Source organism: Aphidius gifuensis, linkage group LG4 (genome assembly GCF_014905175.1).
Source record: "Aphidius gifuensis isolate YNYX2018 linkage group LG4, ASM1490517v1, whole genome shotgun sequence".
NCBI lineage: Eukaryota > Metazoa > Arthropoda > Insecta > Hymenoptera > Braconidae > Aphidius > Aphidius gifuensis.
Genome location: NC_057791.1, coordinates 9,246,634 through 9,318,722, shown reverse-complemented (window position 1 = coordinate 9,318,722; position 72,089 = coordinate 9,246,634). Strand labels below are relative to the sequence as shown.

The following is a 72,089-nucleotide window of genomic DNA, read 5'->3' as shown; positions in this document are numbered from 1 at the left end:
AACTGATGGATTGTAACATGACAATTCTGCCAAATATCTGCTCGGACCGCTTGTTACTGTCATTTTACCTGTAAATTGTCCTTTTCAATAAACAAAGCTAAAAATCCAATAATCCAACATAATAATAATAATAATTAGTATCCAAAACGTAATTAATAAAATCAGGGATTTTCAAATCTTCTTAAAACCGGAAAAAGACATAACACAATCTCGTGCTCAGAACACATTCATACCTGGACAAAATACAATTAAACAATGAACAAAACAACCGAAACAAGCAATCTAGAGGAAAGCCGCAGGGTCGCTCAGTGTGTGGGTTTTGGTAGAAGGGACGGATAAACCTGTCATAATAATTATATCCTGAAAATAATAATTAATAAATACCCCAAAATAATAACAAAACACACAATTGATTCATTTTACTCCATATTTATTTATCAAACATCAACGTAACTCAAATACCAAAGTAACTCAAATATTCAGAATACAAAATAAACTAATCCAATATTATCTCAAAAATCCTAATCTAAAAGGGACCACGTCCAACAAAATATTAATTATTAATTAATTAATAAACTAATTCTAATTATCGAAGGTATCAAAAGTATCATAATCAACTCGAGGATCATCCTTGAATTGATCATAAAATCAAAGCTAAACAAAAGATAGCATATGGTGGTTGATCCTCCATCTTCAACATACAAAAATAACCTCAAACTCACCGTCGCCAGACGACTGGTTAAAACCGAGGTCCAGTCAGTCCGACGTCTCAAAGACAAGAGAGAGAGAGAATTTTCTCTTAATTATTTCACTGAATTTAAAATACGGAAAAGAGGGGGGATTTGCCCTACTCTAAAATGACTTGATGTTGATGAGGTCGCTAGGTGGAGAGTCGGACCATTGACTATGTGGCTCAGACTTTAAGGCAACGAGAATCGTTACAGGATATTTAAAACTTGTAAAATTTAGTAATATTATTATTTCATAAGTTTCATCATAAGTATATTTTTTTTCATCTGGTATAAAACCACCTGGTGTATCTATTGCTAGCTTTGTTATTTTTTTAGCTGGTCCATCATTATTTTGATTAATTTGTGCCTAAAAAATATTGAAAAATTAATTTATCAATCATTGTTATTATTCATTGATTGATAAATAAATTTAATAAAGATACATCAAGACAAACTTGTTTGGTTTTTTTGATATTTAAAAAAATAGCATTTTCAGTTTTTTTGTAGTAGTCTTCAACAAAGTCACGACTAAAACTAAAAAATGTTATAAATAATAAATAAACAAATGATACATACCTTAGATATTTTCGGTGGATGTTTTGTATATATACATTTGTCATAATGTGCTGAATTCCTTGATATAACATTTTCCCGGACCTCATTGACAAGCAACTCTTGAATCTTATTTATATGCTGTCAAGAATCATGAGTACATTTTGGAATTTTTTTAAACTGAACTATGAGCTCATCAATAAACAATATTTATTTATATATTTATATTGATTTTTTTTTTTTATATTTGACGTGAGAGTCAACGTATTCTGGAGGTTATGTATGAATGAATACAAATAAAATTATGCAGTGGAGCCAATATAGCAACACAAAAAAAAGAGAAGTCGTAAGAAAGAGAAATGAAATAATTGCAAAGTTACCAACTAAACGAAAGAAATCTGGTCGATTTGAGAAAAATGCAAAGACCGTAAATATCAAAATTATGCTTTAAAAATAATTACGCGACGGAAAAATCTGATATTTTTTGTAAAAAAAGCTCGACATTGATTTATAGGATCATTACCAAACCTTAGCATCCTTATTTAATTATATCATATTTAAATTGAATTTCTAATAGATTCGCGACAGAAGGGGACAAAATATTTGATGTACAATAAGGCACGGTAGTAGTAGTTAATCTCATCTCACACATATTTTCATCAACACACATACATTTCTTTCTCATACTTGACTCGAGGCACTACCGTGCCTCTTGATACCGACATTCTTCAATTTATCAACTAAAACTCCAATTGATTCATAACGCATTTCATCAAACAAAAAACACATAGCATCATTTACTCGGGTTAAAACAAGAATATTTGCAAGTGGGTTTTCTGCATTTCTAGCAGCATGTTGATGCGTTAATTTTCCACTTATATGTATACCGTCTTTTTGACAGTAGAACAAACAAATCTTGATTTCGTATCGATATTCTTATTTTATCACTATTATCGAAACTGGTAGATCTATCTGTCCCATTTTAATTTATCAATGGACTTTTTTCGAAAATTACGGCTCAAATTGAAAAATATTTCAGGTAAGAGTTGTAGGGTTTGAAGGTGGACATAGAAAAAAAAAAAAATCCAAAATGGTGGAATTTCCGGTATGAACAAAGTTTTTTTAAAAAGATACCACATTTTTTTTTTGCACAAAAAAGTTTTTTGAATCAAAACTAACACTTTTTATTTGAAAAACTTTTCGATAAAATAACTTTTTTTTTCGGCCCGATTTTATCTGTTTATGGATTTTCCTGAAAAAATATGGCTTTAATTGAAAAATGATACTTAGAAAAAATGTAGCACTCAGAAAGACAAAAACGGGAAAAAAAAAAAAAAAATTTAAAGTTCAAAATGGCAAAGTTTCCGGTATGAACATTTTTTTTTGAGGTTACCTGGAATTTTTTATCATTAAAAAATTGTTCACAACAAGACTAACACTTTTTCTAAATAAAATTTTCCGCAAAAATTGATTTTTTTTCGAAACTTTATTCATGCTTCTAACTCGACCATTTTGAATTTTTTTCAAAAATTTTTTTTTTGTTTGTGTTCTCTTTCTAAACGCTACAACTTTTCTCAGTATTATCTTTAAATTGAAGACATATTTTTTTAGAAAAATCTATCAACAGATAAAATCAGTCCGAAAAAAAAGTAATTTTATCGAAAAATTTTTTAAATCAAAAGTGTTAGTTTCTATGTAAAAAACGTAGTGGCACAAAACAAAATATAGTATTGTTACGTACCAAGTTGAAAAATTAAAATTTAATTATGAAATAACAAGAAAAAGAAAGAATATGTAAAATCAAAATTAAATAACCAAATAATCATAGAATAATTAAAATAAATCAACTTGGTATTTCACGTTAAAATTAAAAATCCTCTTATTTTGTAATTCCCTACAGGGTAACGGGTTAGGAGGGAATGTGTATGATTGTAGATGTACCTTGATGTAAGAATAATCCGAAACAATTGTTGAGAGCGTGTCAATCTGGATGGTCGCCTGTTGATGTTTGTAGTCTCGAATAATCCAAACGGTAAAATAAACTCGAAGCACAGAAAACAACACCCCGGAGAAATGTCACAGTCAATAATTTTTATATAGGATTAGGGAAGGTTAAATAACACAGGAAATAATAATTTATCACAAGAATTAATTAGTTTAAATTCACTCGAAAAATAATATTTATTTAAAACGTAAAAGTTCAATTGATTTTATTTAATTTTTATCAGATGTAATTGATTTTAATTTTAATTTTAATTTTTAATTTTTAATTTAGTTTCAATGATTTGAATAGAACGAAAGTTGTCGCAAGAGTGACGCTCCTTAATATTAAAAATAAAATTATTCCCATAAAAATTTAATTATTAGGTAGGGATGAAAAGTGGTACCATAGTTGAACCAATCGGATTTAAGGGTTCCCATGGTAGTCAGCATTTAATAATTTGCTTAAACATTTTGTTAATAATAATTTAATAATTTTAACGGATGTAAAATCTCGAGTTGCAAAGGTGACTTTGAAAACTGCTTACCAAAATTTATATAAAAATTATAAAAATAAATTGTTTTATAAAAATGCGAAATTTGAATTTAATTCCGTGTGAAAATAAAAAAAATAAAAAAAGAAAAATTTTATTGCTTGCTCGACATCTATTGAATTTGTTAATTTATTATTTATTATTGATTATTAATTGAAAATATACCAAGACGTAACAGTATCCATTTAAAAAACTATGTTTATACCCGAAACTCTACCATTTTGAATTTTTCAAATTCTTTTTTTGATGTTTATATGTCCCCCTCCAAACTCTACAACTTTTTTTTGAAACATTTTTCAATTCAACTCAGATTTTTCAAGGAAAATCCATTGATAGATTAAAATGGGACAGTCTGTATGAGCATGTAGCTCATAGTTGGATATTTCGTTGGTAAATTGAACGGTGCGTTGACATCAAGAATATTTCCATCACTCATTTTTACGTGTCAACCAATTAAGACGAATTGCTCCGATAACGAATGTAGCTGCTGCTCTCTCACTTAAACTTTTTTAAGCGTTTTTAGAAGAAATACGTTTAGCTGCTTCACGAGCTAAAATATTATCCACTGCGTTACTTGCTTTGATATCGTTTTGATTTTTTAAATATGCAATATCGTGTTTTTCACAGGCTGCGTTCAAAAGATTTATTACCGGATCACCTCCGGCTAAACGTTTTTCAACTCGGTACATAGTCCCCAGTATAAATAACCAGGTGGATGAACATTAAATGTAATTTATTGATTATTTTATTGAGTATTCCTTCTCCACGACGTTTTTCGTTCTTCTCCTCTTGTGATGTATGCTCAATCATAATTTATAACAGACTGAGTGGCTGTGGTATAAAACAGTCGAATTTATATGATTTGAGTTTAGTGCTCATCACGATGGAAAACTAGAAACAAGCTTTCAAATTACCAGTTATAAATTTTGATATAATTACATTAATAAGTGGTGATGGTTTGAGAGAAAAACGACAAGGTGATTCACTACCAAATGCAATAAGACGTGCGATAGTTAGAAAGAGTAATTATGTTTAAACGATTGATAAGATTGATTGTTGGTTGATAAAATTAGGAAAAGAAAATATATCAGAAGCTGCGAATGAATATCTTGAACTTGTTACACCGCTAAACAAATTAGCTGCACAATTATCAACAACAACAACAACAACAACAACCAATAAAGATCACCATCAAAATACAAATGATAAAAAAAATAATTCAACTTATGAGAACAATTATAATATGTCTGATATTAAAAATTCAATCTATGGAAAAGAAGGCGAATATGATATTGCTAATGAAGGTGGAGAAACATTTGCAGGAGCAATCGACCAAGGTTAACAACGAGGATTTCTTACCATGCTAAATCACCGGGGGGAGCCATGCTGGTCATCTCGGAAGCCAAGACGAGAACAGAACGGAAACCTAACTCAGTCTTAGAAATGATAGAGGGGCGCGGTCCATCTGTTTGGATTATGAAATACGTACCAAACCTGAGGAAGCTATCGTGAACCAAGTATAGTGAGTTACAAACGACTATATTACATTGCGACTATATTATCGGAAAATACGGACGTCACAAGTATCATAAGTGTGAGAGCAAATATTCTACATGTGAAATGAGTATGTTGTATAGGGAACCATACAGCGATCTATCGTGACCAGGTCTTACACATACGTTGAGGTTTACGTATTAAGTCACACTCACGGGACATCGAATATTTACGCATTATGTAACGGACACATGTAACGGACACATGTAACGGACTTGACCCTCCACAGAGTTGTAGCAGTGACCCTTGGACTACTAACAACCAACTCCCATTAGTTATTAATAATCTATTCGACCTCAAATAAATAATATTTACCACGATAAATAGAATTTTATTGTCGATTTATTTATTTATTTCGATTAATTTTATTCCTTGGTATTTCAATTTATTAAAATGAATTGTTTTTATTTTATTCGTCAAATAATTTATTAAAATACTAAAAAAAAGAAGTAGCAAAGGAAAAGATGTAGCTAACTAATGAATGTTGCCGAAGAATTATGTTTTAAGGAAATAATATTGCTTAAAACATAATTTTTTGGCAACTGTAATTCATAAGCTACTGCTTTTCCTTGGACATTTTTAATTATCAAATAAATAATATACATGTAATTTTATTTTTAAAAAATAAAAATGTCCAGGAAAGAGCAGTAGCTAAGGGAAAGATATAGCTGAGGAATTAATGTTGCAAAAAACATATTAAACATTTTAATATTATTTATTAATATTTTTGATAAATTTTATTCATATATTTAATACTACTATATTGCGCATCGCCTATGCTTTCCCATAAGTGGAACGCTGGTTCCTCAAACGGTGCAGACAATCTCTCTGTCGCAGCCCTTGGAAGATTTAGACAATGACAAGAGTGGGGATTCAGCAGAACTCGGCTTACATGCATGCGCAATGAATTTCTGTGCGTATAATTTCTGTGTTCAAATATATGATGCATATAATATTACTATTAACATGTTTCCTTATTTTTGAAATATTCTTTCAAAATATTGATAAATAAACGTAATTAATAAAAATGAATTCGGTCAAACTATTGTTTATTTATACACAGCTAATCTTACGTATGAGGATACCTGTATATGCGTTGAGCTATTCCGAGTTCTGCCGAATCCTCACTCTTGTCATTGCTTAAATCTTCCAAGGACTGCGACAGAGAGATTGTCTGCACCGTTTGAGGAACCAGCAAAATCGAGCCCCATGCGCAATAGAGTAGTATTAAATATATGATACCATCGAAAAAATTAATATAAATAAATCAAAAAATGATAAAATTCTTTTGCAATAACAGTGAATACAGCTATTCATCAAATATAAAATAATAATAGACGGATAAAATAATCAATCGGAAAACAAAATCATAAATTAATTATATATTAACGTTAATTAGTTATTCAACTTACTATGAAAGTTTTTTCAATGAGAACCTCTTGCCCTCAATTTCACTCACAGAATTATGTTAGAGGTCTTTCTGGTTCGACGTCGAATCGAGCGTTTTTCGACCTCGATCCGAGCTTGAATTCCGACGTCCGTCCGAGCTACTTTAGCGTAACGTTTTGACGTCCAACCGACATACGTACGGACGTCGGATCGAGCCCCGAGCTCGAAATTTGACTTTGAATCGACGTCAAACGGATGCTCAATTTTTACCTGGGAGCATCAATAGTTAAACGGTTGGATAGAACACTATAAAGTAAAATGTTTTTTGAATTTAGCATGCAAGGAATTATGAAAAGTTAAAATTATTACGAGAATTGATTAAAAATCACAATAACACAAAACATCGCGAAATTAAAAGGAAACCTGTTGAAGTTGTTGGTCAAAGTATAAAATATTAGAACAGACTGTATTTGAAAGTTTTAATCATTGTCATGTTGAGATCAAATTTAAATTAAATCAACATGTAAGAATAAGTAAATAAAAGCGTGTCTTCGATAAAAGTTATAAACAAAATTAGACAAAGAAAATATTCACAATTACTAAAAATGAATAAAATAGCACCTGTAACATATAAGCTTAGAGACTATCAAGGGAATTCAATACATAAAAGCTTTTATACTAGAGAGCTACAAAAAGTTCGACATCTTGACATTTATTTGATTGAAAGAGTTTTGAAAAGAAGAGGAAATAAAATGTATGTAAAATAACTTGGATTTGACAATTGTCATAATCAATGGATATATAATCATTAATCAATAAACTTTTGTAAAAAGAAAAATTTGATTGGAGTGTATTTATTTTCTAACAATTATTTTCGTTAAAGATATTAATTTACATTTTTGATACATGTATTATTTACATTATTTCAAATTTTTCTTATACATACTTGTACTTAAACACGTTTCTTCAACAGGTTTATAGCCCCAAGGTGAAGCATCAGTCTCACGATTAATCAATTGACGTTCATTATCTTTCCAACTTAGAGGTATTTTTCCAGTTGTCTTTATTTGATGCAAATGTTAATACCAACGCATAATATGGCGAGACGACCAAGGTCAATTGAGAACATACGAACTCAATACGGTGACCTTCATTGTACATACCTACTAGCAGCAGCATGCTTAAAAAACGACTTATATGTAGATGATCTCTTGAGTGGTGCGGAGACTATCGAAGATACAATATTATTGCGTAATCAATTGATACAAATTCTTGAGAGGGGTGGGTTTAACATCCGTCAATGGGCCTCCAACGAACGACAAATTATTAGTGATTCAACCATTAAAAATGTCACCCCGCGTCTAGTACTCGATAAAACATGTACGCTAAAAACACTCGGCATTTCATGGTTGATAAGTGACGATAGAATAACATACAATGTCAATTCCATTAAAAAAAATGAAAAATTAACCAAGCGCCATATTCAGTCTGAAATTGCGAAAATATATGACCTCCTCGGTTTATTGGGTCCAGTCGTATTACAAGCCAAATCAATTATGCAAAAAATTTGGAAAGACAAACTTCATTGGGATGAATCGGTGCCACCGGATATACACCGTTTATGGGTCAAATTCATTAATCATTTAGATACAATGAAAACAATAACTATTCCACGTAGATTAATAATAGAACAGCCAAAAAATATACAAATACATGGATTTTGTGACGCCAGTCAAACGGGTTACGGCGCATGTCTATACTTAAGATCGGTAAACGAAAAAGAGGAATGCACCATTAAAATCACCTGTAACAATACCGAGACTTGAATTAAACGGGGCGTTATTTCTTACATAATTATATCATGAAACATTACCTGCCATTCCAATCGAACTAAATAAAATCATTTTTTGGGGGGACTCTGAAATAGTTTTATATTGGCTTAAAACCGACGCACACAAACTCCAAACATATGTTTTGAAGAGAGTTTCAGAGATCCAAAAGGGAACAAAAGATTTAGAATGGCGGTACGTACCTTCAAAGTGTAACCCTGCTGACATTCTGTCCCAGATGAACTCGTACACAACCAACAATGGTTTGAAGGCCCATCGTGACTGAAACTACCACACGCTAATCGGCCTAACGAAAAAATCAAATGTAACGAGATTCCAGAATTAAAAAAGAACACGTGCCTCATAAATCAACTCGACACTCTCATATTCCTAAAATTTTCATCTTACGGGAAATCAAAGAGAATCGTAGCCTATTGTCTTCGGATGAAACTTAATAATAAATATAAGGATTTGAAAGTACAAGAAATAAGAGTCCGCGGAATTAATCCTTTTAAAAACATTACAAGCTTCAAACTTTCAGCGAGAAATAGAATGTTTACTAGATTCGATAAGCATTAAGTCTAAAAACCGCATCAACTCGTTAGACCCTTTCATTGACACTGACGGCATATTACGAGTGGGTGATTGATTAAAAAAAGTTTTGTGAGTCATCTAGACTCGCGGGTTTATTATGTGTAAGCATCTTTGGCGTGTTGTTGTAATTGAACAAAATAATAATAAGTACATATTCAAACAATTTTTTTTCATTCATTTATAAAAATATTGTTTGTTTTTATTTTATTTTTTTCTATTTTCATAGAATTATTGTTGTTTAGTATTTTTCAATAATCAATGATTACAAAATTTCGATATATCGATTTTTTTTCCCTAATTTTATATTGACGATTGATAAAACTCATGAAGTAGAAAAAAAAGTTCAAATAAAATTTTTTAATATATTCCGAATATTTTTCGAGTTATCGATATTTTTCTGGTATTGGTGGTTATTTGTTTCGTAATTGTTAATATAATAGAGCTAAGGAAAAGAAGTAGCTAAGTAAAATATTTTAGCTGGTAAAAATATGTAGGTATTGTTTGTTTGGCTATAATTGAGACTAAGTAAAAAATATAGCTAACGAAACATTTAGCTAAGAAAAAGATGTAGCTGAGAGAAAAATTAAGCTGGTAAAATTATGCAGATATTGTGTGTTTAGCTATAATTGAGACTAAGTAAAAGATTAAGCGGCTAAGGAAACAATGTAGCGGAATAAACAATCTAGCTAAGAAAAAAATCGAGCTAAGAAGATGCAGCTGAGAAAAAAATTAAGCCGGTAAAATTACAAAGTTATTGTGTGTTTGGCTGTAATTGAGACTAAGTAAAAGATTAAGCGGCTAAGTAAAAAATGTAGCGGAATAAAAAATCTAGCCAAGAAAAAAAACTAGCTGAGAAGAAGATGCAGCTGAGGGAAAAATTAAGCCGGTAAAATTACAAAGTTATTGTGTGTTTGGCTAAAAATGTAGATAAGGAAAAAATCTAGCTGAAGAAAAGATGTAGCTGAGGGGAAAATTGAGCTGATAAAAATATATTTGGCTATAACTGAGACTGAGTAAAAAGTTTAGCAGCTATGTAAAAAATCTAGTGGCTCAGTTGAAAATCTAGCGGTTTAAAAAAAAAAAAAAATTTTTAATATATCGAAATTTTTATTTTGACTTTCTTTTTTACTCGGAGAGTTTTATCGACTGCCATTATTATATCTGCAAAAAAATATCTATATTGAAATTTATGAATTATTATCTGAATTCTTATCGAAACATTTTTTTCTCCTTGACGAGCTTTATTGATTGATATTAATAAATTTTATAATTAATCGTTATTTTAATAACTATACGATATATAACCGATAAATAGCCGTTTTTTCTATACTTCAACTTCATTTTTAACCACTTTGGTCATCTGCAGAAATTTTTTCCGTATTTTTCTCGTAATCGTGAGAAAATTTTCTATAAAAACTAAATAAAAAAACATGTTGTCTGGGATATGATAATATCCTCTGAAGGTGTCGATATATTAGATTCGTATTTGATTTATTAATATTTTTTTATTTTTATTTATATTAATACGTCTTCACTCTTATACGTCGTGTAACATACATTATAGCACCTCGATAGTTCAGTTCCCAAACTATATTTTACAAACACTATCTCGCATGTAGTATGTTCAACGAACTTGAATAATTCAAAATCAATAAATATCGACAGATAAAATATCATATGTAGTTGAATCCTAATAATATCGATATTGAAACTTTAAATATCGTTGTGTTTTTTCATACGTAATTCATTATACTTATTGAAAAAGGCACTTTTTAGTTTAAATCAAAAATTATTTTTTAAACTGAAAAATATCTTTTTCATTACACTATAATAAACATAAAAATTATGAATATGAATATTTATCAAGTATACCATTTTTCTTTTACTTTGATTAAAACAGTATAAATAAATTATATTGTAAAATTATCGTACAATTATAATAATATTTTTCTCTTCCAAACTAACACATCAATGTCTATTTCTCTTTTTTTAAAACATAAGATTAGTCAATATTATGAATAAATTTTTATTGTATAATAATTCTATATTATGTTTTGGATAGGAAATATTATTATAAACAATATAAACAATAATAATGGGTATATTAATGTAAATGAAAAATACTTGCATATGCATGTATATATATGTACAATATGATCTTTACTTCGCCTAACAAATGCAAGTATAACTAATCAATTCAAATAAAATACTTGTATATTAATATATACAACGGCGCAAATATATATAATAATAAATAATTAAAATATATAAATACTCGCATTTAAATTCATATATACTACAGAACGCCTGATGGTAACAGTTACCAACCGATTACTATGGCGCTGCAAGGCGCAATGAAGACTGACAGAAAATAGATTCCTGTCGAGATCCGTTACCGGATCTGACGTCTAAACCCTATGTTTTTTCCTTTTACCCCATACCCAACCTGCGCCTAAAGATGTTTACACATCAAAAATCCAAACTCACTTTCACTCAAAAACACCCCATATTATTGCCAGCAAAACATCCTTTGACCGATCTCATTGTTAATATAATATATTAATATATATTTTATTGTTAATAAATTATTTATATCAATTATTGATATTAGTATCATTCCTATAAATTATTAAAGTAAAATTTAATCTTGTCAAATTTTTCTAAATTTATTTACAAAAAAATTTATTCATTTGTCACTAGGAGTCGAACACTTGCATGATAATTCAGATTTGTTTCCTGTTAGATAAAAATTAATAAACTATATATATCCTCCAGTGATATGTTATTAGTAGTATTATTATAAACTACTGAAAAGTAAGTTTTCCAAATCTGTTAAATTAAGTTACAAAAAAAAAGAGAGAAAATAATAATAATAATAATAATAAATAATAATTTTTTTCCCCTTCTCCACTATGTGGATTTTAACGCTCGCATGCAAATAATAATTCAAAATTGCCACTTAATAAAGTAAAATTTGCGTATACAAAGTCATTTTCCCCCCAATAAAATTGGATACAGATATATGAATTTCATGGTAATTGTATAAATTCTCTTCCGTACGGAATAGTAAATTTTACTAGAATTTCTAGTCAATCTCGCTTCGGTTATTGAAGGATAAAATACAAAAAAAAAAAGCCAATAATTAAGCACAAATTTGGGGGGAACCAAAATTAAATACTCTGACGAGCAACAATAATCAGTAGTTAAACAAGGAGAGTTCTGGATCACCCCCCTGCTGGGGTCCATTGTTCTCCATAGGGGGGTCCATGGGGGTCTATTGTTTCACAGTGGGGTCAGCAGGGGGTCTATTATATACATCATAGCGGGTGGGTGGAGCTAAAGATGTATACAAAGCTAGGGAAAACATGTAGCTAAGGATGTGTAGCTAAAGATGTGTAACTGAGGGTATGTAGCTAAGGTTGGTAGCACGGTTTGTAGGTAAGTGCGTGTAGTCAAGAAAACAATCTTCATATGAATTATTTGAAATGTTGATAATGTAGAATTCCTATAAAATTATATGTCCATATTATCAATATTTTGATAAAGTAGAAATTTTTTTCAACTGATAATCGGGTAAAATGTAAAAAGTGGGGAAAAAGAAGTGGGGGAAAAAAGAAGTGGGGTGAGATAGTAGTATATAAGGCCATGCAGAATAGTTTGTAACCCTCTTGAAATCTATGAACTTATTGTTGAAAAGTTTCAACGTACATCATAATCAGTTAGAACAAGTTTTGACGAGTTTAAACAAGTTTAAAATGTTTGAAATGAGTGCAGCAAGTGTTGGTCCATTAAGAGCATATAAAATGAGTATACAATTAAGGGTAAGTATATAATTGTTATTTATTTAACTATCCTTTGAGAATAGTATTAATTATTCCAATAATTATTTATAGATGAATAAAAACCTAACACGATTACAAAATGAATTACGGAAAACAAGGAAAGTTATCAACTCATCAAAACCATCTAAAAACCAAGAGATAAACGAACTACAACTTACAATAGAAAGTAATATATAATATCATTATATTATATTATATAATCATATAATCTTATTAATTCCATTTTAAATAAAATGAAGTTATAGGTATATAATTTTTCAATGATAAAATTTTTAGATTCAAACGATGACTGAAAAACTACTTGATGCATACGACGTGTTATCAAAATTAGAAACAGCTGAAAATGGTAAGTTATAATATTTCTAATTTGATCATCTGAATTTTATTAAATAAATTAACCAAATTATGTTTCAGTGATACTTAAAGATAAGAACACATATGAGTTTAGATTTGAACAAAAAAATGATAGAGAGAAAATAAAAGAAGAAGAAGACTTTATTGACGTTGAATATAATGAAGAAGAAGAAGAACTCTCAGTTTTGGAGTCAAACTCATCAAAACCTATTGAATTTGATTTAAATTTTGATTAATAATAAAAAAAAAAAAAAAAAAAAAAAATTTCTGTATTCATGGTGAATCTATCGTAGTCTTTTATCATTACAACTCCAGTGATGATATCTTTCCACCATCAATACAAATTACATTTTAAATTTATTTATATTCAGTAGTCACTTAACAGTGAAACACGATGAGCGTTGACGTGTTCGGGCATCAATTACCAAAAAGTAAGGTTAGAAATGGTTCTATCGGAGCTCGTGGACCAACAGGTGAAGGATTTATGATAACAGAAGATGGTCAGTTTAATCTTCAAAAGAAAAGGTAATATTGGTTATCCTAAGGACATAAATAATGCAGCTCCAATCAAATTCATTCATGACTTGATCACGGAAGAAAAAAGGATAATCAATTAAGCAATAACATTATTACAAAATACTAATGAGAATCATCAGGTAATAATCAATACCTTACACTCAAACGCTCTTGGACTTGAGAAAAATCATATGATTAATATTCAAAAAGTTGAAGATCTTTCTATGCGAAATGTAGAACTTATTCAAAATTTAGATTCACGTTTAGTGAAGTTGGAAAGAACTTGTTAAAATATATTAGATATAATGAAAAAAGCAAAAATTATTTAAATTGAATAAAGAGGGCACGCAAATCAGTGGAAAGAAGAAGGGATTATCAGAAAATCTGTATGGTTACATATATTTTTTTTCAGTTCTTTTTTGATTGTCGTCGTTGAACGTGTTTAAGAAAAAAAAAAATAAAAATGTCAGTATTCGTTGATTTTCAAGGTTTTGAAAAACCAACAGGTTTATTTGTAATTAAGGAATTAGCAATTCAACCGATTAATCCTACCGGAGTAGTGAGTGTAATAGTTTTTAAAGGACCATGTTCAAAAAATCAATTACTCGAAGATTACCAACGTTCAATTACACAATCTGAAGAAAATTATCATGGGATACCATGGGATAGTGGTGATGAAATTTTTGATGAAGCAAACAACATTTTAATTGAAAAATTGAGTGAAAAAATTAAATATATTTTTGTAAAAAGAATAGATAGAAAAAATTGGTTACTATCAGTACTTCAAGATAAAGCTGTAACAATAATTAATTTAGATGATTTGAGTTGTCCAGATTTACTTGTGCTTCAATCTCAAGCAGTTATTAAACATTCGATAGGAAATCCAAAGTGTAAAAACTATATATGTGCATATGAAAACGTACAGCACTATAAAAATTGGTTTATTAGAATTTTTCTTTCCGTCCAAATGTTCGTAAATCTGTAATATTATTCTGTGCTGTTGATAATTTATGGAACTTAACAGCAAAAGACATTGCTAAATTACCTGTTCTGGCATTAATAAAATTTGCATCATCAGAAATTGATGGAGTTTGAGATAAATTATCTGAAAAGCAAAAGAAAAATCAAATAGTTGCAGGTTGAAAAAGGTGTAAGGAACATCCAATGGAAGAATTTGAAGATATAACTGGAATTTTTTTTTATACATATGTAAAAGATTGTGATAACTGTAAAAATAATAATAAGAATAAAAAAACATTTTAATTCTTAATCTCTAATGGCTTATTTTTTTATTTTAAATTAAAAAGTAAAATATAAAACTTGTACATGTTTGAATTTAATCAAAGTATATGATAATATATTCTGAATTTATTGAAATAAAATATTTGCAAGTTGTATGGAAAACAGGTTTGGACATGTTGCAACCTGATGAAACCTGTTAAACGATTTTAATAGTTAACGAGATAATCGGTATTTTTCTTTGAAAACTGGAAGACAGATGTTAATATTATAATCTTTTAATCTCTTTTTTATAAATTTTATAAAAGATTTTTTTAAATCCTAAAGACATAATCTCTTAATCTCTGTTCTGCGAATATCATATAGTTGTCATCCCTTCCATCGTTGATTCCTCGAAATGAAAACCTGTTTATTTTTCATTCTCTAAAAGTTTTGACGAATAGCAATGCTTTATGGAAAAAGAGGGGGTTGAATTTTTAGGAAAGGGAAGTTTTTAGATGTGGTGGGAGACCCATTTTCAGTATATATAGAAGTGTAAAAGGCTTTCCCGACATAGTCAAAAATTGAACGTTTGGAACATTTGATTTGAGGTTAGAATAAAATGTAAGTATTGAAAATTTGGATTCAAATATTATTTTGATTTGCTTTTATTAATAGTTTACTCATTTTAATATTTTTTATTTCTTTTAATAAAGATAAAATGGGTTTGGAAAATTTGAAAAAATTGGAAAAAGCAAAAGAATATTTATCAATTAAGAAATTACAAAATGGAAAAGTTTACAAAGTGACAAAAGTGCGTCAAGTGGATACAAAATATGGATTAGGAGTGACAGCTGAATTGAATAAAGTTGTTCAAGTTTTCCTTCCATCATTCAAATGTAATTACAATGATCAAAGTTGTTAGCATTTTTATTCCATTGATTATTTCTGTTTGTTTCAAAAATAAGGATAACATATCGAGGTTTTTCTAATTGAGATGCAGTTTTTATGGTCCAACTTTGTTTATTAGTTCTTGGTAAAAGTGGATATTCATATTACTCTTGCAATATCTTCAAGTTCATAACTTCCAGTTGGAATCGTTATTACTTCATTATCTCTCAAATAAATAAATTTTATTTATATCTTCATCAATATTTGGAATTGAATTAAATGTCAAAAAAGAAGCGAGACTCAGATAATAGTTTTTTTCTCTCTTTAGTTCGATTGCTGGGAAATATTGTGTCTCTAATATTGATGAATTCCCTGATAGAGTTAAAGTGAATGTATCGTACATGATGAGAGTTATCTGTATACTAAAGAAAAATTAAATGCTAACAGTTTTATATCATCCCTATTAAAAATTGTAAACACAAATGTCCACAGTTGTATGTATTCCAATCTTGAAAACGTTGATGATTAAATTTGATGCTACTAACATTCAAATATCTGACAAGATCTGAAGGAGGTTGAAGATTTCCAAAACTATCAAAATAAATTGCAGTGTTCAAGTTTTTTTTATAAACAATCCAGTGTGTACCATTATTCTCTTTATCATAAAGATTAACAATTCCACATTCAACATGCCATGGTCCTTTCTTAGGCATTTCATTACGCATGAATACTCCACGAAAGTTAAGTATTTTTAATTGGACTGCACATTCCATTAGATCATTATCAGATAAAGCATGATGGGGTAGCATCTTTAAAAAATTTTTAGATTTAAATGTAAACCCATTCCTCTTTTATAGTTTTATAGGGTGTCATATATAATCCTTTCCCAATTGCTATTGACTTAAGCATTTTATTATGACGAATACTTTCAGCTAACTGTTTGTTTGATGCGTTTGCACTATTAACAGCTTCAACAATCCCAGACGCTTCACCAACGAAACCACCTAATGCTGAAACAGCTGACAATATGGGTATCAGAAGCGTTAAGCACCACCTACTTTTTCAACAGTTGAAATTAGTGCTAAAATTCTTGGGATTATAACTTTCGATTTTCCACCATCACTTTTCACTGCTGCTCTAGCTCCTTTTAAAGCATAGTTAATTGATGTTGATGATCCATTTGAAGATTTTATAGCTTTCTTTGCTGCTTGAACAATTTCATTGAATGAAACTTTCTTAATTTTTTTACTTCCGGTTTTTTTTATTGAACGCTTTTTTCTTTCAATACGAGATCCTTTCTCAGTTGATGGTTTTCACTTTTTCAGTGAAACACCTATTCCAAATCTTGATTTAACACGCATCGCTTTTGATATCAAAGCAGCTGCAGCTCTCTCTCCTAAAGAAGAATCTGTCGCAAAAATTCCTTTTGTCGCTTCTGTTGCTAATATATCATCAGCTTTATTCCTCAAATTTATGTTGTTTTGATTTTGAGTGTAAGCAATATCGTGTCTTTTGCAAGCAGCATCCAGCGGATTGATTCCAGGATCACCTCTAGCTAATCGTTTTTCCAATTTCGTACCAGGTCCACAATATGAATATCCTGCGAGATGTAGTTCAAATGGAAGTTTATTTATCGATTTATTTAAAATACCGCCCCCAGATTTTTTCTTTTTCGTTTGAGATGTATGTTCTATCATCATCAAATTATCAAGTTATAACTGATGAAAATAGTATAAAACAGGTGAATATATAACTTTTAGTCAGTTCAAAATACAATCGAGTTTAAGACGCAACAAAACGAATTACCAGTCAAAAATTTTTATATATTAACAACGAAAAAAGGTGAAGGAATAACGAAACGTCATGGAGATTTGTTACCAAATACAATCAGAGGAATTTTTGTTGGTCCATCAAATTGTGGAAAAACTAATGCTCTTTTGAGTCTTATCACCGATCCAAATGGATTACGATTTTCAATTATTTATGTCTATTCGAAATCGTTGAATCCACCAAAATATCAATTTTTAGAAGAATTAATAAAGCCTATAAAGGGTATAAATTATTTACCATTCTCTGACAATGAACAAGTTGTTTCTGTAGATGATGCAAAACCGAATTTTTTTCATATTTTCATATTTGATGATGTGGCAACTGAAAGGCAAGATAACCTCGAAGCATATTTTTGTATGGGTAGACATAAAAAAGTTGACAGCTTTTATTTATGTCAATCATATGCTCGTATACCAAAACATCTCATTTGTGACATCAACTTTTTAGTTTTGTTTAAACGAGATGAGACGAATCTTAAGCATGTTTATAATGATAATGTTAACACTGATATGACTTATGAAAGCTTTAGAAAAATGTGTTTAGATTGTTGGAATGATAATTATAGTTTTCTCACTATTGATAAAGACCGTGAATTACACAATGAACGTTATCGAAAAAATTTTGATTGTTTTATTTTGAAAAAAATTAATTAAATTATCTTAAGTTAATTGTTGAATCTCATGTGAACAACATGTCCTTAAGTCAAAGAAAAATTATGGCTGAGGTGAATTCACTCAGCAAAATAAAAAAAGTGTAAGATGTAATTAGAAAAAAACATAAACTATTGAAATTAGAAAAAGATAATATAGATGAGATAACAAATGAACATTTTAAACCTGTGTTAGAACGTCTCAATCAAATATCTAAACGGATTTTATCAGCAAAACCAAAGCGTTTACCACAATTGATTGAAATAACATCAAAATCACCATCATTAAAGCCTTTAAAAAAAACAAAAAGTAATGTCAAAAAAAGATGCAATTGAATTCTTTAGATAGGTTAAATGAAACAAATGATCTAGTATCAGAAGATTTAGATTCAATGAGTGATGATTATGTCATTAATCGATTATCATTATCAGACAGCTTTGTTGTGAACCAATTTATTGAAGATGATAATGAAAATGAAATGATTAGCAATTCAACTTTAGATTTTAACTTCAATGATCCTACTATTAATAAATATTTTAATTTAATAAATACATCTGATTGGGATCGAAGTTATGGAGTAGGAAAATTAATATCAGGTTACTCAATTGGGAATAGTAGAATATCTGTAAAAAAAAACAATTTAATTATAAAAAATCATGAATATCCTATTACATTAGGTATTTTAGAATTGTTATTCAAAAAAGAACCTGATGAAACTAAAATTCATAGTCCCGATATTGAAAACTATAAAAAAATAGTTTTAGCAACAAATGCGTATCGAAAATTGGTCGAATCAAGGAGTGCCATTAGAAATCTCAATTCGACAAAGTACATAAGATGGATAAAATTATTCGGTGATTCTTTAAGATCAGAAAGAGGTCTCTTACCAAAGTATATGCGAACATCAAAGCAAAATGTAAAACTTGATTATGTACATTGGGATGATGTAAATGAACTGGTTGAAAGATTACAATTATTAGTAGCATCAAGATCAGCTGGTAACCAAAGTCATGATAATGAAATTTTATCAATTATTGAAGAACTACGAGAGGCTCAAGTCATTTATTGGTTATCTAAAGACTTTTCTAGAGAAAAGAATGAAAGGATATAAATGGGATATTGTGAAGGAATTACATGCTCCAGCTAGAAGAAATTTTCAACGTCCTCATGTTGATATTCGAGATATTGTTGAAACATGGCAAGCAGATTTAGGTGAAATGATACCATATTTTAAAGAAAATCAAGGAAATAAATATCTGTTGACACTTATAAATATATTTTCACAATTCGCTTGGGCTGCTCCAATCAAAAATAAAACAGGAAAAGATGTCTCTAATGCTATGGAATCCATTTAAAAAAAAGGCCGATTTCCTAAGAAATTGCAAGTTGACAACGGATTAGAATTCTATAATTCTACTTTCAAATCATTGATGAAAAAATATAAAATTCATATGTATTCGACATTTACACATTTAAAGGCTTCGATTTGTGAAAGATTTAATCGTACACTTAAAAGAAAAATGTGGTTGAGATTCAGTTTCAATGGAAAATATAAATGGACGAAACTATTACCTGAACTAATTTCAGATTATAATAATACAAAACATAGAACAATAAAAATGAAACCTAAAAATGTAAATATAGACAATGCTGAGAATTTAAAAAAAAGTATTTATTCATCATCATCATCATTATCAAAAAATTCTAGGAATTTCAAACTTGCTGATAATGTCCGAATCAGTAAATATAAACATATATGATTATATGTTGATGACGTATACATCAGTTATTTTCATCATTTAATTTTGAATAAAAATTTAATTTTGATGGAAAGTTGATATCATCAAATTTATTCCAATCATCTAAATAAACATATGATGGAAAAACATGTTTTTTAGTTACCAATTCAAATTCTTCGTTATCTCTACAAAAACTTTTAGGTGCTGTTTTTTCATCATTTTCTAAATTTTTTGCTTGTGTATCGATTGAACTAGCCATAAATCTAAATGAATCTATGAATTTTAACTGAATCCTTGTATTATCCACATATTTTGTGAAAGAAATATAATTTTCTTTGTTCAATAGAAGTAATTCTATTTTACCAGGAAATCTCTTAGTTAATTGTTTAATTATAAAATGTGCATCATATCCAGATAAATTATGAAAAACAATTGGAATTATACAAGAATCTTGATAATTAATATTACAGGCTTGATGAGCTAATATGATCGTGATCACGAACTTCAATATTTTGTTCCGTAAAGATATTATCGCAAATATGGCATTTTTTAGCTTGATGAAAAGAACGCTCTTCATTGATTGTCAAGTTCATAGGTTTGATATTTGATAAAGTTTTATCATCTTTAATAGCTATATCAAACAATTCATCAATAAACAACTTAACACAATTTATTGATCTATTGAATTTAAATTCTGACAATGAATCATCATAAGAACATTTCTAATAATATCCTAAACTACAAGGGACATGGTTCTGATATTCGAGAGTCTTTTTCAAATTATTATTATCCTTTACAATTGGTTTTAAAATACATTCTGTACCAGCATATACGACAAACGGAACTGTAATTTGATACTTATAATTTTTGAATTTTACGAATTTATTCTTCATAGATGGTAAGCGCATAGCTGTATCTCTTTTTTTCAAGCATTCTACTTTCTCAACATCTGTCACATATTCTTGTACTTCCATTATGTAATGGAATTTGACTGTTAACTCATTGTGACAAATTACGAATCCAAGTGAAATGAAAACTTGGAAGGTTATAAATAAATTCGACATCTTCTCCGTTTTTTTGTTAAATATTAACTTCATTCGCATTGTTTTCATATTCAATAAGTAATAAATGAATTGTTTCACTATCAACATTATTTGCTGAAATAATATGGAACTATTCTCTGTGAGTTGTTGTATTTTTTACGTTTTTTAGTAAGACTACTATCAATATTGTTAACATCAGCTTCGTTCATGTTTTTTCCTTTCTTGTTTCCATTCAAATGATCATTCAACGTTAAAATTAATCAACTCACCCATATTATTATCGTCATAATCTTCTTCATTATCATCTTCAATACCATAGACATTTATCTTCAAATTATTCATTTTTTGGAACGATGCAATCGATTTCCAACTTATTTCCATCGAGATTAAGCAAACGTTCATATTGTGAATAACTATTTACACCACAAGAATTATTAGGGAGTTAATGAATTGCTGCAAGGACCGAATAAAACACTTATTATCATTATTTTGAAGATTTACAACGGAATGAGTATTCTAAATCCATTTTGGAACTGTTATGTATGAAGAATTACCACCCTTTAATGGAACATATTTATTAATATGAATTTTGAGATTCAAGAGTTCATTGAAAGACCACTCCGAACCTTGTAGTTTGTGTTTGAAGTCTAGAAAAACTATTTCAGTTGATTTTAATATCTCAATGATTCTATCATTGAAATATTTAACCTCACACTCATCATCATTTAATTCTTTTCGTCGAATGAAATTACTCGCTAATATTAATTGGACTTTCAACAAACCATGTGGTCTCATTGATTCAGTTATTTTCATATTCAGCATTTATTTAACCTCTTCGAAAAAATTATCTAGATTTTCATGTGACAAGTTTATGACAATACTCACATTCATTCTATTTCTAATAGCACTTTCTACATCAACCCATTCAGTACTAGCTTGAGAAGCATTGTTATGTTCATAAATATTACTATTACTACCACTAGCACTATTATCACTATATCTAATATTGATAGATGAGCCAAGTTGAATTGAACCACCTGAAACTGCATCATGTAAAGGTAAACTATGATGTAATCTACGTAGTTTTTATAAAATTGTCATCAAATGAATCATTGTTGCATTGAATATTACTAACTGACTACAATGGAGCGTGCTGAGACGTGACTCTTACTCTCCAATAATAGTCATCAAATCTCTATGCACCCATTCAACAGCTGTTCGATCGAAAGATGATAATCACTGTTAATAAATAGAGGTGTACTGTGATCGAATGAACACATGAGTTTGATAATCATCCCAATTCATCTGAACCTTGAAAATAAAAACATCATCATCAAATTTTAAATTTTATCTCAGATTTCTTTAAATAAAATTTTTATCAACTCGATTATATCAATATTGTTGATAATGGACAGACTTTATCAACTCAATATAAATTTAGATAAAAAAATCGAGAAGGAATACATGTGCTAAAATAACTTGAGGAATAATAGAGAATAGAAACAAATTACAGATTTTATAAAAATAATAAAAAAAAAAAAAAATCTTAAAAACATATTGATTATCAACCTCAAATAGTTCGATTATTCGATAATAAACCTCTTAGTTTGAGACTCAAGGAAAGCACTTCATAAAATGAATTATGATAGGAAAAGCAAGAAGAAATCTACGTGATAGCATAAATTAGAAAAAAATAAATAGGATTGCTTACAAAATTTTATGATAGAGATTTTTTTCTTTTTGAATTTAGTTTTATTAATTAATTAATAAATTCAAATAGTTGTCCATTCAAGTTAAGAGATAGCGAACACGTGGTAAAATGAATTGAGTGAAACCTTAGAAAAATCGGAATAGACTTGGGAAATATAAAATAAAGAGAGAAAAACTCAAATATAATATGAAGTTATAAAAAAATTAAAATAAAATCATTTGTAGAATATTATGATAGATTTTTTTCAAAAATTTAATTATATAATTTAATGAATTCAAATAGATGTGTGTATAGTTAACCTTTTAAACTAGAACTCGAAAAGCATGCTGTAGAATAAAATTGAATAAATAGTTGACCATTTAAATTGAGAACACGTGGTGAAATGAATTTAGTGAAATAGATAACCTTAAAAAATGAGAATAGAATTAAGGAATATAAAATTATGAAAAATTAGAATAAAATCACTTGTAGAATATTATTATGAATTTTTTCAGAGAAAATTCAATTATATTAATCAATAAATTTAAATAGATATGTAGTCAACCTTTGAGAACTAGAACTCGAAAAGCATGCGGTAGAATACAATTGAATAGATTAGACTTACTTGATTCATGATTGATGCTGATTTTCCACGTGCTTGATAATGAATAATGATTCAATTTATCAAATTGATATGGTTTTCCTCGTCAATATCAGTATTTTTTTCCTTAAATATTTTAATAGTATATTTGATGAATCTATAGAAAAAATATCACTTTTAATTTATTATAATAATATTATTATTTATATTACCTTTTTATTAAATAAAAATGTTTTAATGACACGTTGCGTCTCCAATATCTGAACTAGGAATGATCGATCGGAGGATCTTTACTAATTTTTTTTCTTTTGTAAGAGCGGGGATCTCCTCTCTTTCTATCATTCATTAGACGAGTTTGATTGGCTAAAAAAACTTAGAGAAATGTTGGTAAGGTTGGAATGGATGGAAAATCTAGAGAATGTATTTGTTTCATGTTGATGATTTTTCTAAGTTTCCCATTCTTTTTAATTTTTTTATAAAAGAATCAAGGGAGTATATTTTTGTGAGGTTTTTTTTTTTTTTTTTTATTTTCTCAAGTTGTCAACATGTATTCACATGCTTGAACATTCAACAATCCGTCTTTATATTTCAAACGTTGAATAAAGTGGTTGAAATCCAATTATTATTAAAATGGAAAGATATTCACGTCATATCACGAAAAATCATGGTCACATCATATCATTGGTAAGTATTTTCTTATTTATTCATTTATTCATTCTAATTTTATATATACATTTTTTTATTTTTTTCTTCAACAAAATTTCAACTATTATTCTAAGGTTCTATTCTAACCTTTCTCTGTGATTCATTATTATATACCATACTTATATTACCCTACTAGCAAAATTTATTATATTTTCTTATTTTATTCATTCATTTAATAGATTATTAATAAAATTGTTTTTTTTTTTTTTTTTTATATTAGATGGACCTAGAAATGAAAAATTTACCTAAGTACACAAATAAATTGAAGACGGCGTTGGAATAGGAGCACGTGTTGGATGTTGTGGAGCACGAGGATCGAGAAAAAATTCAGAAGATGGTACTATTTTTGTTTTTTCTCCCAAATTATTTTAGTTTCAACATTTCTTTCAAATTAATTATATTAAAATAATTAATTTTTGTTTTTATTTTTGTTTTATTTTAGATACGTTTATCTGGAGGAAAATTCAATGTGCTTTCAAAATCAGCTGTACAAACAAGCAGCATCAGAAGAAGTAAGTATCACAATCAATTTATTCATTAATCATTCAGTGTATTTATTCATTTATTTTATAATTAGAAATTTTGAATAACGTTTTTTTCCTTTTCTTTTCCAAAGTTCAAGAAATACATCAAGGAACAACATAAAAGGAGAGAAAAATACAACGAGTATCAAGAGGAAGCAATGGAAATTTTATCACATGATAATGATGAAAATATTAATCAAGAAAATGATGATGATGATGATATTCAAATCATTGAATATGAAAATGATTTGCATATGATAATACAGATTATATCCTTACCTACATCCACAGCTACACATCCTTACCTGTATCCTCTTGGCTACATTCTTAACTTAAACCGCTAGCTACATCCTTAACTACACAACCTTAGCTACACAACCTCAGCTACATCCTTAGCTACCCACCCGCTCTGATATATAATAGACCCCCCGCCAACTCTGCTGTGTGAAACAATAGACCCCCCATGGAGCCTCCTATGGAGAACAATATACCCAGTGGAGCTCTCTTTGCGAAGAACAATAAAGCACAGCAGGGGGGTGATCCAGAACTCTCCTTGTTTAACTACTATAATCTCGCAACGAAATTACTTTCATCGTATTTAATGGATAGTGGTTCTCATTTAGTCACTATAAAGTTTTGCATAAAATAAAATTGTAATAATCTCTAATGTCGAGTGGAAAAACAAAAACAAGTAAACCCAAAAAAAGATATAATTTTGGAAAAAGAGGAGAATTATATTACGGTCCAGGCAAAAAAAAACTGTCAGGGGTAGAAGCACGATCAATTCAAAGGAGAAATAGTTTGAAAAATTCAGTATTAAATGCAACGAGAAAATCAACAGCGTCCTCAAGTAAGATCCAATGAAAAGCCAACACCGATGTAGAACCAACGTCCAATCTGCCAGTTATGTAATATAATTGGTCACCAAGCAAAAGATTGCAATCAGCGACGACGGCCAAACTACAATCGTTATAATAATGGTAATAATAATGGCTATTATAATCGTAATAAAAATGGTTACAACAATAATTATATGAATGGTTATAATAATGGTAATAACGTTAGTAATAATAATGGTAATAATATTAATAATAATAATGGTAACATTAGTGGTAATAAATATGCGGAAAATAGAAAAGACGGTTCGATTCGAGGTTGTGTTTTTTTGTAAAGGCGATGACCATATAGAAATGAATTGCGTTAAGGAAAAATTCCAATAAAGAGTACAGGAAAACTTGCAATTGTACCTCTAAGCGAGGAGCGACGGCGTGAACTAATAATTAAAAAAATTAACAGTAAAAATATTGCAGCTATCGTGACGACTGGATTCGTATCTGATAACGAATGTGTGATAATGGAAGAAACAGATAATGATTCAAACAATGAAATGCTTAGAATAAATAAAAATGTAGAGTCAATTAAAATAAATAAACCAGTCATCACCATAAATGCAACAAATTTAAACCCTATATAGAAATCAAGCTAAATAATGGTAGTGAAACGGTTAAAATGATGTTAGACTCAGGAGCAACCCCGAATCTCTTGAAAAAATCTCAGGCATCGGGCCTTGATATAAACGAAGGCAAAATACAAACCTTGCAAGGCATATCGGAGGGCCTTATAAATACTCTGGGAAAAGCTAAAATAAACATTCTGGATAATCAAATAATTTGTCTAATTATACCTGACGAGGTGCCTATTGATTGCGCAGGTATTTTAGGTTCGGACTTTTTCGAATCAACAGGCGCAATTATAAACTTTGATAAACTTTACAAGTCCTTACCCACAGAAAATGAAAAAGCAAAACAAATCAAAAACGAAATGAAAGATCTAGCAAAAGACGTACTGAGGTCAGGAATCAAGCCTGAACTGGGTGATTACATAACATGGACTGAAAATTATGAAAACATTATACAACAAGCAGCAGAAAGAGAAGAAGAATTGGCCAGAAGGGCAACGTTAGGCAGAAAAGGAATTAAGAAAAGAAAGAAAGATATTAACGGTAATGAAACGTTTAAAATGATGTGAGATTCGGAAGCAACCCCGAATCTCTTTAAAAAATCTCAGGCTTCGGGCCTGGAGACGAACGAGGGTGAAATAGAAACCTTGCAAGGCATATCGGAGGGCCTTATAAATACATTGGAAAAAGCCATAATGAACATTTTGGGCAAAGAAATAATCTGCCTAATTATTCCTGATAAAGTGCCTATTAATTGCGCGGGTATTTTGGGTTCGGAATTTTTCTAATCAACCGGTGCGATAATGAATTTTGATAAACATGTTTTGGAAATTAACGATAAATCTATTCGAAAACCCAAAAATTGAAGAATTTAGTAGTTGCTTTAGAAATTTTTTTCGTATTTTTTCATAAGAACAAAAATGTTTAGTTTTATTAAATGGCAGTGTTATAATACCATATTCAAGAACTGGAATAGGCCTTGTATAAGATAGTTAGTGTATCACGTTTAAAATTACGACAAACTCTAGTTAAAAAGCCAAGTGTTCTGGAAGCTTCTTTAGTAGTGTGAATTATGTGTTGATCAATCTTAAATGCTGAGTCATACAAAATGCCAAGGTCTGGTGCACTATCAGCCAGGTATACGTACTATAGAAGTCATTAGTGAATGAATTAAATATTAATTGAGAATCAGTTACCTCAATATTATTGAGCAAAAAAGACCACGGTAGTCTTGTGTTGCCACAAAAAAATGAATTGACGCATAGAAGGACGTCGGAGTTAACTTGATGAAACTTAGAAAAGATAAGAAGCCCTGTGGTCTAGTGGTCAAGGCGTTTGCCCGGAAAGCAAAAGACCCGGGTTCGATTCCCGGCGGAGGAACTTCGTTGTTTTTTCTAAGTTTCTGGTTTTTTTCATTACATAATATTTTAAAGCGATGATGGTTCAGATGTTAAGTTGTTTTAAGTGTTGGCGATAAAGACCTTGTGATAATGAATATTAGACCTGTTCAAAAATAAAAATATTTTTTTTTTCTGGCTCTCAAGGTTTCAAAAAGTTGCGTACCGACCTCAGAAACTTGGAAAAAAATTTTCGTCTTTTCACCAGTTTTTTTGAGACGACGAATTGATTATTTATTTTTCCATTTGATTAACATGGCATATGGCTGAATATTCACGCGGATCAATGTATTGTCACCAATTTCAAGGTACAAATTTGATCAAAGACGCGTTTTGAAAGAAGGATTGATAGAAGGTTGAGAGTTAGTTTGTGCAAAGTATAGCGCAATTACGAATTACCAAATAGAAAATGATTTTTTTGTGTGCTGAAGAAAATGTTTAGATAAATGTTGAATAAGGTATTGAACATATTTGAACACTCATTAAACACTCAATAAATTATAGACGTCTATTCTCGAAAAGGTTTTCAACATTTTCGTTGCTTTGTGATTCACTTACGCTTCTTCTTTACTTCCTGACAATTGTCTCCCTATTTTCCGGAGAAAAGCTACGAGGTTTCCATAGCAGTTATATTGTTATTCTTTTTTGAATATTTTTTAATAATTATCTTATTTTTAATAAGGTTAACCACGTAGAAAAATTATATCTGAAATATAAATCAATCATATTTAAATTATATCTCAATTTCGACAGATATGGAGGAGATACAAAAAAGATATCAAATATATCTGAATAATATATATTATTTTTATATTCCTGGTAGAAAAAATTAGTCATATACATGTATAGTCGGGTCATGCTCACAAATTTCTACAGGGTATATTTCGACCAAGAAAAGATTCAAATTTTATCACAAATCAATTTTTCAAAAGAAAAAAAAAATTCTATATGTTCAATCATAAAAAAAATTACTGTTTCTTCAGGTGAACTATCTAAACCAAAAAATATGGAATATATGTATATATATAGAACTGTTTTCGCAAGATCATTTCGAATATTTTTTTTTTAAACTAAATATATTTTGGATCATTTGTATATATATATATATTTTGAATCTTTTTTTTAGATTCTATAAACTGATTTTATATATATATATATAAATATATTTTTTATATTTGGATATATATACCATAATCTATATAAAAAAGATATGCAATATATAAAAACGAGATATAAAATATATATACGAATGATCCGAAATATATTTAGTTTAAAAAAAAAATCATTAGAAATATAAAATAAATATAAAAATATACACAAAGAAGATATGACATATAATTAATAATAACTATAGAATTACAATTACAGTCAAAAATTTTATACAGGTTTTTTTCAAATTAATTTTTAATTTTTTTTTTCCCATTATTTATTTAGCAAGTTTCTGCTAGATATTTTACAGTATACATATTCAAATACATTAACAATTAATTTAAATATTCATTCTTGATGTCTTAAATTAAGTCATCATTATTGTCTGGAATTTTGAATTTATCTTTTATAGAATTGAGTTATGTTGATGTTTATTAATCTCTCATCAATACCTTGCCAATGTTTTTCTTTTCTTACTTTATTAATATAATCTGAGAATAAATGAATAGATTAAATATGGAATACAAATAAATACAGGTAAATAAGAAATATACATGTTTATATACACGTGTGCACGCTTACTAGATATGACACTCATGGTGTAAGTATCAAGACCGGGTCGTGCAATTAATTTTTCTTTTCCTCACCTTTTAGGTATATGTCCCGTCCTTGAACATTTACTTAAAGCCTCATCACTAAAAATATTTTCATACAGCAATTTTGCCAGTGCACGTTGATCTTTGCAATGTCGAATAATATTTTCAAGAATTTGTTTGTTAATAAGGACACTACTGTCATTAATCAATTCAATTATTGAACCACCTTTTTTAGAGTAACGGAATTGCCATTCATTCAAACATAAAAATATATAAAATCGATTTATACGATCTAAAAAAAGACCTTTTTTCTTTTGAAAAATTGATTTGTTATAAAGTTTAGATCTTTTCTTGGTAGAAATATACCATGTAGAAATTTGTGAGCACCACCTGACTTTACATGTGTATGACTAATTTTTCTACCAGGAATATAAAAAAAAAAAATTGTGTGTGTTAGCAGTACGCACGGCGAAGTGAAACTCCTTTCGCTGTCTGTCGAGTTATTTGTAACAATTTCAAAAATATCAACAATCAATTAATGACTAATGATAATAATAATATTAATAATAATATTGATAATGTTATTAATATTATATCGTTATTAATATCATTATTATTATTATTATTATTAACATTGATATAAATTATTAACAATTATATTTATAATAATAATATTAAAAATATAAATACTAATAATTATTCATATTTATATTTGAATATTATTGTCAGTGGTGATATGATTATTATTGTATTGTTACGTTTTAGGGTTAAAATAAATGATATCTCTCTTTTCTATTTAAATTGATAGATCTTTATTCATTTGCTATTCTATTGCAACTGCCAACTTAACTCTTTTCTCTCATCTCTTTTCCATTACTAAGGTCGTCATTTGTTCTTAACTAATTCTATTGTCTGTCTCTGTCTATCATAAGGGAGGAGGGAGCGATTAACTTCATATTCGTAACACTACCCTCCACCCAATGAAGATTGTCGTCCCGACAATCCGTAACCTACAGCTCAAGAAAGTTCAACAACCTGATTATATCAATCAGATCCCTGACCACCGGGGATTCTCGAGTTATCCTAAGATGTTGTTCAGTATTTACTCAAGGTTCAGGGGAAAACCCGATGTAAAAACCCTGAACGAACAACATTTACAATTCTATTTTATATCTACAGTCAATAGAATATCTTCATTCAATCTATCTTTTTATATTGATTTATTCTTCTCCTAGATATTTGTCTTCTCCTAGATGATTAATTGTATTTATGATTGCAATTTAATTGTTCCTCCATGTAGTATAATATCAACCTAAATAAGTAAATTAAGAAAACCTAAAAAAAATATAATTTACATAATTATGGTTATTATTTATTCATTTTCAAATCGTCCTTTGAAAACAAACAACATCAATTATCATTTTTACTAGTATTTTAATCTGTGGTGTACACCCATCAATAACTAAGTCACATCCTTGCCCTTACTCGAGCCGATGATAAGTATTTCTCATCAAAGGGACAACACGTCCACTATGATTCCAAGGAATCATGCCCAGGCAGTGACCAAAATTTTTATCTAGGATTTATTTATTTATTTCTCAACCTTATTTCCTACCTGAAATAAGGAACCTCAGTCCCTCGAGGCCATTTTTTTTTTTTTTTTTTACCTTAAACCTTGTTTCCTACCTGAAACAAGGAACCTCAGTCCCTCGAGGGCCATTTTTTACCTTTAACCTTGCTTCCTACCTGAAACAAGGAACCTCAGTCCATCGAGGGCCATCTTTACCTTTAACCTTGCTTCCTACCTGAAACAAGGAACCTCAGTCCATCGAGGGTCATTTTCTAAAATTTCCATCTTACTTTTATTTGAAGTAATTCTAATTTTTATTCCATGTATGCATAAATTCTGTTTACATGTAAACTATTTTGTTTATTTTATTTCAATGATTCTTTTTATTTTCATCACAACTATTTGCATAGTGGCCCAATTTTTTGCATTTGAAACAAACAATTCCAGATTTATTTTTATCAATTTTTTCTCCATTTGTCTTGTTTTTATCACAATAATAATTATTTTTTAGAATAGTTCTTTCATATTTATGATGGTACTTATATTTATTATTATAATTATTATTTTCTTGATGTGAATTATTTTCTCTAAATAACTGTATTATTTCTTCTCTCATTATTTTTCTTGATTCTTCTAATTCCTTTCTGATTAAATTTCTAAATGCATTTCATTTTAGTGGTTTTCGATATTGAGCTATATACCGGAGACACGAGTATCTACTCGGTATACCGAGTACCCAACTATTCGGTATTTTTTTCCCCCGATATACCGGTACTCGGTATATTTTTGGCCAATATCGGACGCGAGTACTTTGACCGTTGGCGACCTCAAAGGGAATTTAAATTATTATTATTATTTTTTTTTATAATAGCGCCATTTTTAGAGGCTTTACGTTGCCACATATAAAACAACCTTTATTTGCAGTTGACGTGATGGCGTCTATTTTTGCACAACATTGTGACAACAACGAATTGACATTCTACAATATTAATTATATTTATTTCATTAAGACCAAACAACTAACTGAAAAATAAATATATGAAATGTTTATGCAATATTAACATTATATTTAACAAGTTTTATATAATATTAATAATTATCAAAGAATTTAAAATTATCTGTTTGACTTGACTATAAATATATGTATTAATTTTATTTTTATTGCATGTATTATAATTATTATTGTTAATAATAATTAATTATTACACGCAATTTTGTACTGACTGATAAATTATTATTATCTTACAATATTTTGTTTTATTTAGCGAAAAATACTAGTTGAATTCTTTAAAAAAAAAAAAAAAACAAAGTACTCGATAGTCGATATACCGGTAGTTTTTTGAGCCGATATACCGAGTACCCGGTATTCCCACGAAACTATTCGATTCATTTTATACCGAGTACTTTTGTTGAATATCGAAGACCACTATTTCATTTATCGTCGAATTCTTGTAAATTCTTTGCCGTTTTAATTCAGATGTTTGTCACTTTTTTAATATTGATTCAAATATTAATCACTTTTTTTTTTTTTTTATTAATCACATTTTCTTTGTTTTTTTATTTTTGATATTAATTCTGTGAGCGTTTCACTATTTAAAAAATAAAATAAAATTCAATTCAAATATCTTAATGAATTTATATTTTTTATTTTATTATTTAATCCTTTCTTTCTATTTTATTTTTAATTTTTCTTCTGACACCAATGTTACGTTTTAGGGTTAAAATAAATGATATCTCTTTTTTCTATTTAAATTAATAGATCTTTATTCATTTGCTATTCTATTGCAACTGCCAACTTAACTCTTTTCTCTCATCTCTTTTCCGTTATAAAGGTCGTCATTTGTTCTTAACTAATTCTATTGTCTGTCTCTGTCTATCATAAGGGAGGAGGGAGCGATTAACTTCATATTCGTAACAGTATTATTATTCTCATTATTATTATTCATATAATTGATACTATCGATATTATTACTAATATTATATTGATATTGTCCTCATCGATGAAATTATAGGAATTACTGTTTTTATTTTCATTTATACTGTGGTTATATATTCATAATAACATTTATAATAATAATTTTCAAAATATGATGTTTATTCATATTTATAGTTGAATATTATTGTTATTATTGATAATATGATTGATACTATTGATATCATTATTATCGATGACATTATTGAAATTATTGTTGTTATTTTTATCTATACTATGGTTATATATATTATTAATATTATTATAAATAACAATAATTTCAATAAAATTATTATAATTAAAATAAGAATAATAATATCAATAATATCAATACAATAATAATAATTTTAAATTGAGTATATTCATTTTTATTTTTTTTATTCATTATTTTTTGTAAACGCTGCAAACCGATCAGCTACATTATTGGCAACGCACACACGAAAATTCATTCTCAGCATATTTCTTTTCCCGCTCGTAGCCACTCACTCATTCACTCTCATTAGTTATATGAGCAAACACTCGCTCGGTCTTCGCGTTCGCTCGTTTCGAGCGTTGGCTCGCTCGGCCGCTGGCTCGCTCCATACAATCTTGGATAGAAAAAAAAATTTATCTTCTTGAAATAAAATTTATTTTTAAATGAATTTTTTTTTTTTTTAAACCAGTTAAATATTTATATGAAAAAATATACACAATATATGTTTGAAACATTCCAAGATGAAATCCGAAATAAAAGAACGAAAAGCCTAAAATAGGATGAGTATTTTTTTTTTTTTCTCAAGCCAGTTAGATAAATTGACCAAGCGCTCTATTAAAAAAAAATTGAACAATTTCATGTAACGGAAATAAAACCAGCTAGCTTATCGTGATGAAACTTTTGATACAAGGGCTTCATAATTTCGTGTCTGATATGTTATATAGGTATATAGTATAGGTTTAGATAGATTCAGATCAGGCAGAGGTTCGACGCTCGGTTAGGGTAGCAAAAAAAAAACTTCAATCAATTATTTAAGTGTAAAATTTAATAAGCCCTGAAAAAAAAAAAAAAAAAAATATATAATTTTTTTTTTTATTTTTATTTCTTTTAATCAAAAATAAAAGCAATTTTCTATTAATTTAATTCATAACTTTCTCAAATTAAACGATTTACTAATTAAATTAAATTCGATGTCACTCAATTTTAGCAACTTTTGTCTCAACTAGACCGCATATTTGCTTGATTTGAAGAATATGATTGCTTTCTTTTTTGCAAAGGGTCTTTTAAATTAATTCTCTTATCTCTTAAAGAAAAAAAAAACTGTCTCAAATTGAAGCAAATAATTTGCTTAAATTAAAAAATATTTTGCTCAAATTAATCTATTTTTTTTTTTAAATCAAAGTCTCAAACTTTCAAGCAAAATTTTGCTATTTTTTCGCAACTTTTCTCTTAAATGCAGACATTTTTTTCTGTGTAAAATGACGATTTATCATTTCTACACATTTCAACAGTTTTCAATATCGTCACAACTTCATGTAATATTTATTTTATACCATTTATTAACATTTAGTTTATTTCAACGATTATCCCGAATATTCAATTCCTGATCCAAAATTTATTGATAATATTGGTAATCCATTAATTAATTCAATTGATATAAAATTAGATGTTCGAGGACTAATTGGTTTTGATGGAGCAAGTGGTCCATTATATAAAAATTTCCCGTAAAATTTTTTGTCATGAATTTGAACCTGTTCTGTTTCTTTCTACACGTTTCAAATATTCGGTAGCGAGCCCAACCTTGAGAATAAAAACTTTTTGGTGTTACCCGAACGGTACGGTCTAACCCCTTATGAACCATTATTAAACAGTCTACTCGAGATTGGAATGTGTGCAAAAAAAACCGAAAACAAACCCTTTGTCAACCTAAAAATAACCAAACAGAACTAACCGTTAGTTAAACGTTGAAAAATCTTGTTCAAACCACTGAAATATAATAAAACTGGAACTTCAAACCTCAAACTAACCTGACTCCAACTTACGAAAGTGATTGAGTCATATCGTTAGGAAAACCTCAAAGTAACCGGAACCCTACTATAGTTATTGAACGGTTAAATAACGGTTACAGCAAACTGTTCTTCGGTTCACATAATCTCACAATAACCATTATATAACGCGGTTAGGGACAGTTGTTCTTTCGCACATTGCAACCGTCAGGTAACACTTATCCAACCATGAAGAAACCTTATAAAAACCTGATTCCGAAAAAGGTTGGGTCGTACCTTTAGGGTATCCCTGACGGAATGGTGCAACCATTTTTCTTGGTTCATTAATGGTTATTTGTTGGTTTGGTTCATTTTAGGTTATTTAATGGTTCAATAGCCGTTAGTAAACTGTTAAATAACTCTATAAACGGTTGCATGTTGCGCGTTTGCAACCATTATCGAACGGTTTTTTAACAAATTTCTAACGGTTATTTTAGGGTTCTATAACCGTTCAAACTGATAATTTATTCGGTGGTTAAGTAATGGTCATCTTCAGGTTGTTTAACGGTTACTATGAATTTATAAGTTATTATAGAGCGGTTTATGATTATTTTGGGAAAAAATGATGTAGATACTTAATGTAAACATTAATAATTTTTATTAATTATAACAATATCATGAATTTGTTCCAATTTGTTATTTACAAAACACTGGTGTATTTATTGATTCGTTTAGACATTGTTCATTTGTTTTACATGAAAAAATAAGTTTTGTTAAATAATAAGCAGCGTTGAAAAAATACCTTCTCTTCTATTCAGTCCGTCTGACATATTCAATTAATTTCCCAACAATTACTTAACTATAAAGCTCTAAAACCAAAAATCATATAAATAGCGATTGCTGAAACTAATGGCTAAGTCGACTTCACAAAACATTTTATTTTAACATCGACAACATCATATATGAAGCCAGTCTGAAAAGCTTTTTTTGACTTTTCTAATAAAATTATTATTTATCCGCTAACCCATTGAACCCTGTCGACTTTGAACTCTACAATACTTTTAATTATTCCAAAACCAATTCTTCCACAATATACTACGCAGTTGGAAAATTCAGTGTTTCCATCAGCATTGGAAGAACGATAATCTATTTTATTGGATAATACTTTGGGATAACTAATTAAGTGACGTGGTACCCATTATTTGCTAAGATAGCTTGCTCGCACTCGGAAGGAGATCGAATACTTTTCGTACCAACCCTGGTAGAATTATTTCTCTGCCATTACTCCGGCTTTCTCCGGCATTACTCCGTTTTTGGCCTATTTTCGGAGGAATCACTCCGGCAGGAGATTGGAGACGGAGAAATAGTAATTTTGGCATAAGGTTGGTGGCGGAGAAATTACTCCGGCATAAGGTTGATGGTGGGGAAATTACTCCGGCATGAGATTGATGGTTGAGAAGTTTTTCCGGCATGGGATGGATGGCGGAGAAAATATTATAATTGTTATTAATAAATTATCCGTTTGACTATTTTTGAGCAGACAAACTAAAAGTATTTTTCATCGGTTGAACATTTTCATGATATGACAATCTATTCTTTTGTGTTCTTTTGGTTTATGGAGAACCACATGCAACCTTGCACATACACAATCTTTATTGAATTACAATTACACATGCTTTATTGAAAAAAAAAAATTGTCAAGTTCACTTTTATTATCCAATGCATTTTCGATCAACGCTTGTTACATAGTTATATTAGGGGTTTTCTTTCACGGCGGACGGCTGCCAGAAATACGGCCTCCATTGCTCGCCGTCACTACTCTTATATATGTGTGAGTGTTACAGTGGCGCACACATTTATAAGAGTAGTGACGGTGAGCAGTGGAAGTGGTATTTCTGGCGGTCGTCCGCCGCGAAAGAAACTAAGAAAGCCTCTAAAAATAATAATCCGTAGCAAGAAGCCAGCCACGTAGATTGTTTTCATACTTCATCTTGTTTAAAAAAGAAAGATGTAGTGTTGTGCCCTAGTGTATAAGGCAATAGAAAATCATATAAATAAATCAATAAAATAATAAAAAAAGCAATATTGTGCACAGAGCTTATATTAAAACACTAAGAATAAATAAATTCCGCTTGGATAAATTTGTGGTTGAGCAAAATGGAAGCAGCCGACTCATCAACGGACGACAGTCTTTATCCAATTGAGTTTTGATCGATAAATTATAAAATGAAAATTTACAAGTAAGTACAATCATTATTATTTTTCAAATATTACCAAAGTTTTTTTTAGTTTAAAGTTCAAAAAAAAATAACAACTCGATCTTAGTCAGCAAGTGTTTGTAACAATGAGGTTACAACTGCGGCGGTTTTTTTAAATTATAATTTCATCATCAGTTGACCGACTATTTGTTTTGAATGTAAATATGATAGCCAATTTATTTTATTTCAATTAATGAATATATTTTTATTTTATAGCTGCGATTGAATTCAATCAAAAAACTTCCAACGATTGCCTTGGCACTTAGTGCTGAACATACTCGTAGTGAGTTGATGCATTTTGTTCCATTGGTACAACGTTTGGCATCTGGTGATTGGTTTACGTCAAGAACATCGACATGTGGTTAATTAAGTGTATGTTATCCACGTGTAAGTACAGCAACAAAAGCTGAATTAAGAAATCATTTTTGTAATTTATGTCAACATGATACACCAATGGGGCGACGTTCAGCATCATCGAAGTTGGGAGAATTTGCAAAAGTTGTTGAAATTGAATATTTAAAATCTGATTAAATTCCAATGTTTGTTATACTTGCCCAAGATGAACAAGATTCTGTTTGTTTATAAGCTGTTGATGCATGTGTTAGTATTGCAACATTATTTCAACAAGAAGATGTTGAACATTTCGTTATGCCAAAATTACGTCAATGTGATACTGATTTATCATGGCATGTACGTTATATGGTTGATGATAAATTTACAGATTTTCAAAAAGCAGTTGGTCCTGAAATAACTAAAACTGATCTTGTACCAGAATTTCAAGTTTTATTAAAAGATGATAAAGCTAAAGTTAGAGCAGCAGCAACTTATGAAGACAATAAGTTTTCAACAAGATAGCGAAGTGGTTCTACGACCATGCCACGAATACAATCAAAGCCTAGAACAGCAAACAAAATTGAAGGTCTAATTACTCCTAAAATACGCTTTCCAATATCGTGAGCATTTTCACTATTTTTCTATTAAATACTTTGTTTATGTTTTCATTTTCTGCTATGTATGTGTAGGCTCTTATGCCATAACTCAAAGATATGTTTCTATGTAAGAAAGAATAAAAGAAATACGTTATTTTACGTAATTTAGTGAGTTTGTTTTCAGTTCAATTATGGCTTTTGATTGCTCTGTTAAGTAACCGGAAATAAACCCATTTTGGTGAGTTCAATTATGGTTTTGGTTCATTTCTCTTAAATCGAAACTCTACTTGAACTGTAATTGAATGGTTCTTTTATGGTTGCAAAATTTTTTGCCGATAACCGAAAATGAACCTTTTTTAGTGGGTTCAATAACGGTTCATTCATGGTTTTGGTTCATTTATCTTAAATTCAAACTCTATTTGAAGGGTTATTAAACGGTTCTTTTATGGTTGCAAAATTTCTTGCCAATAACCGAAAACGAACCTTTTTTAGTGGGTTCAATAACGGTTCATTTATGGTTTTTGGTTTCATTTGCGCAACTTGCAACTCTCAACGAACCGTTATTTAACGGTTATTACATGGTTGCACTGTTCCGTTAGGGTAACATCTCATACCATTTTAACTACGTGCACATTTACATTTCATTCGATAACTATCTTCAATACATTTTGTTGCAATTACTGTAGCAATTCTTTGATTTTCAATTTAACTTTTTAGCACTACCTGTTCATACAGAAATTTCTAATCTATTAATAATATTTACACTAACATCAACTGATGGCGTTGGATTAATATTAACAAGATAAAGAATATTACTAATATCAAGCCTATTTGTACAATTATCTCTACACGAATAATTTTCAGATAAGCACTCATCGCTTGCTGCTAATAATGAATTCATACAAATATTTGAAACTTTTATTAATAACTACATACATTGAGACCTTTTTCAACTTCTCGAAGACATACTGAACATCAAGGTAGATTTACATTATCTCGAAATCTCACGATATTTACCCAAATTTGATGATTAAACAAGTCTAACTCCTACAAAAGGGACAAAAACTTATAGTGCTGCACTAATAAAATATTCCCAGATCACCTATAGCATTAGTTGTACTGTTGACGAAGATTATAATAAGGAATTCTAGTTGAAAAAACAAAATTCATTAATTTATAATTTTCTTTTTAAGGTTGCTTACAAGGGACATAGTCGTACTATTTTTTAGGCTTGGAGTACTCGGGTAGTGTACATAGGACAGTTCCGAGACACCCCCCCCCCTCCGCCGTGATCCTCGGTTGATTTCGCGGAATCCGCGGATATCGCCCCAAGGGGTCCGCTAATTAATCAACCCTCTGATCGCCACAGGGGGTCCTTGAATTAATTAATTGTGTCAAACAATTAATTAAATAGGTCAATCAATTAGGTCAAATCGTCGTGGGGGTCCTCTCATTAATTATCTAGAGTAATGTCGCCATCGGGGGTCCCGATTTTTCATAAGACGCCACATTGGTTTTCCATACGACGCCATATTGTTTTTTCCGTAAGTCGCCATATTGGATTTTTCTTCGTATATATTATGGAATTTTATCTTGTTTATATATTATTAATATTTATGAATTGTTCATAAACTACTGAAAAATGAAATACTTAAATTTTATAAAAATTATTATTCATAAATTCAAAGTATATAATTTCAAAATTTCCCGCGAAACAACGTCGGTAAAACAGTAATCGATATTATTGATTATTCTTCTATCGATTATTGATTATTCTTTTATTGATAATTGATTTTTCTTTTATCGATAGAGAAAACAATTAACTAGTTGCGCTAGTCGTCAGAAAAAAAGTGGGGATATCAGTATATAAGCAGCATTTTCATAAAAGTCCTCGTCTTTTCATCGATCATTGTGGAAAATTATATCCTGTCAACTATATATAACAAGTAAGTCATGACCTTAAAATTTTTTACATATTAATAGAATAGTAGTCTGAAAAATAACATCGATCATCCTTATTCCATCAATCTCATTGCCATCCTTGAATATTTTTTAAAAGTTTTAAGTCAATTATCCTTAGATTTTCACCAGCTATCGTTTGACATCAATATTTTTTGCACCAGGTCATTATTTCTCTAAAAAAGTAACATAACCTCCAAATTTTTAGTAATCCATTAATATCTCCGCCATTCTTGAATATTTTTGACATGTTTTCAATCAATTATCCTCAGATTTTCACCAGCTATCGTTTGACATTAATATTTTTTGCACCAGGTCATTATTTTTCTAAAAAAGTAACATAACCTCCAAATTTATAGTAATCCATTAATATCTCCGCCATTCTTGAATATTTTTGACATGTTTTTAATCAATTATCCTTAGATTTTTACCAGCTATCGTTTGACATTAATATTTTTTGCACCAGATCATTATTTATCTAAAAAAGTAACATGACCTCCGAAATTTCAGTAATCTGTCATTATCTTTGCAATCCTTATATATTTTATGAAATTTTTAATAAATTTGTAAATTGTCAGTAGATAACTTTCTTCGTAATTATTTTTAATTTTTTAGGTCAACCAAAGAATTATTAATAAAATGGATCCAACTAAACCACAGAGAATACTCCGAGAGGATTACCGAAAAACAGTTGAACTTTTACGACAGAATGCGAATCCTGATCAAGTCAGTTCCACGATTTTTCATTACGTAGAGATATTACAAATTATAATCAATCACTTCGAAGTTTGCCAACTACTTATAGAAAAATGACTCAGACAACAGTCATAATGCTGACACGTTTTTTATCAAAATTGAAAAGTTTGCAAGTACGAGGTGCAGGTGCATCTGCAACAGTTGATGTATTAAACAAGACTACTGAAAACTTCATTGAATGGCAAGACTTAAAAAATGTATTTAGAAACAGAATGGAGACCAGCGTTACAATTAATTTAAAACATAGAGATGTAAAAGACTTTCTTTCTGATGCTAAAAAAATGTTAATTAGTCAGATAGATCATATTTTACGAGATAAAAATGCACTCAAAGTCAATACTGTATTAGCTTTGAACTATGAAATTGAAAAACCATCTGATAATAGTGTGGAAGTTGAAACAAAATATTTCAGTGAAGGTAGTTTTGAGGTTTCACAATCATCAGATCTAAATCAATTATTCAAGGAAAATTTTGAACATTTTATAGAAGATGTTGAGGAAGCTGAATTAAAAGGATCTGGTTGGAAACTGCTTGAAATTCTTCATCTTGAAATCCAAATAAATGATTACATACCACTGCAAGGTGGTAATTCATCTTTCGTTGAAATGCCATCATGGATACTGAAAACTCACTCAGTTGTAAACGTCAAAAATTCTGATAATTTTTGTTTCGCATGGTCAGTTTTAGCATGTTTATACAAAGCGTCTTACCATAGTGAGCGTGTGAGTCATTATACAAAACATGTTGATAAATTAAATTGCAGCGGAATAACTTTCCCAATAACATGGGAAAAAATCAAAGTTTTCGAAAAACAAAATAAGTTAAAAATTTATGGTATAGATAATGATGATGATGATGAAAGTGATGATGAGAAAAAAAATAAAAAACGTAGAAAAGAAAGGGTTGCACCATATTATATCAGCAACAATGAATCTATTCATGAAACAATTCATCTTTTAATGGTTAAAAGAGAAGAAGAACTAGAAGAAAACGATGATGATGATGATGATGTTGTTGTTGTTGATGATTTTAATTCACAAAAAAATTTGTCACAATATCATTTTGCACAGATCAAAAACTTATCGAGATTAGTAAGCTCACAAATTTCTAAACATGATGGAAGGAAAATAATTTGTGATCGCTGCTTATGTCATTTTCAATCCCAACAATCACGCGATAATCATGAAAAACAATGTGTTGAAAAATGTAAAAGTGCAATGGTATTACCAACTGAAAAGAATAATATTTTAAAATCCATAAACTATAAACATCAATTAACGGTACCATTTATAATTTATGGTGATTTAGAATGTTTATTAGAAAAAGTGCAGAGTGAAGAACATGAAAAAAATCAAATTTATCAAAAACATGTTCCAAGTAGTGCAGCATATTATTTAAAGTGTAGTTACGACAATTCACTCTCTAAGTTCAATCTTCATAGAGGTAAAAATTCAATTGAATGGTTTATTACAGAGCTTGAACAAATAGCTCATCAAGTCAATAAAATAATAGATGATATTAAACCAATGTCTCTTACACGAGATGAAGAATTACGATTTTTGAATGCTTTTCCGATATGGAAAAGCAAATAATCGATATATGGGAAGCGAATATAATCCTGAGGAAGAAGAGTCATTTTTAATGTACTTTGATTTGAATAATATGTATGGAGCAGCAATGAGAGAATATCTTCCAACTTGTAAATTTGAATGGATTGATAACTTTGATATTTCAATATTAACGTGTTACTCGAGTAAACTTGAGACCTCTGGCGGATGGCGTATTAAAACATAATATTTTCTATGAGTGCGAAAAGGATAGAAAAAAGAAAAAAATATTGTTTCTCACTTCCACTCATGTATTTAGACAAAGACAAAAATTTATTTTTCTATACTATGAACAAAATATTTTAGGTCAGAAAATTATTATTTAACTAAAAAATTTGTCTTTTTTTCCTCTACAGACTGATAGTTTTTGAGAATTCTCCAACTTTTAGTTTTGTATGAAAGTTTAAGTTGAACCCAAAAAAAAGTAAAATCTCCCTATCTCACCGTGTTTAACCTCGAAAAAAATAGCGACTTTAATAGTTTATTATAAACAAACAAAGTTACCTAGGACAAAAAAAAAGTTGTGAATAGATGTATTTCTTTGCATAGAATCGTTTTTTATCAATTACATTGGTCTCTAACTATTTTGACTTTACTCGAGTAACACCTTAAATTCAACTGCTGATAACTCGAAATATGGATACATTCTTGAAGTTGATTTAGATTATCCTGCAAGTTTGCATCATCATCATAAAGATTTTCCGTTAGCACCAGTACGTGAAAAACCACCTCTAGAGACCAGTAAAACTCCCAAATTACTGGCAACTCTAGACAATAAAAAAAATTATGTTAATTAATAATTAAAATTATTTGAATTTAAAACAATATTGTTCTTTGGGGATGGCTATTACTAAAGTTCATCGTGTTTCAAAATTTGAACAAAGTGCATGGCTTCAATCTTATATTGATCTTAATACAGAGTTACGAAAGAAAGCCCGTAGCGCATTTGAAAAAGATCTTAGAAAATTATTCATCAATGCAATTTATGGTAAAACTCTAGAGTCTGTAAGAACTGGTAAATCAATAAAACGTAAAAAAATATGGTGGTAGAGGTGGAGCAAGATATTATATCTCAAAGCCAAACTTTCACAGTCATTTAATCATTGATGATCTTGTAATAATTGAAATGAAACCAACAAGTATACTTTTCAATAAACCAATTTATCTTGGATTTTCTATTTTGGAAATGTCAAAAACATATATGTATGATTTCCATTATAATTTCATAAAACCAAAATATGAAGATAAAGTTAAGTATTTATATGGTGATACTGATTCTGCTGTTTACCACATATTTAGTCATAATCCATATGATTTGATACGTAATAATCCTGATAAATTTGATACATCTGATTATCCTGAAAATAATCAATATGGAATTCAATTAAAAAATAAAAAAGTTATTGGTATTATGAAAGATGAGAATAACGGAAAAATAATGAAAGAATTCATTGGTTTACGAAGTAAATTATACTCTTATGTTATAGCGGATGAAAATAATTCAATGAAAAAACGTGTTCATATGAGAGCAAAGGGTGTCAAAAGATCAACTGTAAGGCAAATAACTTTTGATGATTATAAAAATTGTTTAATTAATCATGTTACTTTGAAAAAGCAACAAAATATTATTAGATCACATAAACATAAAGTAACAACAAGAACAGTTGAAAAAATAGCACTAAGTTGGGAAAATGATAAACGCCAGCTGGATAATGGGGAAACTGATACTCTGCCTTGGGGATATATACCTGTTGAACGAATGTGTTTGAGTAAAAGTATATATAAAAGAAAATATGAATGATGTAAATAAAAGTTGTATAAATGTATATAATAAAAATTAATGTTAGAAAATAAATACACGTTGCTTTTTTTTATTTATTGGTCTATTGATTATCTATCCATTGATTATGACTATTGTCAAATCCAAGATATTTTACATAACTTTTATTCCCTCGTCTTTTCAAAACTTTTTCAATCAAATAAAAGTCGGAATGTCGAACTTTTTGTAGCTCTTCAGTATAAAAGCTGCCTTTTATTGGATTTCCCTGATAGTCTTTGAGCTTATACGTTACAGGTGATGTTTTATTAATTTTGATGATTGTGAATATTTCGTTTGTCCAATTTGGTTTATATCCTTTATCAAAGACATGCTTATATTTACTCATTCTTACATGTTGATTTAATTTAAATTTGATTTTAACATGACAATGATTTAAACTTTTGAATACAGTTTGTTTTAATATTTCTATATTTTTACCAACAACTTCAACTGGTTTCATTTTAATTGTGCGATGTTTGGTATTATTATATTTTTTAATTAATTCTGGCAGCAATTTTGACCATTTATAATTCCCTTGCATGCTAAATTCAAAAAACATTTTGTTTTTTAGTGTTCTATTGAATCGTTCAACTATTGATGCTTTTAAATGAGTAAATGTTGAATACATATGAACATTATATTTTTTTAACATTGTTTTGAATATTGAATTATAAAATTCTTTTATGTTACAAGGGCAGTGGGAATAATGTGTGAATTTCCAAAGCGTAAGAGGGGTAGTGCGCTTTTTGGAAATTCACACATTATTACCACTGTTCCTAGTAACATAAAATATAGTTCGTTACATGTGCCCAATCAGAGAGCCCGCTCACAACTCATTTGGAGGGGAAACACTCGCCAAGGCTCGTGCTTGCCCCTCCAAATTCGTTGAGAGCACACTCTCTGAGTGGGCACTTGTAACGAAATATACTATTCCTTGATCCACATGAAGATTTTTGCATATTCGACCTTTTTTAGATATTGATTCCATTGCTGCTGATACTTCTTTTTCAGTTTTATTTTTAAGTCCAACAGCCCAGCTGAATTTTGAGAAAATATCAATGACTGTTAAAATATAATTGTATTCAGAATTAACCTTTGAATGTTCAATCATTTCTACAAGATCAGCTTGCCATGTTTCACCCTTATCACGAATGTCAACTTTACGTCGTACAAAATTTTTTCTTGCTGGAGCATGTAACTCACGTACAACGTCTCTTTTATAATCAGTCATAGTTCACTGACGGATGTATACAGACTGATTTTTTTTATATTAAAATATTAATCCACTTTCTCTCAACTCTTCAATAATTGACATGATCTCATTATCATGATTCGGATTACCAGCTGCTCTTGATGCTACTAATAATCGTGATCGATTAACAAGTTCATTCGGATTATCCCAATAGATATAATTGACTCTAGTTGGATTATTTTTTCCAAGAGTCATAACCGTTGGTAATAATCCAGTACCATAATGTTCATTATTCTTATGAGATGCAATAAAATCAATGTATTTTCGAGATGCTGAATTTTTTGTTGGCATATTAGATCTATGATATTGATGATGTGCGTTTGTATTATTAATAATTTCATTATAATTTTTTTCATCAATATCAGTGATAGTTCTTCTGTCTGGTGATTTCATAAATAATAATTCCATTAATCCGGGTGTTATTTTGTATGATGTATCAAAAATATTTAATTCATCATCGTTAAAGAAAATTTTCGCATTTCCAATTTTGTAGTCGGATTTTACTTTTTTTACACCATAATCTTTATCCCACTGTATACTATTGATTTTTCCCAAGTAATCATCTATTAAATCTTTATTTGATTCTTCCACAAATGTTTCCTCACATGTGTTGAATTATTTTTTTTATCATTCGTATTTTTTTTATCCGGAAATGATTTATCAGCAATTAATGATTTTTTGTTGATCGTTGTTGTTGTTGTTGGCAGTTGTGCAGCTAATTCGTTAAGCGGTGTGACAACAGGTTTGAGATATTCATTCGCAACTTCTGATAAATTTTCTTTCCCTAATTTTATCAATTGATATTTTTTACGAATACCATCTTGTACTTTTTCAATTTCACTTAAAAATTTTGTTTCATCAACTAGTTCTTGCTCACAAAGAGGCATGTTGATCCTTTGCGATTTTACAATTAACTGAGAAAATTTAACAAATTGTTTTGTTATTTATAGTTATAAAGCAGTCAAAATTCTTTTTTTGTATTTTCCTTTATCTATATCTCTATCTTTATCGATACACAGAAAGCAATATTTTTCTTTCCAACAATCAACACACATCTGACGGAATTTACTATACTCCATATCAATGTTAACATGATCGTGATGTATATGCTTTAAATTCGTATCATCTTGTGGAAAGATAATCAGAAAATTAATATTATCACGTATCAAGTGTTTAGGTATTCGCGCATACGATTGACATAAATAAAATAAATCAACAGCTGTCGTCAAATATAAACAAAGAATTTGGTTTTGCTTCGTCAACTGGTACGACCTTATCGTTGTCGGAAAATTTATAATAATTTATTTCTTCAAGTGGTTCTAGTAACTTTTCTAAATATTGATATTTTGGTTGGTATAATGATTTACTATAAATATAAATATTTGCAAATCGTAAACCATTTGGATCAACGATTAAACTCATTAAAGCGTTCGTTTTACCACAATTACTTCCTCCAATTATCGCACATCTTATTGTATTTGGTAGTAAATCACCATGTCGTTTTTCTTTTAAACCATTACCACTTTTCGATGTAATTATATCAAAGTTTATAACTGGTAATTTTAGAGCTTGTTTCTGGTATTCCATCGTGATGAGCACTGAGCTCAAATCATATAAATTCAACCGTTTTATACCAAAGCAAATCAGTCTGTTATAAGCTATGATTGAGCATACATCAAAAAAGAAAAAGAACAAAAAACGTTGTGGAAAAGGAATACTCAATAAAATAATCAACAAGTTACCATTCGAACTCCATCTGCCTGGTTATTCATATTGTGGACCAGGTACCAAGGTAGAAAAACGTTTAGCAAGAGGAGATCCGGGAATTAATCCTTTGGACGCAGCCTGTAAAAATCACGATATTGCATATTCGAAAAATCGCAATGACATTAAGGCAAGAAACGCAGCTGATGATATTTTAGCTCGTGAAGCAGCTAAACGTATTTTTTCTAAAGACGCCAGTTTATGTGAGAGAACAGCAGCTACATTAGTTACTGGAGCAATGAAAGTAAAATCGAAATTTGGTATGGGTTGTGTTACTGAGAAAAAGAAAAAGAAATGTACGAAGAAAAAAAAACCATTATCTTCATTGAAAAATAAAAAAATAAAAAAAAAGACTGGAGGAAAATTAATAAAAAATAAAAAAAAACATGCAGTTAAAAAAAAGAAAATAACAAAAAAGAAAATATCATTTACAAAAATCGTACAAGCAGCAAAACAAGCAATGGAAGGATCAAATAATTCATCAGTTGCAATTAAATCAGCAATAAACGTTGCGAGAGCAGCTATTAAAAAAAATGGTGGCAAGAAAGCTATTAAAGTACCTAGAGTTTTACCAGTTGCTAAACATATCGGTGGTGCACTACCACTTTTAATCTCGATTTTCTCAGCTATATCAGCGTTAGGAGGGTTAGTTGGTGGAGCATCTGGCGTTGTCAAAGCTATCAATGCAGTAAAGACGAGTAAAGAACAATTAAATGAAAATAAGCGACATAATAAAATGATGGAATCGATTGCCATCGGAAAAGGACACCACATAAAAGCGGTATGGGACTTCATCTGTCTCCAAAAAACTTCAACTGATGCGACCACAAAGAGCTTTAACTGACGGTGATTTATTAAAATTTGCTAAACAATCAAAAATTGCTAATTTTCGTGGAGTTTTTATGCGAAATGATATGCCAAAAGATGGACCTTGGAAAGAAGAGTGTGGAATCATTAATTTAGATGATAAAAGAAATTCTGGAACACATTGGGTAGCATATAAAAAACTCAATAAATTGCAGCGCGCACACCATCTCATAACACACACACTTACCACTCGAGTTACATACAATATTTTATACCACGAATGCAGTGTTAACGAGATTTTACGCGCCACAAACCTAGACTTGTTACATGTTGTAAATGTTAGTTGTCATAATTGTAGTTTGTTATTTGTCTTGAAAAAAAGAAAATAATAATAAAGTTATTAAATATTGAAAAACAATAGATAAATTAACATCCCGAAACACGCCGCGAAGCCCAAAGGAGGGGTCTGGGGGGGGGGGCAGCATAAAAAAAACACATCCAATATAATTCAAATAAAAAGTATTTAAAGTTTAAAATATTTGCTAAAAATAAAAAAAATCATCTGTCATGATAGGTTCACCCCCCCCCCAGCATAAGAAAAAAACACATCCAATATAATTCAAATAAAAAGTATTTAAAGTTTAAAATATTTGCTAAAAATAAAAAAAATTATCTGACATGATATGATAAAAAATAAAACATTAAATTTAAATTATTTAGAATAAAAAAATTGATTAATTAATGATCAAACTATGAAATAGAATTAAATTTAAATTAAAAATCAATAACAAGTAATAAGAAATACCATTAAAAAAAAAAAAAATGATCATACAGTTGCTGAAGCAACTGTGCCCTCCCTGCGGAGGGAATTTTAATTTCTTCTTTAATATATATTAAAATTCGTGACTACAGAATCGCTTTCTTCTAACCTTTCAAACTCTCTGTTTTTATTCATTTTATTGTACTATGATTTTAGCCTGTCAATGTTTAATATTTATTACAAAATTGTCGAGTTCGATTGTATTTATTCTATTTACTTTTTTCTCTCCGTTGAATCAGGATTTTACGTTTTAGTTGTTGCTGAAGTCGTCATTATATTTTTAATTTTTTTATATTTATTTATTTTCAATTCCTTTAATACTAGCACATCACCCTTTTTTCCCTAGAAATTTTCTGCTTTTCATTCCATATAGTTAGTTCAATCTAAAATATATTTTCTTTGGTAAATTTATTATCTTTATTTAGTTTAATCAAACTTTTTTTCATTGATATTTTATTTTATTTCATAATCACTGTCGTCTGCTAATGTTATTGTTCTTTATTTTAATAACCGTCCTGACATTGCATATATAAATTCCACTTTATTTATTGCTATTATGATTGCGATGATATCTAAATAATGTCATTATTACTATTGAATAGTTTTCTTTTTTTTTTTTTTTTTTTTGCTTAAATTATTTTGCCTGCAAATGAATTAATTGGTAGATGTACAATTTCTTGTATTTTTTTAAACTCGAAATTAATGTTTGGTATTTTTTCATTTCCCTCATCGTCATCGAATTTTATATTAGCTTCTACTGGTATCATTATTTCTTTATTATTTATTGATGGGTATTGTTCATTAATTCTTCTCAATACTCCTCCAGTGATCGTGTATGTTTTGTTTAAATTGAATATTTAATAATTTATCATGTTAATAATTTTTTTTTTAATCTTATTGTTGAAAAATCTTGTTGAAAAATATGATTTTTCCATGATATTTTGCTATACTTTTTTTTTTTGTTTACTGATATTTTCCTAATATTTTCCTATAATTATCGTATTCTTCTTTATATTCAGTGATTTTTCTATATTTTTGTTTATTCGTTTATATATTCTTTATTTTCCTATATTTTTCTTCATTTTCCATATTCATCGTGTTTAGATTAATTAAAGGACTTAGATAATTTTCGGGGGGAGGGGGGGGGCATAATTGATATGTTTCCTTATTTATCGTTTTTTTTTTATATTCAGTCACTTTTCTATATTTTCCTTTATATTCACTGATATTTTCCCATATTTATCGTTTTTTTCTTTATATTCACCGATTTTTCTTCGATATTTTCCTATTTTTTTCTACATTTTTCTTTACATTTACTGACATTTTCCCATATGTATCGTATTTTTCTTCAGATTCAGTGATTTTTCCTTCATATTTACTGATATTTTCCCATATTTATCGTTTTATTTTCTTAATATTCAGTGATTTTTCTATATTTTCCTTCATATTTAATGATGTTCCCCATATTTATCGTATTTAGATTAAGGGACTTAGAAAATTTTCGGGGAGGGGGGGGGGTCTACCATGGTTGGAGGGGGTCCAGATGAAAAGCGAAAACAATAGGAAAGTAAAATTCCCTAAAAAAAACTTCAAAAATACAAACAGCTTGTCACAAATATACCACATTCTTAGGTTAGAAGTATGAAACCAAAAAAAAAAATTGAAAAAAAATCAAAAAAATATTGTAATATTAAATATTATTATTAACATTATTTTCACATATCTTGACACACAAATATTTATTATTAGGTGTATCATTTAAAATACAATTATCCATTGACGTAGATAAATCTGGTTCTGTCATCTTGGACAATCTTGGATGACTTAAATTGAGTGTATGTGTTTTTTTTTTATATCATATGTGTATGTGTGCGATACTCATACTACGTCGTTGGAATCGAGGCTTAACACTGGATGCAAAAAAAAGCGAAAAATACCCGTTGAGGGCGCAAAAAACAGAGGCACATTTCGGTTATTCCAGGCACATTTCGGTTACTCCAGGCACATTTCGGTTACTCCACGATCATTTCGGTTATCGTTCTATAAACGTCAATTTACATCACCGTTAGGGCGCGTGTAAAATCGAGTTTACAATGCATGAGTGGTATAAAAAATTATTCGTTAGCACTTAATTCATTTTTATCATTTAATTCATTACCAAATATCGATCATGAAAATAATATAATTTCATATTTTGACATTTATGATAAAATTGAAATACCAACTGGAAGTTATGAAATAGATGATCTAGCTGCTTACTTAGAAAAATATCGAATCAAAATTACATATAATAAAAATACTTTACATTCATATATAACAAGTGCAAAAGATATTGATTTTTTAAAACCAAAATCACCAGCACGTTTACTAGGATTTACACCGAGACTATTGAGGGCTAATACAACAAATGAATTAAACTACCCGATTAATATTTTAAAAGTGAATACATTGAGAATCGAGTGCAACATTACAACAGGAGCTTACGTGAATCAACAAAAAGTTCATACAATATATAACTTTTTTCCTGCTGTACCACCTGGTTATAAAATAATTGAAGTACCAGCTAATCCAATTTATTTACCAATTACTGTTAAAACCATTGATCATTTACAATTAAAAATTGTTGATCAAAACGGAAAATTAGTAAATTTCCGTGGTGAAACAATAACCATTACGTTACACGTAAAATCATAGGAATGGGAATTTGCTTCAATTCACGTGCTATAAAACGTGGGGCATCGTATAAAAGCAGCACATCATGGACACCTCCAGTCAGTCTGAATCGAGCAGTCAAGAAGTTGACACCTCAGAATATAAATTACCTGCAGAGTCTAGGTCTAAAAGTAAAAAAAAATTATGGAACTTTAATTGGATAAATATAACTTGTCTTAATTGTTTTACACGTCAAAATGAGTGATGAAAATATTTTCGATATAAACGCGCCAGTTCAATTTAACAATGAAATATCCAACTACAGGCAAGCTACTGAATGTTTGGATCTGAGTATTTTATCTTGAAGCCTTTATTTCCCCTTCCATTTGTCCCTTAAGTCACACATACATTTATAAATAAATAAACGATGTAAACCGAGTGCTGCCGAGCATGTTAATTTCAGCTGATTTCAGCTATCTCGAAGTAAATTCGGAAGCACTCGGATTACATCGTTTATTTTTCTTTTAATTGTGTGTGTGATTTTAGGGATGCATGAAAAGGGAAAATTTTCAACAAGAGCCAACATGAAAAAATCCATTCTACATTTTTGTGCAGTTGAAAATATAACTGACTTGACACAAAAAGATATTGCTGCACTTCCAGTCATGGCTATTATAAAATTTGCATCACATCAAATTGATGAAATTTGGGAAAAATTATCAGTAGAACAACGTTCAAATCCAACAATTTCAAAATTAAAACGATGTAAAAAACATCCAATACAAAATGATGTGAAGATGAAGTTGGAATATCTTATTATGTACTAGAAAAAGATTGTTTAAAATGTAAAGAAGGAACTGACAATGGCAAGAATGACATCACATCTATTGTTATAAATTCCAGAAAAAAGATTAAAGGATTAAAAGATTAAGAGATTAGAATAATAGAAAGTGAAAAAGAAAAAAATTTTAGTCGGGATAAGCATAACCTGTTTTTCCTTCTCCCACAAAATATTAACCAATCACAACGTTCCTCCACTCTTAGTGGAGAGAGGAAAGGGAACTTTTTCGTTGGTGGGGGACCTGAGATTTAGTATATATTCTCGTGCACAGAGACTAAGCATCACTCATCGTTCAGTCCATGAGCTGTAATGCGCCCAGTCTTCGAAACCAACAAGTAAGTTTTATCATATATTTATAAATTTTTATTAACTTATTGATATTATCATTGTTTTTTAAATTATTTTGTTAACTAAAAAATAACTTTTCCATTTACAGATATCAAAAATGGGTTTTGCAGAAGCAAAAAAACTTCAAAAACCTAACCAACGCAAATCATTGAAAGGTTGAAGAGGAAAGTAGTTTATAAAATTACTAAAGTAGCGAGATTTCCAACATCAAAGTATGGTCCAGCGCTAACAGTTGAAATCGAGAATGAAAATTATGCATATCTACCAAAAACATTTGCTACACATTTCAATCAAGATGATAAAGAATTTAAGGAGCTAGAAAATGCTGTCAAGAAAAGAACACTAACCATGGTTCTCGATGGTGAAAATAACCAAGATGTAATATTAGATGATAGTACATATAATCTACGTGATTTCGATGATGATGATGAGGAAATGTGGATAAATAAATAAATAAATACACTAAATCAAATTATTTCCGTTTGTTTTTTTATTTAATTAAATTAATTAGTTACAATTAATTTATGTCAATTTATGTACTATTCCACTTATTGGTCTATATTCAATTATTTTATCATGTAATATTAAGCAATATGCTGTCGTTCCTTGAGGAAAATTTTCTTTTGATTCAAATTTCAAGCGTACATCTACAGCACCAGTCTTCAAAAACTCATTTTGTTTACTACAATCAATAACAATTAATGGAGATTTTTTAATAAAATTATCTTTTGTTACTAAATCTGTTTTTGAGCCATAGTAAGACTCTGCAAAATTAGCATACATATCGTATAATAAAGCAAATTGATTTTTTTCAATATCAAGATTCAAATTCCCATATGGAAAAATATGAGAATTAAGATAAAGTTTAACATTTATTATTTTACAATGATCAAAATGTGTTACATCTTTTTGCCAATCATTTTTTCTATTTGATTGAAAACCAAGAATAACATATCGTGGCTTTTCCAGTTGAGTTGCAGTTTTCACTGTCCATATATGATGAGTGGTTTGTGGTAGCAATGGATATTCATATAAATCCCAAGATCTAAATCCAATAGAAATGACAGGATCTTTTTGTATATATTTCATTATATCAATTTTATTTTTGTTTGATAACATTATATACGGTACAAGCCATTCAATTTTTGTAAGTTTTAACTCAAATTCTGGCATATCAGGAACTGTCTCATTATCTTGTACGATCGCATTCAAATTTGAACGTGATCGTATCATAATGAGTTCATGTTTCGCATTGACAATTATTTTTTGATAATCTTCAGCAAAGCCAAAAATTATATTTAATGGAACGCATATATTAAAATATCCATCATCATTTATTAATTTCATACCATTTTGATTTATCCACCCTGCATTTTCATAATTCATTCTTGAACTTAATGACAAATAATTTTTCATTGTAGATGTTATACCAACATTCTTTGATTTATCAATTAAAACTCCATTTAATTCATAACGCATTTCATCAAACAAAAGACACATAGCATCCCGTGTAAAAAAATATTGTTCTGAAAGAATGCCGTAGGAATCCATCATAAAGTACACCATGAATTCACTAAGGATATTCATTTAATGAAACAATGATGAATACATTCATGGTGAATAAGTTCATAGTAAAATGATGTCGTTCACCGGGAATGCCGCAGTATCTACCCTGAATTTTACAATGAGTTTATCGTGAATTTCACAATAAATACTTATTTAATATTATAAAAGCTAATTTATTTTTTTTTATTTATACCAACATTGAACATATTTTTAATTTTTATTTTCAAACAGCTTGTTTTTTATTTTTTTAAATAGTAAATATTACGAAGAATTATATTTGAAAATACATCACAATGGCATCGAGCATATATGATTTTAAGTCTTCTACTGCAGTTTCAATCAACGAAATGATCTGTATTGTTGCTAAATAAAAAAATAACCAATTTTCAACAAAATTTTAGTGTAAATAATTTTTTTTTTTTTTAATCTTATTTTCATACGTTTTGTGTGTATTTGAGTTTACTTGACACACCGAATGAAACAAATTATTGTTAACATGAATATATTTGGACCAAAATTAATAAAATTAACAAAATTAATTGATTTTAATAAAATTTTTCATTAATTGGGAGTAATTATAGCTTTATACCTGCATTGAAACTGTTTGTTGGCTCTTCGTTGGATTGATACTGTGAGCCAATCGTTTTATTTAATGATTCCAAGTACTTTATAATCCCTGGTGTTTCTAAATTAATACTATTTGTTAGTTATTATAAATTAATTTTCATGAATTTTATGACAAACCTAAAAGAGTAGTTGGCCGATACTCTGGTATAATTTTATTAAATATATTTGAATTTGGGCTTTCACCATCCGAGCTTAAGATATTGATCTGATCTGTGTCTAAATCATTTTTATCGAACGATGAATTGTAGGGTAACAGCGCCACTGATTAGATTGAAAATATAAAATTAAGATCAATTAGATAAAACATTAAATTCAAAACAAATCGCATATTAGTTGAAAAAAAAATAGAAAAAAAGAAAAATTTCAAATATTAGGTAATAAACAATAACATGTAAACAGTAATAAACAATATATATTAAGAAATAAAAGAAGACCATACTATCTCCAATGTTTTTCTCATTTCCATCTTCATCACAATTTGAATCAGTTGAACTACTACTGTAGTGAATGCCGAGAATATTTTTTCCCGGTGACTTTGGAAATTCACACAGATCCTGGCACATGCTTGTATCAATGCGTGTACTCAATCGTGTTTCAGTTTCGTCATTTGACTCATCACTTGAAATATTGCACATATTTTTATTTGACTTGGTTTTTTTCTTTCTATATTTTTTTTTTTCGTTCTTTTTATCCCTTCTTTCGTAGTCATCTGATGAGAAATCATTATCATCTGTGGACATGCTTTCATTTAGTCCATTTTCCTCTTCATTTGACTCAGGTGATTGCAGTTGACATTTTTCTAAACTATCATAACTTTTTTCCAAACCTTTTATTGATCAAAAAAAAAAAAAAAAAAAATCACATAGTTAAATACAATGATAACTAAAAAAACTGTTGACTGAAACATGAAAAAAAAAAAAATACATAGTTAAAACAATACTTATATTGAAAGAAAAGTAACCTTTTTTCAGCTTTGGCAGTTTCTGTTGAATGCTCGTAGTTGACTTTATAGGTTTTATACAACTAGTAGGAAGATAATAAGTTTTTTTTTTCTCCAATCACATTCATCTGTTGAATAATCAGTGACATTTTCAGAAAATTTTTGATGATTTTCTTTGAATTGTTTTTTTTCTCTACTGATTGGTTCAGGTGACAGAAGTTGACGTTTTTTATGACCACCATCATTGGGATGAATGATTATAGGGTTAGTTTCTTGAGAATCTTTATAAAAAAAATATATATTTATAAAATGAAACTAAATTATTCAACCAAATACAAGTATTGAAAAAAAACCTTCGTTCCGAAATTACCTTGAATTTTCTCTTCAGTAATGTTAGGCAAATGAATGATGTCCCGATCAATATTATGATGAAATAATTTTTTTTTCAATGATTTATTATTTATAGTAGTCTTAAAATTCATATCTGGCAATTTTGTGATAACGCCATGAATATTAACTTCAACCGCATCAAGAAATATCTTGTTATCTATCCAAAAAATTTTTATTTAGACAATACGAAAAAAAAAAATTCCTGAAAGACACTTACCATTTTTTAATAATATTCTGGCTTTTATCCACTTTTCTCCCCATTTGACTTCACTACTTTTTTTATTTTGTCGAACATTTTTAGATAATACTGTGTCAATATTTTTCGTGGCCTGGAAAAAAGCAAGTGAGTACATATTTAAGCAGTGATTAAATAATTTGTATTAAAATTTATAAATGACAAGATATTAAGACGAATGCATTGGATACTCTATAGCGACGAATAACAAATTCATTTGTTTAATGTTACTTGGTGACGGCTTTTGTTAATAACAACTGGCGATGATTCTCGTTACCACATTTATTGAAAAAAAAACAACGTTTAATAAAATAATCAATAAAAAAAATTTATTTGATGAATTTATAAAAAAAAAATTATAAAATATTTTATAAAGAAATTCAAGTGAAATTCAATTCAATAGATCATAAGTTTCTTTTATTATTTATTCAAAAAGATTTTTAATGCCTCGTCGCAATCTGGAGTTTCACGAGTATTCAAGGACGACGCAATGGCGAATACGTAAGAAATTAAATGTGTGTCTCACATCTAGTGAGGATGAAGAAGGTTTAGAACAACGTAAGATTTTCATTTTATTAATTGATGATAAAATGTGCATTAATTATTATGAAAACCAATATTTAGCACATGAAAATATGGGCAATGAGGATTTTTTCATGCCAAGTGTATCAGATGAGGCTAACCTAGCAAACGTACCAAGTGAACACATGTTGGAGACTGATTCATCATCGTTTAATGAAAATAGTATGTATTTTTGAACGTATTTACATATATATGAGAAGGCGAGCGTAGCTAAATAAATGTGGTGTAGACTTCATAAGTGCGTGTACTTCGAATGGTTGGGTGAGACGGAGATGTTTAATAGGATACAAAAATATTTTTTTTTTTTATTTTTCCTTTCTTTGTATCAATTTAAAAATGAAAAAAAATTATTTCTCTTGTTTAGGCATATATTTATTAATAGATTCATAGTGTTTGCGTGTAATTGATAGATTTAACATTATTTTATATATATATATATTATATATTTTATCATGTCTTAATGAAATATATTTATTTTTTTTCACATATCTATTGTAAGAGATGTTTAATTTATTTTTAAAAAATAATTATATATTAACTGGACTTGCTCACATCATGGTTTAATGACAAAAAATTAGCATACAAATAAAAAAAACTGGTAGTTCATTATTTAAGGATCATTATAATATACAAAATGAATAGAATAGATCATTCATAGAATAAGTTAACATTCATATTCAATGTTTATATATATATACGTTAAAGTATTAAAATAAAAGAATATAATAAATTGTCATACATATTATTCATATTATCATTGTTTCGCCAAAGTTTATCTATCGAGACCATTGATCATGGAGGCTTTAATTTTCGACCGTTCAAGTTCACGTTGGTCTCATTTGATAGAGTATTAAATTCTATAGCATATAATATTCATAGTTTTGATCATTTACAATTAAAAAAAATAGTGAAATAATGCTTCAAAAAGGTAGTATTTACAATTTTTCTGAAAAACAAAATTGTAAATGATCAAAACTATGAATATTATATGCTATAAAATTCAATACTCTATAAAATAAGACCAACGCGAACTTGAACGGTCGAAAATTAAAGCCTCCATGATCAAAATGGTGAATGAAGTGTATTAAACCCATGTTAATCAAATGGAAAAAACAAATGACCCCTGAACCACCTCTAAATATTTTTCAATTGAGTTCAAATTTTTTCTGGGCATGATTTAGAGCTGTATAAACTTGTATGAAGATGGGTGAAGAGAAAAAAAAATATCGAAAAAAAAAAAAACACCCTAATATATATATTATCAATATTCATGTATATTTAATAATATTTTACTCTTTTTTTCTAAAAGTTTTGCAGAGTGATACTGAGCTGAATTCAGCTGATGGTTTTCAAGACTTTTCTTCTGTAGTCAATGATAATGAATATGACAACCTTGATACGAAAAACACTTGTTCACATACTGAGTTTACTGATGAATTTACTTCTTCGTCATCATCAGAAGAAGCTTACTCATCTGACTCATCTGATTCATCTGATGATAGTGAGAATGATGAAGACGAAAATTTAAAAGATGATGAATTCAAGTCCATGGATGAGCCATTGTATTGTGGAGCACCTCTAACTCTAGGAGAAAGTATATTGTCAATTTTATTGATAAATATTAGGCATAAACTCAGTCAAAGTTGTCTGGCTGATCTACTACAACTAATTTTTCTACATTGCATGAAACCAAACTTATGCATCAAATCAATCTATCGGTTTAAAAAATTTTTCTCAAAAAATCAGGCATTTTATATAAAACATTTTTTTTGTTCTACTTGTTATACAAAAGTAATCAGTCGTAATTCAATGTGCCCTGAATGCCGATCGAGCTTGAATATCAATTATTTCTTAGAGTTACCAATTATACCACAAATTAATAAGCTGATAAATAGACCAGGCTTTGTAGATAAATTAGGTTCACGTTTTAATCGTAATAAAATATCCGAAAATAATTTAGAAGATATTTTTGATGGCTCAGTATATAAAAACTTGACGGAAAACAATGGTTTTTTAAGTAATTTCTGGAATTTGTCTTTTACGTGGAACACTGACGGAATTTCAATTTTTAAGTCTTCTAAATTACAAACTTGGCCATTTTTTTTGCAAATTAACGAGTTACCTTTTGACGATAGATGAAAAAAAGAAAATATTATATTAGATGGTATTTGGTTTGGTCGGGTGAAGCCAAAAGCGAACTTGTTCCTAAATGTTTTCCGGGATTCATTTTTTAAATTATACAGAGGGGTGGAAATGACTGTTGGTAATGTAAATGTAATTATTCGTGCAAAATTGCTTTGAGGAACAGCTGATATACCAGCACGTTCCTCAATGCTAAATATGAAACAACATCTTTCATGTTTTGGCTGTTTAATCTGTAAAATAAAAACTAAACCTGTTAAAAAAGTTCATATCTATCCATATGTAAAAAAACTAAAATTACGTACAACCAAAGAAACAATAGATGATGGTAAACGAGCTGTATAATTAAATGTAGATAATATAAACGGTGTCAAAGGCTCTACAATACTGTCACAAATTTCAGATAATTTCGTGGAAATTACTGCAATTGACGATATGCACTGTGTATACTTGGGGTTGTGAAAAAATTATTGAAAATATGGTTTAAAAACGTAAATGAAAAAGGATCACTGCGTCATTTTATTGAATACGTAAATCAACAACTTTATAATGCCACCAGAGCAGTTTCAACACCATAAACTACTTGTATTCGGAATAATAAGTTTAAGTAGTCAAAGTGTAAGTGAGGAAATGATTGAAAGAGCGTCTAATTTATTAAAAAAATATGTGTGTAATTTTTCTCACATTTACTATGAACGTCATATGACCTGCAATTTGCATCTCTTGTTGCATCTTGCTGACAATGTCCGTAAGTTTGGGCCATTAAGAACAACCTCTCTTTTTCCTTACAAAAATTTAAACGGCATATTTAAAAGTTTGATCTTCGGTACAAGATATACTTATTTACAAATCTGCAATGTAGTATCGGCATTTACAAATTTAATTATGCTTAAATCTAAATTAATAGAAAAAAAAACAGAAATGACAATTTTCTGTGAAAAAATGGAGCTAAGTTCTAAACGTAGAAAAAAACTTACACATATTGAAAATTCTTCGTTCATTTTAGGAGCTTTAAAAAAAACGATATCGTTTGATAATAAAATTACAAATGCTTTGAAACCCCTCACTATCAATTGTCAGGATGTTTGCTTTACCTTCAAGCGACTTTACCATGCTGGAGTTATCTATGACTCTAAATCATATGATCGATCACGAAAGACGAATTCTAGCTTGGTAAAGTATGAGTGTAATGGAAGAATATGCACGGGATGTATTGAAATTTTTATAAAAATAGACTCTATAATAAACAATCGTTCATCAACGTGTGCAATGATTCAGAAAGTTGAAATTATTTCCCCAACTAATGAAACGTCATTACGATGCAGTGAAATAAAGGGTTGCAAGAGAAGTTTATCAGAAGCAACAATATTAACTCACCCCAGTATGAATGCACCACTTGCTTTAATAACTGACGCATCTGACGTAGCTATTGGAGCAACACTTGAACAACAAAAAAATAGCATTTGGGAACCACTCGGATTTTTCTCTCGAAAACTGTCTAAGACTGAGAAAAATTACAGTGTGTATGACCGAGAATTGTTGGCAATCTATGAAGCTATCAAGCACTTCAGGCATATACTGGAGTCTCGACAATTCATGGTAAAAATTGATCACAAAGCACTTATTCATGCTTTTGAACAAAATCCTGCAAAAGCATCACCAAGACAATTGAGACATCTTGATTACATCGCTCAATTTACAACTGAAATTATGCACGTAGCTGGTGATGAAAACATAGTTGCAGATGCATTATCTCGTCTTAATTAGATATCTATGCCTACAACTTGCAATCTTGAAGAAATACAAACAGCTCAAGAAGAAGACACTGAACTTGAAAACATCCTCGAAGGAAATAACTCTTTAAAACTGCAATTGGTACGATACGAACCAAACATTGCAATTTATTGTGATATTTCAACTGGATATATCCGACCTTATGTACCAGAGAAATTACGAAAACAAATTTTCAACTCAATACATGGTCTTTCACATCCAAGTGGTCGAGCAACTCTTCAACAAACTCGTAACAAATATGTTTGGCCTGGCATAAAAAAAGACATCACTAGTTGGTCTTGTCTTTGTTTACCTTGTCAGAAATCTAAAATAATTCGACATAACAGGTTAAAACCGAACAAAATAGCTATGCCAGATGATCGTTTTGACCATGTACATTAGGGTGTTTTTTTTTTTTTCGATATTTTTTTTTCTCTTCACCCATCTTCATACAAGTTTATACAGCTCTAAATCATGCTCAGAAGAAATTTGAACTCAATTGAAAAATATTTAGAGGTGGTCATTGGTTTTGTTTTTAACATGGTTAATACACTTTATTCACCATTTTGATCATGGAGGCTTAATTTTCGACCGTTCAAGTTCGCGTTGGTCTTATTTTATAGTATTGATTTTATAAATCATTCATAGTTTTGATCATTTACAATTTTGTTTTTCAAAAAAATTTTAAATACTACCTTTTTGAAGCATTATTTCACTATTTTTTTTAATTGTAAATGATCAAAACTATGAATATTATATGCTATAGAATTTAATACTCTATCAAATGAGACCAACGTGAACTTGAACGGTCGAAAATTAAAGCCTCCATGATCAAAATGGTGAATAAAGTGTATTAAACCCATGTTAATCAAATGGAAAAAACAAATGACCCTATCGACAAATGTACATATCGACATTGTTTACATGCCACTAGTAAATGGTTATCGTTACTGTCTAACTATGATTGACAGATTTTCACGTTGGCCAGAGGCAGTACCAATGGAAGATATGACAGCTGATACAGTCGCAACATTATTCTGAACACATTGGATTTCCAGATTTGGTTGTCCAAAAATAATTACCACTGACCAAGGCTCACAATTTGAATCAAGTTTATTCACTGCACTTGGTAATTTAGTGGGTGCCAAAAGAGCCAGAACAACAGCATATCATCCACAAGCAAATGGTATGATAGAACGCTGGCATCGTTCACTCAAAGCAGCATTAATGTGTCATCCAGATGAACCATGGACTGAATTATTACCAACAATATTATTGGGTCTAAGAACCTGCTTCAAAGAAGATTTAAAAGCATCAGCAGCAGAAATGTTATATGGTACATCATTACGTTTACCTAATGAATACTTTACCAACGAAGACATGCCAGCAGATCCACAAATATTTATTGAAAAATATCGACAACAAATGCGCAAGTTACGTCCAGTTCCAGCAGCACATCACATTAAAAGCAGTATGTTTGTGCTCAAGGACTTATATACTTGCTCACATGTATTAATACGAACCGATGCAGTTCGTCAACCTCTTGAACCTCCTTACACTGGACCATATGAAGTCCTAGAAAGGATGACTGATAGATTATTCAAATTAAAAATTAATGACAAATTAGTTAATATTTCTGTTGACAGATTAAAGCCTGTGTTTTTAGCCAAAGAAGATAATCCAAAGCAGCTTCAACAAAACCAGATGAATCTAAATCAACAACAACACTTGGAAATGATACCTAGACCTGTCAAAACATATGTAAATAAAAAAAAAGTAACATTTGCTCCTAATATTCGTGACAAATTCACTGGAAAGGGAGTGGATGTGGCGGTGCCAACTGCCCAAACTGCAATTTCACCAGTTCCAAAGATGGCGACGACTGATCTAGGAAATTCTCATCTAGGAACATTGAGGCGTCCGCGCAAAGCGACTCTTGTCGCAAGAGATATATTTTAGTTGTAAACTAGACTATACTTGTAGCCTAACGTTTTATGTAATTCGAATCTCTTTATTCTATTACTTTTGATATTCTGATAATAAAGGAACTACCTCATTATTATTCCTAAAATAATATATAGTCTAGAGTTGATTATTTACCTAGTAATAATCCCAACCCTATAAACTATACAATATATCAAAACAATTTAAGGGGAATCCAGGTGAAATGGCACGAAAAATTTTCAAAAAACTACTGGGAACAGAAAATTTATCAAGAATGACTGTTACTGCAAAGCATGGAAGAGAAATTATTCCCAAACACCAATATGACGCAATTGAAGGTAATTTTTTAAGATTTATTATCAGATCAAGTAATTCTTTTTATTACTGAAAGTAATTTGATTTTATCTATCTTTTAGAATATGTTTATAAAACGTGTCGTAAGTCATGCCGTTTATCAAAATCAGATTTCCATAAGAAAATTACAAAGGTGTGCTGTACTCTTCGTGAAACAAAAAAAAAAAAAAAAAATGAAAAAAAAAAAAAATATTTAAATAAATGTGTGTTTTAATTGTTGAACTTATATTATATTTTGATTTTAATAATTGTATTTTAAAGTGTTAAAAACATAAAAAACAAGCTGTTTGAAAATAAAAATTAATCTCTAAAAATATATAAATATATACCTTTGATAATTAGACATGTCTGAAAATTACGATAGCGAATATTATCATTTTAAACTTTATATTAAACTATTATTATCTACATTATCAAGAAAAATATATATATTTCATTATATTGTAGGTTTTAAAAGACGAAACTTGTTGTCTCTCTTATTTATTTAATGATAAATTATTAAATATTAAATATTATATATTGATATTTGTGATTTGTGATGTATTTTCAAATATAATTCTTCGTAATATTTACTATTTAAAAAAATAAAAAACAAGCTGTTTGAAAATAAAAATTAAAAATATGTTCAATGTTGGTATAAATAAAAAAAAATAAATTAGCTTTTATAATATTAAATAAGTATTTATTGTGAAATTCACGATAAACTCATTGTAAAATTCAGGGTAGATACTGCGGCATTCCCGGTGAACGACATCATTTTACTATGAACTTATTCACCATGAATGTATTCATCATTGTTTCATTAAATGAATATCCTTAGTGAATTCATGGTGTACTTTATGATGGATTCCTACGGCATTCTTTCAGAACAATATTTTTTTACACGGGATGCTATGTGTCTTTTGTTTGATGAAATGCGTTATGAATTAAATGGAGTTTTAATTGATAAATCAAAGAATGTTGGTATAACATCTACAATGAAAAATTATTTGTCATTAAGTTCAAGAATGAATTATGAAAATGCAGGGTGGATAAATCAAAATGGTATGAAATTAATAAATGATGATGGATATTTTAATATATGCGTTCCATTAAATATAATTTTTGGCTTTGCTGAAGATTATCAAAAAATAATTGTCAATGCGAAACATGAACTCATTATGATACGATCACGTTCAAATTTGAATGCGATCGTACAAGATAATGAGACAGTTCCTGATATGCCAGAATTTGAGTTAAAACTTACAAAAATTGAATGGCTTGTACCGTATATAATGTTATCAAACAAAAATAAAATTGATATAATGAAATATATACAAAAAGATCCTGTCATTTCTATTGGATTTAGATCTTGGGATTTATATGAATATCCATTGCTACCACAAACCACTCATCATATATGGACAGTGAAAACTGCAACTCAACTGGAAAAGCCACGATATGTTATTCTTGGTTTTCAATCAAATAGAAAAAATGATTGGCAAAAAAATGTAACACATTTTGATCATTGTAAAATAATAAATGTTAAACTTTATCTTAATTCTCATATTTTTCCATATGGGAATTTGAATCTTGATATTGAAAAAAATCAATTTGCTTTATTATACGATATGTATGCTAATTTTGCAGAGTCTTACTATGGCTCAAAAACAGATTTAGTAACAAAAGATAATTTTATTAAAAAATCTCCATTAATTGTTATTGATTGTAGTAAACAAAATGAGTTTTTGAAGACTGGTGCTGTAGATGTACGCTTGAAATTTGAATCAAAAGAAAATTTTCCTCAAGGAACGACAGCATATTGCTTAATATTACATGATAAAATAATTGAATATAGACCAATAAGTGGAATAGTACATAAATTGACATAAATTAATTGTAACTAATTAATTTAATTAAATAATTAATTGCTAAATAATTTTGATTTAGTGTATTTATTTATTTATTTATCGACATTTCCTCATCATCATCATCGAAATCACGTAGATTATATGTACTATCATCTAATATTACATCTTGGTTATTTTCACCATCGAGAACCATGGTTAGTGTTCTTTTCTTGACAGCATTTTCTAGCTCCTTAAATTCTTTATCATCTTGATTGAAATGTGTAGCAAATGTTTTTGGTAGATATGCATAATTTTCATTCTCGATTTCAACTGTTAGCGCTGGACCATACTTTGATGTTGGAAATCTCGCTACTTTAGTAATTTTATAAACTACTTTCCTCTTCAACCTTTCAATGATTTGCGTTGGTTAGGTTTTTGAAGTTTTTTTGCTTCTGCAAAACCCATTTTTGATATCTGTAAATGGAAAAGTTATTTTTTAGTTAACAAAATAATTTAAAAAACAATGATAATATCAATAAGTTAATAAAAATTTATAAATATATGATAAAACTTACTTGTTGGTTTCGAAGACTGGGCGCATTACAGCTCATGGACTGAACGATGAGTGATGCTTAGTCTCTGTGCACGAGAATATATACTAAATCTCAGGTCCCCCACCAACGAAAAAGTTCCCTTTCCTCTCTCCACTAAGAGTGGAGGAACGTTGTGATTGGTTAATATTTTGTGGGAGAAGGAAAAACAGGTTATGCTTATCCCGACTAAAATTTTTTTCTTTTTCACTTTCTATTATTCTAATCTCTTAATCTTTTAATCCTTTAATCTTTTTTCTGGAATTTATAACAATAGATGTGATGTCATTGTTGCCATTGTCAGTTCCTTCTTTACATTTTAAACAATCTTTTTCTAGTACATAATAAGATATTCCAACTTCATCTTCACAATCATTTTGTATTGGATGTTTTTTACATCGTTTTAATTTTGAAATTGTTGGATTTAAACGTTGTTCTACTGATAATTTTTCCCAAATTTCATCAATTTGATGTGATGCAAATTTTATAATAGCCATGACTGGAAGTGCAGCAATATCTTTTTGTGTCAAGTCACTTATATTTTCAACTGCACAAAAATGTAAAATGGATTTTTTCATGTTGGCTCTTGTTGAAAATTTTTTAATATACCAGTATTTGTATCTTTGTGCATTTTCATATGCACATTTGTAAGAACTGCATAAAGGATGTGAATTCATATGTCGTATTGCTAGATGTTCCATCTCTAATATGTGGACATCCCAGGTCTTCCAAATTAAAAATTGTCATTGGATTAAAACGTAAAATAAATGTTAACCATTTTTTTCTATCTTCACCTTTGACAAATAAATAATTAAACTTTCCAACTAATTCTTCAATGATTATTGTTGATACGTTATTATATTAATCATGACCAGCTTCCCAATATATCCCATGATATTTTTTTTCACAATCATCCACAATTTTTTTATATTCTTCAGTTTGACGTGATTTCTCACAAGGTGGTTTAAATATTTTTATAGTTGGTGAAGATCTTGAATTTATAGGTTGGATAACCAACCTTGAGGTTCTTGAAATCCTTGAAAATCAATGACTGCTGACATTTCGTTTTAATATATATCAACTCAACTCAACTCAACTGTATAGTGACCAGTTCGGAACTGATGATATTCCTTTTATACCTCTGATTAACCACTTCCCTCTTTTTTCTATCCCTTCCACCTATTTACCCCTGCCATTTTTACCCCCTCCACAACTTATTTTACAAACATCAATAGATGATGAAATAAAGAAATTATTCACAATACTTTCTGTAATTTGTCTTGATGATGCAAGAGCTAAGGTTCCAACCTATAAAATGATTGGTCCTCAGTTTAAGACATCATCAAGACAAATTTTTTTTTTTTTAATTCCATCAACATTGTTTTTATATAAATAAAAAAAAAAAATATTCCTTCGAGTCGGATTCGAACCAGCGACCTCTGGATATCTCTCACATTTTAATCAAACCAATTACAGTCCATCGCTTCTACCAACTGAGCTATCGAATGCGATTTAGTTTTTCATTAAATAATATTTGAAGAAATATTCTTTTACCTGTAGGATATAGCATAATCTCTTGTTTGTTTCAGAGGATAGCGTGCCAAACTCAAATGCCAAAGGTCCGAGTTCAAATCCCGGTTGGGGAAAATATTTTTTTCCATTAATAATAATAATGACACAAGATGGTGTCTTTCTAAAACCAAAAATGACAAAAAAAAAAAAAAATCCAATATGGCGTATTATGAAAAAACAAATGCGTCGTATGAAAAATGAGACTCGCGGGAATTTCAAAAATTTTAAAATTTAAAATGGCGCCTTACGAAAAACCAATATGGCGTCTTATGGAAAAATCAATATGGCGCCTTATGAAAAATCCGGACCCCCCATGGCGACATTGCTCTAAATAATTAATGAGAGGACCCCCACGACGATTTGACCTAATTGATTGACCTATTCAATTAATTGATTGATCTAATTAATTAATTCAAGGACCCCTGGGGCGATATCCGCGGATTCCGTGAAATCAACCGCGAATCGCAGCGGGGGGTCGCGGGACTCGAGGGCACAGCGGGGGGCGTCCCAGAACTGTCCTATGTACACTATTGACTCGTATACCACTACGTTTATTTTGTGACCCCTCTTTAAAAATTTTGTTACGCTTTTGTCTTAAAAATCGTAGTGTGTGTGTAAACAGATAGGCACCAACACTATTCCAGCAAGCAAAATGGAAATCGTGAGACACTGTATTTTTTTTTATATACTACTACTACAGCGCATCATTGTGTATGTCACGTTGGTGTATAACACCCCGCTCGGCAAGTGAAAACTAAACAAGGAGAAAAGAGCAGTGTTGCCGGATCGCAATTCTCTCATGTTCTCTCGTTGCGAGAAAGACGAAAATTTCAAAATTTAACATTGAATATCTTTAAAAATCAACGTCAGAGAAAATTCAATTTTTTTTATCGTATTCGCCTTGCCGAGCACTACAATTTGATAGTAATTTGAAAATTTTTTAGTGAAAAAAGAACTCGTTAAAAATAACAATGTACGGTATATCAACTTATAGTCCTATCCTCGCGTATAAAAGTTGTCAACTTTGACATTAATTATCTCAAAAAAACGACGTCATAAAAAATTGAAAAAAATTGAGAGTATAGATATTTATTTCATTTAAAAAATGAGCCAAAAAAAAAAAAAAATTGAGTGACGATTTAATTATTTATAAGCAACCTTAAATACAAGGATACAAGATAAACCAGATCATATTCAATTGATTTAACATGAAAAATAAGATCTTATATTTCATTCATTAATTTTAACGAGCCGAGTTAGCAATGAGCGCATTTTTATAATACAAAAAAAATAGATCTGGTAACGTTTGTTGTGGCGTGTGGCTCACGTAACCGTTGAAAATTAAAAATTTTCAATACTCTGGCTAGGGCCGTGTTCATTTTTATTTTTTGAATGATTTTCAATAGTAAGAATATAATAAGAGTACAATTCATGTTTATTTTTTTCAAAATCCATTTTTTTTTTTTTTTCGTTCGAATTATGTAGAGTTTAGGCAAGGTATAACTTTCGTTAAAATTAACGGAATGACTTGAAATTAGGCTCGTTTTTTTAATTTTATCGCCCTTCAGGGGGTTTGTTCCGATTCTATTAGTCAATTTTTGTCTATCTTTGAAATGAAAATGACAAAAATATTTCAAAAGTTCTATTTTTTGATATTTTATGGAAACTAGAATTTATTTTGAATAAATTTTCAAATGAAAGTTAGAGAATTTTACCACAAATGCTTTTTCAATCTTATACAGAGTATCTATGACCATTTCGTCAAAAGTTAAAGCGTTTTTTAAAAATTACTAGAAAACAAAGCAAGCAATAACTTTTGATAAAATTGTAATAGAGACTTCGTATTAGGCTGAAACAACGCATCTTTCGAAACTCCATCGCTCTTTATAGGAAAGAGCATTATCTGTTCAGTCCATTTTTTTTTTTCTAAAAACTAAATTAAAAAAAAAAAAAACAGCCTCCATAGAAGAAGAAAATTATCTGATGTAACTTTCTTTTATTTGAATTAGAAATTGATAGGCTTGATACTAAAAATAAAAAAATCCATGAAAAGTTAAATTTTCAGTCTCGAAAACTGACACCTCGATCAATGATATCATTTACATTACAAATAATAGTTGAAGAGGCAAGTAAAAGTAGATTTAGCTTTTTCTTAGCTCCACAGTGCTAATTAAATTCATTTTTTCTTTATATGTAGATAAATTAAAACATAAAAATTTCTGTCGTCGTGAAAAATGCCGCAGAATACAATGTATTCAGACTAGTGTTATTCAACTCGTTGGATGCAAGATATCTTATAGGGACAAAAACTTATAGTGCTGCACTCTAAAATATTCCTAGCTCACCAATTGTATGAGTTGTACTGTTGACAAAAATTATAATAAGGAATTCTAGTTGAATGAACGGAATTAATTTATTTATTTATCACACGCGCACGAATTCGTCCAATATTCGCCACTCTTTTACCTCCCGTATTTCGTTAAATTCGAACCTAGGACGAAATTGAAATGAATCAGCCAATGAGATGTTGAATACAAGTTTTTACTAGTAAAAACTTGTATTCGATTAGTTTTCGACCAATCAAATCTGTTAATGTCGGTAAGCTAAAGTTTTAGTCGATCGTACACAGTGGCGCTGGAGTAAAAATAATTTTTTTTTTTCTCCTCCACCGAGTCCCCACCACTATTACATCTCATTGTGTTGACAAAAACAGAGAAATAAAAATGAAAAAAAACACAAGGTATACCAGTGCGTTTATTATAATTGAAAATTACAATCAAAATATCATGATGACTGAGTGTGTTGATGACGATTCTGAACCACAAGGCATTAAAGATGAAGCTGCAAGCATCATAAATAATTCTTTACCAGACAAATCACGTCATATTTATGAACAAAAATTTAAGAAGTTTCAAGAATGGAAAAAGTCACGTAACCTTCAAAAGACGACTGAAAATTCAGTACTTGTATATCTTCAATATTTAACAAAACCACCAATGAATTATAAACCAACAACTGTTAATACGCATTACACATCAATTAAACAAATGAGTTTAATCAAAGACAACATTGATAATTCTAAATATAAAACTGTAAGTAATTATATGAAAAAGAATAACAACAACTACAGAGGTAAACAAGCAACAGTTTTTAATGAGAAAAATATGACTGATTTTTTTCAAAATGCACCTGATCATGTTTGGCTAGCAACAAAGGTATTATTATTTAAATTATTATTATTTTTATCTATCAAATAAAAAAAAAATCAGATCTATTAAATTAAAATACTGTCAATTCAACGAGAAAAAAAAATTAATATTACTGTATTTGAAAATAAAATAATTTTTTAATGTTATTTTCAGATTGCAACGAAATATTTGGCCGCGTAAAGATACGTATGTTAACTATAAACTTACGTATGTTAACAGTTAAGATATCTATGTTTATTGTTAATATATATATCTTAACATTAAACTTTTGTATGTTTAATGTAAGCATATTGGTATGTTAACTGTTAACTTATCCTTCTCTGAGTGTAGTAATTAATGAAGAGGAATTACAAAATTCTAATTTTGGCGACGAATTAGATATGAACAATAATGAATTCTCATCATATAAGGCAAAGATAAGCCACTCAGTGAAGAATGTAAATAAACCCACTAAAAATAATGATTTGTCAAGTAATTATTTTTATTTTTTTTGGCATAATATTAAATAGAAAATAATGAAATCAAATATTTATTTATTTAAGTGAATTACTAAATTATTACAGTTCCAATTAGAGAGCTGATTTGGTAAATACCAATTTAGTGATGGATGTACACCCAAGTAGTCTAGGTATGTAATAATACATCTATTTTTTATACTATCAGCTAATAATTATACTTCGATTTCAGATAATCTGTATACAGTTGTAGCAAAACTGGTACGTGCTGTTGAAGAAAATACGAAACTTTTAAATTCTTTCATGAGCTGCCAAGATGAAAAAAAAAAAAGTACCATGACTAAAGAAAAGCTCAGTGAAAAATACTATTTGCATTTTCCCATCAGTAATTTAGTAAACTTTAAAGAAATGAATGATCTTATTACAAAAAATGATTCCTTCAAAAAAGATATGGTAAGTTTTATAAATGCATTTTATATTTGTCCATCATAATCATGTTTATTTTTGCAGTTCCAAGTATTGCTGCAATATACTGAGAAAAAAAACCATATCATCTCACTATCTCTCGTGACAATGCTCAAAGCATTTTTAACAAGAGAGCTGACAAAGAGAGCTGAACTATGTTGCTCAAAGAGAATCAAATGGCAAATTTGCTATGAATCATACTCCATTTTATATTTGTTTAAAAGGTAAGACTTTTTCATTCAAAACTAAACATATAAATGCATGCATACATACAACTTTTGTGATTTGAATTTTTCCAATTTATTACAGAAGTTATTATTGATGAGCGTTCATCTATTCAGATGACAACTTCTGAAAATGAAATATTGTGTGCATTGGGATCTGTTCTAACTAATTCTAAAAATTGGCCTTCATTGATTGAAAATAAAATTTCCAAAAGTAAATCAGCGACAATTTATAAGTGGTTTTTCTTTTAAATAAAAGAAATTACTGTAAATTTTGAGTATTGTCATAGGAAAAAATAAAAAAAATCTGAATATTATTATTATTATTATTATTATTATTTGAAAAAAAATTTAAAAAGGCCATAAAGTAGCTAGTTACTAACAAAAATCTCGGTAGCTTGAAACTCGGAATCACCTGATAAACGTCTGGTTATGAAATCTAACAAAACTACACTGAGAAAAAAAATGTCTGCATTTAAGAGAAAAGTTGCT

The 72,089-nt window shown here is 29.2% G+C and overlaps 1 non-coding gene and 2 pseudogenes across 1 annotated transcript; 2 read left to right on the top strand and 1 right to left on the bottom strand.

The window, feature by feature from the left end:
* LOC122853829 overlaps nt 1-7,921 on the bottom strand; it is a 9,222-nt pseudogene extending 1,301 nt beyond the window's left edge.
* Nucleotides 7,922-27,554: 19,633 nt separating this feature from the next.
* Nucleotides 27,555-27,627, top strand: Trnas-gga. The gene has a single exon. It is a non-coding gene; the product is annotated as a tRNA-Ser (tRNA).
* An 8,810-nt stretch (nt 27,628-36,437) lies between these two features.
* LOC122854998 lies at nt 36,438-38,499 on the top strand (annotated as a pseudogene).
* The last annotated feature ends 33,590 nt before the right edge of the window (nt 38,500-72,089 follow it).